Below are 72,089 nucleotides of genomic sequence, written 5' to 3'. Positions count from 1 at the left end.
TTGAAAAAGTTCTTTTCTGTATTTGCTTCATGTCCTCTTTTTAAGAAACCCTTTTGATAAACCAGAGTATCGATGACAAAAATCAATCACTTGGTCAGTAACAGTGATGTATAAGCACTCTGGTCAATGTGATTTGCAAGGTGGGGACAACAAGATTTACACATCATATTATTGTGAGAACTGAATGGGACAATATGTGACAGATGCGTAGAACAGCGCTTGATACATATTAAATTTTATCATAAGTGCTATTACTTTTATGATTAAACTAGAATATTAAAAATTTAAAAACTATATTTCATTGCCTTCTTCAACCACATTATTCTTCTATAAAGTATTTTAGCGCTTATTAGACATAGTTTCTGATACATAATTATGTGATTTCTCCGTCTACACTTGTTTTACCATATATGGTGTGACAGTTAATTTTATGTTACCTTGGCTAGGCTATGGTACCCACATATTTGCCCAAACGATAATCTAGACGTTGATGTCAAGGTACTTTTTAGATGTGATTAACATTTACCAACAGTTGACATTAAGTAAAGCAGATTATCCTCCATAATGGGTGGGCCTCAACCAATGCATTAAAGACCTTAAGAGCAAAAACTGAGGTTTCCCCAGCGTAGAAGGAATTCTGCCTCAAGACTGTAGCATTACTTACCACTGGAGTTTCCAGCCTGCTGGCCTGCTGCTTGGATTTTGGACTGAAGACTGAGACACCAACTATTACCTAAACTTCAAACCTGCCAGACAGCTAATACATACCAAACCCCACAGTCACGTGAGCCAGTTCCTTAAAATCTCTCTCTATATTTCTATAACTATCTCTCTCTTTTTTTTTTTAACATCTTTATTGGAGTATAATTGCTTTACAATGGTGAGTTAGTTTCTGCTTTATAACAAAGTGAATCAGCTATACATATACATATATCCCCATATTTCCTCCCTCTTGCATCTCCCTCCCACCCTCCCTATCCCACCCCTCTACGTGGTCAAAAAGCACAGAGCTGATCTCCCTGTGCTATGCGGCTGTTTCCCACTAGCTATCTGTTTTACATATGGTAGTATTTATAAGTCCATGCCACTCTCTCACTTCGTCCCAGCTTACCCTTCCCCCTCCCCATGTCCTCAAGTCCATTCTCTACTTCTGTGTCTTTATTCCTGTCCTGTCCCTAGGTTTTTCAGAACTTTTTTTTTAGATTCCATATATATGTGTTAGTGTACGGTATTTGTTCTTCTCTTTCAACTAACTTCACTCTGTATGACAGATTCTAGGTCCACCTACCTCACTACAAATAACTCAATTTCGTTTCTTTTTATGGCTGAGTAATATCCCGTGTATCTATGTGCCACATCTTCTTTACCCATTCATCTGTTGATGGACACAGGTTGCTTCCATGTCCTGGCTATTGTAAACAGAGCTGCAATGAACATTGCGGTACATGACTCTTTTTGAATTATGGTTTTCTCAGGGTATATGCCCAGGAGTGGGATTGCTGGGTCATATGGTAGTTCTATTTTTAGATTTTAAGGAACCTGCATACTGTTCTCCATAGTGGCTGTATCAATTTATATTCCCACCAACAGTGCAAGAGGGTCCCCTTTTCTCCACACCCTCTCCAGCATTTATTGCTCGTAGATTTTTTGATGATGGCCATTCTGACTGGTATGAGGTGATACCTCATTATAGTTTTGACTTGCATTTCTCTAATGATTCGTGATGTTGAGCATCCTTTCATGTGTTTGTTGGCAATCTGTATATCTTCTTTGGAGAAATGTTTGTTTAGGTCTTCTGCCCATTTTTGGATTAGGTTGTTTGTTTTTTTTGATATTGAGCTGCATGAGCCGCTTGTATATTTTGGAGATTAATCCTTTGTCAGTTGCTTCAATTGCAAATATTTCTCCCATTCTGAGGGCTGTCTTTTCATCTTGTTTCTGGTTTCCTTTGCTGTGCAAAAGCTTTTAAGTTTCATTAGGTCCTATTTGTTTATTTTTGTTTTTATTTCCATTTCTCTAAGAGGTGGGTCAAAAAGTATCTTGCTGTGATTTATGTCATAGAGTGCTCTGCCTATGTTTTCCTCTAAGAGTTATATAGTGTCTGGCCTTACATTTAGGTCTTTACTCCATTTTGAGTTTACTTTTTGTGTATGGTGTTAGGGAGTGTTCAAATTTCATTCTTTTACATTTAGCTGTCCAGTTTTCCCAGCACCACTTATTGAAGAGGCTGTCTTTTCTCCATTGTATATTCTTGCCTCCTTTATCAAAGATAAGGTGACTATATGTGTGTGGGTTTATCCCTGGGCTTTCTAACCTGTTCCATTGATCTATATTTCTGTTTTTGTGCCTGCACCATACTGTCTTGATTACTGTATCTTTGCAGTATAGTCTGAGGACATGGAGCCTGATTCCTCCAGCTCTGCTTTTCTTTCTCAAGATTGCTGTGGCTATTCGAGGTCTTTTGTGTTTCCACACAAATTGTGAAATTTTTTGTTCTAGTTCTGTGAAAAATGCCATTGGTAGTTTGATAGAGATTGCATTGAATCTGTCGATTGCTTTGGGTAGTATAGTCATTTTCACAATGTTGATTCTTCCAAGCCAAGAACATGGTATATCTCTCCATCTGTTTGTATCATCTTTAATTTATTTCATCACTGTCTTATAGTTTTCTGCATACAGGTCTTTTATCTCCCTAGATAAGTTTATTCCTAGGTATTTTATTCTTTCTGTTGCAATGGTAAATGGGAATGTTTCCTTAATTTCTCTTTCAGATTTTTCATCATTACTGTATAGGAATGCAAGAGATTTCTGTGCATTAATTTTGTATACTGCTACATTACCAAATTCATTGATTAGCTCTAGTAGTTTTCTGGTAGCATCTTTAGGATTCTCTACGTACAGCATCATGTCATCAGCAAAGAGTGACAGCTTTACTTCTTCTTTTCTGATTTGGATTTCTTTTATTTCTTTATCCTCTCTGATTGCTGTGGCTAAAACTTCCAAAACAATGTTGAATAATAGTGGTGAGAGTGGACAACCTTGTCTTCTTCCTGATCTTAGAGGAAATGCTTTCAGTTTTTCACCATTGAGAAAGATGTTGGCGGTGGGTTTGTCGTATATGGCCTTCATTGTGTTGAGGTAGGTTCCCTCTTTGCCTACTTTCTGGAGGGTTTTTATCATAAATGGGTGTTGAATTTTGTCAAAAGCTTTTTCTGCATCTACTGAGATGATCATATGGTTTTTTTCTTTCAATTTGTTAATATGCTTTATCATATTGATTGATATGTATATATTGAAGAATCCTTGTATTTCTGGGATAAACCCCACTTGATCATGGTGCATGATCCTTTTCATGTGCTGTTGGAATCTGTTTGTTAGTATTTTGTTGAGGATTTTTGCATCTATGTTCATCAGTGATATTGGCCTGTAGTTTTCTTTCTTGGTGACATCTCTGTCTTCTTTTGGTATCAGGGTGATGGTGGCCTCGTAGAATGAGCTTGGGAGTGTTCCTCCCTCTGCTATATTTTGGAAGAGTTTGAGAAGGATAGGTGTTAGCTCTTCTCTAAATGTTTGATAGAATTCATCTGTGAAGCCATGTGGTCCTGGGCTTTTGTTTGTTGGAAGATTTTTAATCACAGTCTCAATTTCAGTGCTTGTGATTGGCCTGTTTATATTTTCTATTTCTTCCTGGTTCAGTCTCAGAAGGTTGTGCTTTTCTAAGAATTTGTCCATTTCTTCTGGGTTGTCCATTTTATTGGCATATAGTTGCTTGTAGTAATGTCTCATGATCCTTTGTATTTCTGCACTGTCAGTTTTTACTTCTCCTTTTTCATTTCTAATTCTATTGATTTGAGTCTTCTCCTTTTTTTCTTGATGAGTCTGGTTAATGGTTTATCAATTTTGTTTATCTTCTCAAAGAACCAGCTTTCAGTTTTATTGATCTTTGCTATCATTTCCTTCATTTCTTTTTCATTTATTTCTGATCTGATCTTTATGATTCCTTTCCTTCTGCTAACTTTGGGGTGTTTTTGTTCTTCTTTCTCTAATTGCTTTAGGTATAAGGTTAGGTTGTTTATTTGAGATGTTTCTTGTTTCTTAAGGGAGGATTGTATTGCTATAAACTTCCCTCTTAGAACTGTTTTTGCTGCATCCCATAGATTTTGGGTCGTCTTGTTTTCATTGTCATTTGTCTCTAGGCATTTTTTGATTTCCTCTTTGATTTCTTCAGTGTGCTCTTGGTTATTAAGTAGTGTACTGTGTAGCCTCCATGTGTTTGTATTTTTTTCAGATTTTTTCCTGTTATTGATATCTAGTCTCATAGCGTTGTGGTCAGAAAAGATAATTGATATGATTTCAATTTTCTTAAATTTACCAAGGCTTGATTTGTGACCCAAGATATGATCTATCCTGGAGAAAGTTCCATGAGCAATTGAGAAGAAAGTGTATTCTGTTGTTTTTGGATGGAATGTCCTATAAATATCAATTAAGTCCATCTTGTTTAATGGGTCATTTAAAACTTGTGTTTCCTAATTAATTTTCCTTTTGGATGATCTGTCCATTGGTGAAATTGGGGTGTTAAAGTCCCCTATTAAGATGTGTTACTGTCGATTTCCCCTTTTATGGCTGTTAGTATTTGCCTTATATTTTGAGGTGCTCCTATGTTGGGTGCATAAATATTTACACTTGTTATATCTTCTTCTTGGATTGATCTCTTGATCATTATGTAGTGTCCTTCTTTGTCTCTTGTAACAGTCTTTATTTTAAAGTCTATTTTGTCTGGTATGAGAATTTCTACTCCAGCTCTCTTTTGATTTCCTTTTGCATGGAATATCTTTTTCCATCCCCTCACTTTCAGCCTGTATGTGTCCCCAGGTCTGAAGTGGGTCTCTTGTCGACAGCATATATACAGGTCTTGTTTTTGTATCCATTCAGCCAGTCTATATCTTTGGTTGGAGCATTTAATCCATTTACACTTAAGGTAATTATCGATATGTATGTTCCTATTACCATTTTCTTAATTGTTTTGTGTTTGTTATTGTAGGCCTTTCCTTCTCTTGTGTTTCCTACCTAGAGAAGTTCCTTTAGCATTTGTTATAAAGCTGGTTTGGTGGTGCTGAATTCTCTTAACTTTTGCTCGTCTGTAAAGTTTTTAATTTCTCTGTTGAATCTGAATGAGATCCTTGCTGGGTAGAGTAATCTTGGTTGTAGGCTTTTCCCTTTCATCACTTTAAATATGTCTTGACACTCCCTTCTGGCTTGCAGAGTTTCTGCTTTAAGTTCAGCTGTTAGCCTTATGGGGATTCCCTTGCATGTTATTTGTTGCTTTTCCCTTGCTGCTTTTAATACTTTTCGTTTGTATTTAATTTTTGGTATTTTGATTTATATATGTCTTGGCGTGTTTCTCCTTGGATTTATCCTGTATGGGACTCTCTGTGCTTCCTGGACTTGATTGTCTATTTCCTTTCCTATATTAGGGAAGTTTTCAACTATAATCCCTTCAGATATTTTCTCAGTCCTTCTTTTTCTCTTCTTCTTCTGGGTCCCGTATAATTTGAATGTTTGTGCATTTAATGTTGTCCCAGAGGTCTCTGAGACTGTCCTCAATTCTCTTCATTCTTTTTTCTTTATTCTGCTCTGTGGTAGTTTTTCCAATATTTTATCTTCCAGGTCACTTATCCGTTCTTCTGCCTGTTATTCTGCTATTGATTCCTTCTAGAGAATTTTTAATTTCATTTATTGTGTTGTTCATCATTGTTTGCTCTTTAGTTCTTCTATGTCCTTGTTAAATGCTTCTTGTATTTTCTCCATTCTATTTCAAGATTTTGGATCATCTTTACTCTGAATTCTTTTTCATTCTCATTACTCTGAATTCTCTGAAATAGGAAAATTCTGCCTATTTCCTCTTCATTTGTTTGGTCTGGTGGGTTTTTACCTTGCTCCTTCATCTGCTCTGTGTTTCTCTGTCTCCTCATTTTGCTTAACTTACTGCATTTGGGGTCTCCTTTTCACAGGCTGCAGGTTTGTAGTTCATGTTGTTTTTGGTGTATGCCTCCAGTTGGTAAGGTTGGTTCAGTAGGTTGTGTAGGCTTCCTGGTGGAGGGGACTGGTCCCTCTGTTCTGGTGGATGAGGCTGGATATTGTCTTTCTGGTGAGCAGGTCGATGTCCGGTGGTGTGTTTTGGGGTGTCTGTGAACTTACTATGATTTTAGGCAGCCTCTCTGTTTATGGGTGGGGCTGTGTTCCTGTCTTGCTAGTTGTTTGGCATAGGGTGTCAAGCACTGTAGCTTGCTGGTTGTTGAGTGGAGCTGGGTCTTAGTGTTGAGATGGAGATCTCTGGGAGAGCTTTCGCCATTTGATATTACATGGAGCCAGGAGGTCTCTGGTGGACCAATGTCCTGAACTCAACTCTCCCAGGTCAGAGGCACAGGCCTGACACCCGGCTGGAGCACCAAGACCCTGTCAGCCACACGGCTCAGAAGAAAAGGGAGAAGTAAAGAAAGAGAGAAAGAAAAAAATAAAATAAAAATAAATAAAGTTATTAAAATAAAAAATAGAAATTATTAAAAGTAAAGAAATTATAAAATAATAAAAAAAGAAAAAAGAAAGAAAGAAGAAAGCAACCAAACCAAAACACAAATCCACCAATTATAACAAGTGCTAAAACTATATTAAAAAAAAAAAAAAAACGGACAGACAGAACCTGGGACAAATGTTAAAAGCAAAGTTATACAGACAAAATCACACAAAGAAGCTTACACATAGATGCTCACAAAAGGAGAAAAAGGGGAAAAAAATCTATATATATAAAAAAAGGAAGAGCAACCAAATCAATAAACAAATCTACCAATGATAATAAACTCTAAATAGTAAACTAAGATAAACATAAAACCAGAAACCAGTCAGTTGCATACAGCAAACCCCAAGTCTACAGTTGCTCCCAAAGTCCACCGCCTTAATTTTGGGATGATTTGTTGTCTATTCAGGTATTCCACAGATGCAGGGTACATCAAGTTGATTGTGGAGATTTAATCTGCCGCTCCTGAGGATGCTGGGAGAGATTTCCCTTTCTCTTCTTTGTTTGCACAGCTCCTGGGGTTCAGCTTTGGATTTGGCTCCACCTCTGCGTGTAGGTCACCTGAGGGCATCTGTTCCTGCTCACACAGGAGCGGGTTAAAGGAGCAGCTGATTAGGGGGTGTGGCTTACTCAGGCCAGGGGGAAGGCGGGCTACAGAATGTGGAGTGAGCCTGCAGCTGCAGAACCTGGTGCGATGTTGCAACAGCCTGAGGTGCACTGTGTGTTCTCCCTGGGAAGTTGTCCTTGGATCACAGGACCCTGGCAGTGGCGGGCTGCACAGTCTCCCAGGAGGGGCGGTGTGGATAGTGACCTGTGCTTGCACACAGGATTCTTGGTGGCTGCAGCAGCAGCCTTAGTGTTTCATGCCCTCTCTGGTGTCCACGCTGATAGCCATGGCTTGCGTCCATCTCTGGAGCTCGTTTAGGTGGTGCTCTGAATCCCCTCTCCTCGCGCACCCAGAAACAATGGTCTTGTCTCTTAGGCAGGTCCAGACTTTTTCCCAGACTCCCTTCTGGCTAGCAGTGGCACACTAGCCCCTTCAGGCTGTGTTCACGCAGCCAACTCCAGTCCTCTCCCTGGGATCTGACCTCTGCAGCCCGAGCCTCAGCTCCCAGCCCCCACCCGCCCCAGCAGGGGAGCAGACAAGCCTCTCAGGCTGGTGAGTGCTGGTCGGCACCAATCCTCTGTGTGGGAATCTCTCCGCTTTGCTCTCTGTACCCCTGTTGCTGTGCTGTCCTCTGTGGTGCCAAAGCTTCCCCCCCATCCTGTCTCCACCCGCGAAGGGGCTTCCTAGTGTGTGGAAACTTTTCCTCCTTCACAGCTCCCTCCCAGTGGTGCAGGTCCTGTCCCTATTCTTTTGTCTCTGTTTTTTCTTTTTTCTTTTGCCCTACCCAGGTACGTGGGGAGTTTCTTGCCTTTTGGGAAGTCTGAGGTCTTCTGCCAGCATTCAGTAGGTGTTCTGTAGGAGTTGTTCCACATGTAAATGTATTTCTGACATATTTGTGGGGAGGAAGGTGATCTCCACATCTTACTCCTCTGCCATCTTGAAGGTCTCCCCCTCTCTACCTATCACTTATTGGTTCTGCTTCTCTGAAGAACTCTGACTAATTCATATATATGCCCTGTTTCCTTATTTCTTCAATTACGGCAGGGTTGGCAAACTATGGCCCATCTGCCAAATGCTCCCTGACACCTGTATTTGTACATAAGGTTTTACTGGAACATAGCCATGTCCATTCATTTATGTATTGTCTGTGGATGATTTTGTAGTATAATTGAATAGCAAAATTAAGTAGTTGCAACAGGTAATAATGACCCACAAAGCTAAAATATTTACTATCTGGACCTTATAGAAAATGTTTACTGACACCCAAATTAGAGTGAAAGCTGCATGACATGAGGGGGTATGTCATCTTTTTGTAAGAAAAACTTTGTAAATCTCAAATATTGATATGATACCATTAGAACAACTAAGAAAATTATGGGATTTTGTTTCTGGAGAGAAAAATGTTAAAAAGGTTGATTTCTTTTCAATACTGATCAAGATGTTTACCTGTTTGTGGGCAAGTCAGCTAAACAAAATATTCTGTTGAATGGATAATCCTATTATTTTTCTTGTCATATATCTCCTTCAGGAAACTACAACAATATTCTTTACTACTCAAAATGTAATTTCCATTTAACCTTGTGTTGTTTTCCTTCTAGGAAATAATCCTAAGGCAATAAGCCTAAAATAAATCTTAATATTTCCAATCAGTATGGCAGGCTGAACTGATCTAAGGATCCTCTCTTTTGAGTAAATTCATATAAAAATGTTGGATAAAGAATAACAAAACTAAATATATCTTTAAGCTTTAAAGCCAGAAAGAAAAATCACCCAGATGTAGAAACAAAAACCTTACAATCAGAGCACTGAATGGGAGTTAAAACTGAATGACTCTCAGGATCTCAAAACCTAGTCTGAGTTTCAATGCCCACTTGCAGGAAAGTACAGCACTGAGTCTGTGGAACTTATGCTCTTTGAGGAACTAGAATTGGGACTCCCTCCATCAGGCTGAGAGTTGGAAGAGTTTGGAAAACCTCCACGGAAAAACCCTGGGAGGTATTTGAGAAGTGGCCACCTGCCTGTGGTCATGGGTTGGAAAAGAATTACCCCAAAGAAGTCAGAATTTTTACTTTAAACTGTGCACATGTCTCAAATTCTACTAACCAAGTGGGCATGGACATGGCCTGACCTGAGAAATTAACATAAATATTATTTGTAACAGAGGAAATCCATAGGTTTCTGGTTGGAGCAAACAAGAGTCTTCGCAGAGACTTTTTTCAGTGATTATTTCATAAGGATTGAGGTATAAAATTCGCAATTGCAAACCCTCTTCTCTGCTTACAAAAGATTATATTTATTCTTCAAGGTCCAATCCAAATGTCATTCTATGACTTTCTGTCATATGCAAACCACCTCCCCACTCCCAACATTCTTTACCTACACAAGCTTTTGCTCCCACAGTCCTTTGTTCATCCCTTTAGACTAGAATTTTCATATTGTATTATATTTACCTTTGTACTCTTTCATCTCTCTTCTGGAGGTGAACTGCTTGAGGACAGGAATCATGTCTTATTTACATTTGTGTCCTCTGTAGGGAACTTTAAAATAGCTCTTGAAAGTCACAGAAATAATCATTTTCATTAACCTTTGTGAGGGATGCAAAGAAGCAAACAACATTGACATTGATTATTTTATGAATAGTAAAATTTAATGAAGAACATTTAAGGTGTTTGGGCATCTAGCAAAAGAAATCAGATAAAATCTGATGTCTGAAAACTATGCTTGATTAATGATAGGAAAAAATAATATAGACAGTAAGTTCTGTAGGATTTCAGAAAATCAGTTTAGCTAGCTTACCATGAGGGAGTGTTAGAAGGTAAGGCTAGAAAGTTTGGAAGATGAGTGGGGCCAGATTATGGATCACTCAGGAATTTGGACTTTAACTTGTAGCTAGTGGATGGGAAACCATGGATGTTTTCTGTGCAACAGAGTTAACACAAAGATCTGGTCTAGAATTATTATTATTTTTTTTTAATTAATGAATTTATTTATTTATTTTTGGCTGTGTTTGGTCTTCATTGCTGCACGCAGGCTTTCTCTAGTTGCGGCGAGTGGGGGCTACTCTTTGTTGAGGTGTGCGGGCTTCTCATTGTGGTGGCTTCTCTTGTTGCAGAGCACAGGCTCTAGGCACACAGGCTTCAGTAGCTGTGGCACGTGGGTTCAGTAGTTGTGGCTTGTGGGCTCTAGAGCACAGGCTCAGTAGTTGTGGCGCACGGGCTTAGTTGCTCTGTGGCATGTGGGATCTCCCTGGACCAAGGCTTGAACCAGTGTCCCCTGCATTGGCAGGCGGATTCTTAACCATTGCACCACCAGGGAAGTCCTGGTCTAGAATTATTAATCTGGCAGTAACGTGTAAGATGAATTGGTTAGGGAAAGCAACCCAAGGCAGAAGAATAGCTTGAGGGACTATTGCAGTAACCTAGGAATGGGTGATAAGAGCTTGGACTGGGCAATGAGGATGAAAAAACAAAAGAGAGAGAAAAAGAATTTTAGCAGAGACCTCAAACACACTTTTTTATAAAAAAAAAAAGAGAGAATTAAAATGTTAAAATTATTATTGGGAAATCATGATAATGTGAATTCTTCACAGGGCAAGAATACTGTTAGAGATCAAACATATTAAGAAATTTATGAGATTTGATGAAATAATTTTCCTGAACACTGCATTCTTTAATAAGTGACAAAATAGATGTTCACAGACACCAAGTCAAAATTTTTCATAAACATCCGTGTAACATGATTTACCTGATGATTCTTAGCCAGCTATTTTAAAAGAATTATCTTAGTGGGATAGGGTTCTGAAAATGGGGAAAGTATGGAGGTCACATATGGTTCCATTTCATAAATTCTAGGTTATAGGAAGTTCACATATTGCAAAAGGAAGATTTAGAAGCTCTGAACAGAGCAACTAAATTGATTTGTGATGTTATTGTCATTGGTGTTAGATTAGCAACTGTCATAGTCAGGCAAAACTATCATATCATTATGAAAGAATGCAAAAATCCTGAGTCTATGTAAGGAATATAACATTCACTCTGTAGAAGAACCTCAGGCTTAGCCAAATGGTTGTGGTTTAAGTTAATATTTAACTTAGCTAGTTCCTTTCTTCCTTTAGTTCATTGCAAAGCTTTAGCTGTATCAAATACTGTTCTTTTTTTCACTTTATCAGTTGGGCAATCCAAGAATACCATTCTTAGCCTTGAGTAAGTTCCCAGTCATCTATGGAAGCCAGAGTTCAAAAGCTTTGGTACATTGTCATGAAATTCTATTTTTCTTCCCCTAATATAGTATAGCAATGTAAAACCTTTCTGCACTAATCATTGTCATCATAAATTAAGAGATTATAATCAGTCTAGAATAGCAGCTCATCTACTGGGGGAAGTTCTTGGTGTGACACAGTCCTTAGTTAGAGTGAGAGCCGTAATGATTCAGCCCATAGCTATTCTCCTCTCGCGGTAGGTAGTGAAGAGGGCCTCAGGTAATGCATAGATTTTGGAGTCAGACTGGCCAGAGTCCCAATCAAGTCTAGACCATTTATGAGTCGTGTACTCTGTTAGATTGCTAGGGCTGCCACAACAAAGCACTATAGCTTGAACAGCTTAAACAACAGAAATTTTCTCATAGCCCCACTGCTTAGAAGTCCTGGTGCAGGAAGGGGGACCCCTTCCAGGGCCCGAGAGTGGGCTCTTGTCTAACACTCGGAAATGAATTGCCTGAGGAGACACGTGTACTGACAAAGCAAAAGACTTTGGACAGCAGCAGGGTAAGTGAACCCAGGAGAACTGCTCTGCCACGTGGCTCGCAGTCTCAGGTTTTACGGTGATGGGGTTAGTTTTCGGGCCGTCTCAGGACAATCATCTTGCTTGGCCCATAGTATGACTCACTGCCCTTCCTGGTGGCGTGTGCATTTCTCAGCCAAAATGGATTCCAGCAAGAAGGACTCTGGGAGGTTGGTCGTCTCCTCCCTCTTTTGGCCCCTCCCGAATTCTGCAGGTTCGTTTTCAACAGCAGCACCGTGTTCCTTATTAGGACCTCCTGTTGTGAGACAGCTCAGGCAAGTGGGCCTGGCCAAGGTGGGTGGTTTTGGTCAGCAGTTCCCTAACAGTCCAAGGACAATGTGGTCAGAGTTGGCTTCTCTGAGGCCTCTTTCCTTGGCTTGTAGATAGTCATCTTCCTGTGTCTTCACATGGTCTTCCCTCTGTAACTATCTGTGTCCAAATTTCCTCTTATAAAGACCACAGTCATATTGGATTAGAGCCACCCTCATGCTTTCATTTTAATTTGATCACCATTTTAAAGGTCCTATCTCCAAATGCTGAGGTCCTAGGAGTTAAAATTTTAACATATGAATTTAGAGGGGACACAATTCAGCTCATTACATATACCCTCAGGCAAATCACTTAGCCATTCTGTGACTTATTTATTTGGAATAAACTTTAGATACAGTCAAGTCTGAAGAATTGCAGTTATTAATTGTGAGGTAAAGACAATGCCTGATATACTCAAAACAGAGATCACTGTTCCTGCATAAGTGTATTCATAGCAATCTTTTTTTTCACCTTTAAAACTAAGTTGTTGTTATTGTTGTTTTAATAACACTAGGCTTATGTGACATATTGATATTCAAGATAACAATTTTTTAAAAAATCTGTGTTTCTCAGAGGAACTGCCAAATCTAGCGTATTACAAATACAGGGCTATTTATCCAGCTGAATTATAAAGATGTGAAATTTATTTAGAATTCACATACTTGGAAGTTGCTGCTGGTATGGCACTGAGTCCCATCTTTTCCTGTATAATGATATTTACTGGTTATTTCATTCCTTCTTTAACTTCCACATCAAAATAATCACTAGATCCATCAGCATCTACTTGCTAAATATCCTGATACTATATTCTTTCATCTCCATCTTCATTGCCCCCAACATGGTTCAAGTCCCCAGCAATTTTTTTGTGGCAGGAGTATTGGGTCAGGACTGTTGCAGTAGCCTTCTCAATGGTTTTTACTCCTTCCATCCTGCCCTGTCAAACATCTAAACATTACTGATAGGCTAATCTTTAAAAGTGCAAATGAGACTACATTTCCAATGTCTTCGTAATCTATCAATTGTTTGGTACTATATATAGCAGTTTATCGGAAACTTTTTTTAGACTGGGACAAAAATTGAGGATAAAGTTCAATATGTGAAGCAATAACTAATGCTATCAGAGGTTATCCCATAGGTAACACTGGAGTGATTGCTCCCTGCCATTCTTTTTTGCTGTGTGTGTGTGTGTGTGTGTGTGTGTGTGTTATGAATCATCTTTTTATTGATAAGAAAAATGAGGCTCAGAAAGATTAATTAATGTACTTAAGGTCATATAAGTAAGTGGCTGGGCCAGGATTTGAACCAAGCCCTCCTGACTCCCCTGAATTACACTGAATGGGGATTAGAGTCAGGAAAGGTGACATGATGAATTTATAATCTTATCTATCTATCTATTTATTTATTTGAAGTATAATTGATTTACAATATAGTGTTACTTTCAGGTGTATAGCACAGTGATTCAATTATACATATATATATATATATATATTCCTTTTCAGATTCTTTTCCCTTATAGGTTATTACAAAATATTGAGTATAGTTCCCTGTGCTATACAGTAGATCCTTGTCGGTTATCTATTTTATATATAGTAGTGTGTATATGTTAATCCCAAACTCCTAATTTATCCCTCCCTCCCCTGACCTTCCCCCCTTTGTTAACCATAAGTTTGTTTTTATGTCTGTGAGTCTATTTCTGTCTTGTAAATAAGTTCATATGTATCATTTTTTTAGATTCCACATATAAGCTATATCACCTGATATTTATCTTTCTCTGTTTGGCTTACTGCCATTCTGCCCTTTTATCTCACACTAATACCTGATCAGCCTAGGCCAGCACTGGCCCAGAGAATCAAGTCCAAGATCCTTGTCAGGATCTTCAATAACAGTGACTGAGATTCCTCAAGCCAGGCTGTGCCTCCCCTCCAACGGTTTGGAAATCTCTGGCATTCCCCTTGTTCCCTCTTGGAACTTCCTTCCTCTCCTTGTTCCTGGAAACATGCCAGGAGCAGATAACTGCCTTCCTGCCTTGCCATAGCATTTCAACGGTACCTTTCACACCATAGATCACACCAAGCTCTAACGATTTGCTTGCCTGTCATCTTCCTCCTCACCGAAGATCTCCTCCATGGTGTTTACTTCACCCTGATGTCTCTAATGCATTCAGTAATGCTGATGCAATAACCACTTTAGATGAAAAACTCAGAAAGTAAGGATGAGCGATACTTTCTGTACCTAAATGTTTTTAATTTTCACCCTGTCTATGGATAGCTTCATGAAGAAAACAGAATAAAGGAAGGAGAGAAAGAAAGCAAGAAACAAGCCTGGCAATGGAATAGGAAGAGGAGTGAGGGAAAGGGAGGACTCCCCCTGAAGCCCACCCCAGTCGTCACCCATCTGCACACCACCAGGCCTGCACCCCAAAAAACGTGATGCAGGCATCCCAATGCCACCCACAACAAGTATGCTGATCATTATGCTGTGTTCCTCATATCTTGTTCCATTTGAGAAGGTACCCAGCTCCAGATCTCTTCCTTTTTTCCTCCCTATTTTTGTCTCAATTCTGAATCTTGCCTAATCAAGCTCAGTCACTGAGAACCGTACCTGCTATGGCAGCTCACCCATCACTCCAGAGAAGCCTTTGCCAGAAACACCAAGAGAGTGGCTGGGAAGGGAGGGAATGAGGGAGAGAAAAGAGAAGTAGATTACATGAAAGAAAAGGACTAAAAGGTCAAGGAAGAAGGACAAAAAGCAAGGAAAAAATGAAAAGAAGTGGGGGGAAAAGGAGAGGAGAAGAAAAAGGCAAGGAAGAGGGAAATTAAACCATTTCATGGAGTGGATTTGCCATTCCTCTTTCCCTGCAAATTGTAATATTGCATGCTCTCCTATTTCTATTTGGATTATTCACTTAAATCCCATTCAGCATAAGAGCTGAAAGACTATTCCTTAAATGTCCCATAAGAATAGCTTTGATTCTGCACTTTTTGGAGAAATCACAACATCGTGACTCAAATGAACTTGACTAAAATTGTTCCAAACAAGAATTATTACAAAGTTCTTGGCTGTGAAAATGACAAAGGGAGTTTAGTCCAAACAAGGGTTTACTGGGAAAACCACACCCTTCTAATGCCTCTGAACTGAAAGGACACAGAAACTATGATGATAAGACAGGCCACACAACTTTTCGTGGAAGGTGGTTACCCAAAAGCTTAACAAATAAGAACAGTCTAGAACAGCTAGTCACAATGGGGTTCCTCATATGCAAAAAAAAAAAAAAAAGAAAAGATTTTAAGGACATTTTGCCAATTCTTCAGCCCTGGGTCAGAGTATTTAGATAATCACACGGTGAATAAAGTTCATATTTTCTGGTAAAATTTTAAAGAGGGTGTCAAAAGAAATTTTTCTCAATGATCCAGACATTTACCTTCCCCAATACATCTCCCACTTAATAAAATTATTAACCCCACACTGCTACATTTCACACAGAACTGACTGAGCAGATCTTTATGTATAAGGAGAAGGACCTAAACTTAAACACTCCAACAAATCAAATTTTTTTCTATTCCAAAGATGGCTTTTTCAGACTCACAGACATAAAAAACAAATTAATGGTTACCAAAGGGGAAGGGGGAGGGATAAAATAGGAGTTTGGGATTAGCAGATAAAGACTATAAATTAGCTAAACAACAAAGTCCTACACTACAGCACAGGGAACTATATTCAATATCCTGCAATAAGCCATAATGGAAAAGAAAATGAAGAAGAATATATATAACTGAATCACTTTTCTGTACATCAAAAACCAACACAACATTGTAAATCAACTATACATCAATAAAAAACAAAAAAAAACAAAAAAACATATATGGTTTTTTGGTCACAGTTTCAGCAAATGTGTATTAAGCACAAACCATATAATAAACCCCATGCTGGGAAGTAGAGAGTGTAGTCCTCTCTGAGACAACTAGAAAAAAGTTAAAGTGTTGTCATTATTCCTTTTACTCCACTAGAGAACCTATGTTTTAAGAATCTGAAGTTTTTGTAATCAAGATTGATTTTACATTTAAGATTGGGCAAACACTCTCGAGTGCTTCTTAGAAAAACATTATCTTTAGCCTCCTGCCTAAGTCAAACCCCTGACTCCCCAGCTGAAACAGCCTTTTCTTCAGTACTGGCGAGTGTTCTGGATGCAACTTGATAAGAATTTGAGGAGTCTACAGGTTTGCTGCAGGAGGTACAAGATACTTCCAGTCACACATAAACAGGCTTTGAGGGCAGCTTCTTATTTGCCTATTGTTGTAGAAGTTCTCTTAACTGAGCTCTACTTAACAAACTCATCAGATTAGTGATTTCTCTCCACCCTCTTCATAAATCATGCGGACTGATAGCCATAGTTCACAGCTCTTGGCTCTTCTGCAACATTTCTGTTTGTGCCTTTGCATTGTTATCTTACAACGTTTGCTCCCAACTGCATTTGTGCCAAATGCACTTGTTTCTGTAACTAAGTAGGGTGTAAAGCAATAAAATATGAGCTCAGAAGGAGAGTTACACTGAACGCTACACTGAATACTTTGGAAAGCCTTGGAATACTTGGAAGAGGAGGGTCACTACAAATATTTCTGTTAAATTAGGTGTGGGTAAAATGATTGTAAAAGATTGGGAGAAATTATAAACATCTAGAAGGTTTCTGGATTCAGAATACTTTGCACATCTCCGTAATGTCAGCCTCACTTTAAAGGAACCAAAATTGAGAAATCATAGATGATGGATGCCTTATGGGTGTGAGTCTGTGAGAAGGACTAGGTGGAATTTTAATCAGTTGACCATGCATAACAAAAAGGCATGGGTCTACAAGAAAAAGACTGGAGGATAAATGTACCTTTATGAAATTGAAATAAATAGTTCGAGGTAAGTATGCATCACTTTTGTGATTCCCTCTTTATAGGGCTTCTCCAGTGAACCAGCCAACTACAGATACAATTACCCCCACAGTAAAATGTGGGAGTGACAGAAGTAAGTCTGTGGTACATGCAGAAAAATCTGTGGTACATGCAGCAAAAGGCACACTGGTTTCTACTCTCATCTCGACCACTTTGAGCAAGACACTCACTCTCAAAATTTTGATTTCCGTTTGCAAAATGAGAAAAACAACACCTGTCTTGCTTATTTCACAGGGTTTTTTCTTTTTTTTTGAGAATCAAATGAAGTAATAAATGAAAATATTTTATAAATTTTAAAATGCAAAAAAATAAGGCAAATAGATCTAATAGTAGGGGGGATGTCTTGTACAACTTTGTATTCTGAAAAAGCCCATAGAGAGTTAAAACAATAAGTCTTTAATGAACAAGTTAATAAAAGAATGGACCCATTTTTCTGCCACAGTGCTGCACACGGAAATATAATGTTTGCGACATGGTATCAGGTTGGCTTGATGGACATTTTAGAATCTGTCCTCATTGTGGCCATTTGGAGCAATGGCTATAGATGAGGTATGTACCAGCCCTCTTGTATAGGTTTATGTGGTACTTGATAGGTGTTATTTATTTTTTTTGATAGGTGTGTATTGAATAGTATTTATTCTGAGTCAATTAATGAATGAGTGAATGAATGGAAATGTTTAGACCCTTTTTTGTTACTCTTTTTTTCTCACAACTTACTCCATCAAAGCAATAGGAATTGGTGGTTGTTCAGTTAACATAGTAGGCATTCAAAATGTTTGTTGAATGAATAAATAAATGAATGTGTAAATGCAATGTATGAACATGGAGATAAGCCTGTCTCTTTCTTCCAGCTTTCTTGAGATATAATTGACATATAACATTGTGTAAATTAAAGGTGTACAATGCATTGATTTGATACACATATACTGCAATATGATTACCACTGTAGCATTAGCTAACCCTCTATCATATCACATAATCACCTTTTTTTTTTTTTTTTTCTGGTGAGAACATTTCAGGTCTACTCTCTTAGCAACTTTCAAGTATATACTAGAATAACGTTAACTATAATCACAATGTGTTAGATCCCTAGAACTTATTCTTCTAACTGCAGAGTTGTACTCTGACCAACATTTCCCCTTTTCCATATATATATACATATACATGTATATATATGAATCTTCTTTATCCATTTATCTGTTTATCTGTTGATGGATACTTTAGTTGTTTTTATATCTTGGTTATTGTGAATAATGAATGGTCATGAGAGTGCAGATATGTCCTTGGCATCCTGTCGTCCTTTCCTTTGGATATATACTCAGAAGTGGGATTGCTGGATCATATGATAGTTCCATTTTTAACTTTTTGAGGAACCTCCATACTGTTTTCCATAGTGGCTACACTAATTTACATTCCTACTAACAGTGCACAAGCATTCCCTTTTCTCTGCATCCTCACCAACACTTTTTACCTTTTGTGTTTTTGATGATAGCCATTCTAACAGGTGCTACCTCATTGTGGTTTTGACTTTCATTTCCCTGATTATTAGTGATGTTGAACATCTTTTCATGTGCCTATTGGTCAACTGTATGTCTTCTTTGGAAAAATGTCTATTCAGTTCCTCCATCCATTTTTTTAATTGGATCATTTGGGGTTTTGTTGTTGTTGTCATTGTTGTTATTGGGTTGTATAAGTTCTTTATATACTTTTTGATATAACTCCTTATCGGATATATGGTTTGCAAATACTTTCTCCCATTCTGTAAGTTGCCTTTTCATTTCACTGATGATTTCCTTTGCTGTGAAGAAGCTTTTTTAATTTGACATAGTCCCGCTTATTTATTTTTGCCTTTGTTGCCTGTGCTTTTGGTGTCACAACCAAAATATTATTGCCGAGATCAATGTAAAGGAGCTGTTCCCCTATCTTTATTACTAAGAGTTTTAAATTTCAGGTTTTCGTTTAAGTCATTAATCCATTTTAAGTTAATTTTTGTGAGTGGTATAATAACCACTGCAGGTAGTTATTCAGTTTTCCTAATACCATTTATTTATTTATTTTTATTGCTGAATTTATTTTTTTTTAACTTTTTATTTTATATTGGAGTATAGCTGATTAACAATGTTGTGATAGTTTCAGATGCACAGCAAAATGGCTCAGCCATACATATGCATGTATCCATTCTCCTCCAGACTCCCCTCCCATTCAGGCTGCCATATAACATTGAACAAAGTTCCCTGTGCTATACAGTAGGTCCTTGTTGGTTACGCTTTCTAAATATAGTAGTGTGTACATGTCAACCCCAAACTCCCTAACTATCCCTTCCCTCCACCCTTTCCCCCCTGGTAACCATAAGTTCATTTTCTAAGTCTGCCAACACCATTTATTAAAGAGATTATTCTTTCCCCTTTGAGTATTCTTGACTTTCTTATCAAATATTAGTTGACCATATATGTGGGAGTTTATTTCTGGGCTCTTTATTCTGTTCCATGGGTTTATGTATCTGTTTTTATGCTGGCATACTGTTCTGATTACTATTACTATAGCTTTGTAGTATATTTTGAAATCAGGAAGTGTGATGCCTCCAGCTTTTTTCTTCTTTTCAAGATTTCTTTGGCCATTTGAGGTTTTTTGTGATTTTCTACAAATTTTAGGATTTTTTTTTCCTATTTCTGTGAAGAATGCCATTGGAATTTTAATAGGGATTACACTGAACCTATAGATAGCTTTGGGTAGTATGGACATTTTAACAATATTAATTCTTCTAATCCATAAACATGGGATATCTTTCCATTTGTCTCTTCTTCAATTTCTTTCATCAGAGTCTTATAGTTTTCAATGTATAGATCTTTCAAAGATAAACTTGTCTTAAGTCACTAAAGGTGACTTAAACCACTAGTTACTAGCTGTAATAGAATGCCTTTTTTAAAAATTGAGACTTGCATCATACAGATGATCAAAAATTCAAACAGTACAAAAAGGTATATAATGAAAAGCAAGTATCCTCCCCAGATGATATCTTAGACTCATACCTTAGAGAGGAGCCTTTGTTACTCTTTTTTGCATAACCTTCCAGAAATTTTATATGCAGTATAGAAACATACTCATGTAGTCTATCTATCTATCTATCTATCTATCTATCTGACCTAGAGACTGAGACATGAACATATTGAACACTTCATTCCTTTTAAACTTAACAAAGCACCTTAGACATTATTCCTTATCAGCATACATAGAACTCTGTCATCTTGTTTAATAGCTTTACCACTGTTTGTTTAACTGCTTTCACATTGATTTATATTTAGCTTCATGTTCATTGTTATTCTGAACAATGTTACCATAAACCCATTTGTGTACACACACACACACACACACACACACACTTGTTTATATGCCTGATGGCATCTATAGAATGAATTCCTAGAGGTAGAACTGCTGGTTTAAAAGGGTTTTGCACCAGGATGCAGAGAACTAGCTTACTGTATTTATTTTTTTGTGTTTTAACGATGTTTGAGAATATCAGCCCTATCCAGAAAACTAATCAATGGGTTTCTTTTTCTTTTAAAGTTAAAATTGGATATTAAAGGCACTTGGCTTTAAGATGGGATAATACTAGACAACTAGGCTCAGCTCTGTACATTAGAACTTTCTGATTTTCAACATAAGAAAGACTTTAATAAAATTTTGAAAAACTTCCTAGAATAAGAATATCAGCAGACCATCTTACTCTCTTTGGAGAATTTACCTTAGACATGACAGAACTGGTAGAAATTTGTTTCTTTCAGATGCATTTCATGTGCATTCTTTTGCTTCGGATGGGCTTTTTTTTTTTTCTTTGCAAAGAAAAATTGTTATTATTGATTTTCCTTAACTCTCCCTCTCTCTTTATTTTTGTAATGCTTTAAAATGATTGAAATTATGAGGAAATTTATAAATTTAACCTATTCAACAGAGAAGAAATATTCATACATGGGAACACTAATATGTATTGACAAATACAACTGATCAACAGCTAATGGTATGATTTCCACTTTGATTGAGTGAAAATAGTTACAAACATGTTAACAATCTGAGTTAAAATTGGTACAAAAACTAATCCTTCTATAAACACAATAATAAGTCCTTGGTAGAATTCACGCGGGGTTTTTTTTAAAATTAATTTATAAGGAATAGTTTTTGGAGGGATTAGCCTAGAGTTCTGTCCACAAAAATAGAGGAAAAAAATCAATACAGAACTATTTCATCCAAAACTGTTGGCTAAAGAGATAAATTGTCATTTGCTTATATCAGTTGTTCTCAGCCCTGGTTGCATATTAAAATCAAGAGATTTTTTAAAAATACAAATGTTCATCTGGACCACTTAAATCAGTATCTCTGGCTGAGGGAGGGGAGTGGCAGATATCCACATTTTAAAAATCTTTGCTGGTGATTTTAATATGAATCAAGTTTCAGAACTGCTGGTTTCAGAAAGATAAGGAACAGAAATTTAGAATGAAACTCTTCCTGGTAAGTATCAGGACACCAAAGTGAGCGTGAGACAGATCACCTCTCGTCGTATGCAGATTTACAAAGGAAAGCCTCCAAGAATCGGTTACATTTTTCTGGAAGCTTCAACAAATTCAAGAATATAAAGATGGAACAGAGAGATTTAAGGAGAACGTTATGGTGGAGACCTCTTCGGAGAGAGCTGATGCTATGCTGGCGTCTTCATTTCCCTTCTGTAAAGGAGGCATGGTGAGTGTTCCCTTTCACCTCGAATACAGAGAAAGGGGTTACACTCAGAGAGTTTCAGATACTGTCCTGCCATCAGGAGACACAAGACTGCTGTCTGATTCGTGCATAAGAAAGCTTCATCAAGCATAGATTGGAATCTGTTTTCTACCAGCCAACTGCTCTGTTGGTGGAATCAACAGTGTTATAGTTTGGGAATCACCCTGGCTCTCAGAGTTTGTTAAGGAAAGGGAGGCATCAGTGTTTCCCTGTTGGAGAAAGGCAGTGACATAGGAGAGGGATCCTGCATGATTCCTAATCAACATGGTTGACAGGAGATGTGAGCCAAACTCAGCAGAAAGAGGTCGAAGGGTGTATCCTCAGATGGAAAGTGGGAGTGAGAGGTGTTCACCTTCAATAGAGCTATAATCCCCTGGGTCAGCATAAGAGCAGAAATCTCAAAGAGCTCACAAAAGCCACCCATGAGAGAAAGAGTCAGCCAAAATTATCTTCCAGGATGACATTTTAACCAGCTGCCAGATAGAAAGCATGAAGCACTCCAGCTGAAGTAAAGATCAGCCTATTCTTTGTCCTCATTTCCCTTCTGCTACAGCAGTACTGAAGAGTAGAAGAGCTAGCAAAATAGCGGTAAGTGAGCAGAAAAAGGAGGAGGTAAAGCTGTCCACGTCCCCTTTCCCACTGCAGGCTGACAGCTTGAAGCCTGCCCAAACTGGGGGAGAAGAGTACAGTGTTAAATGGACATTGGAGTTGGATTAGCAGGCACACTCGCCCTACAATCCCTCAACTTGTAAGAGCACAGCAGAAAGTAAAGACTGAGTTTTAGTCACCTGACATTCGAATTAATGATTTCAGTCTTGACATGACTTACTCACTATTTTACCTACCAGACTTCTTGTGCCCTTGATCCCAAATGTCTTCTTGCTTCTTCATCTGTGGCTTCCATGCTAGAGCTTCTTCATCTGTATCTTGCTTACTTGTATTTGACATCTAGTAGCTGATCTCTTCTCAACTCTCTCTTAAGAACAGTAATTTCTCATTTGCTTCCCACTCTGATGAGCATAAATAATTCCCAATGACCCCCATGAATACCCAAGTCTTCACCCTGTGCACTGCCAGCCCTCACTTGCAGTGAGGCATGTCTCATCATGGAATAAAACAGAACAGTTAATTAGGTATTTTACTTTCCAACTTGTTTGGTTAACATTTGGAGGTGTAGGCAAACAACAAAGAGCAACACAGTATATAAAGCTCATTAGTGAGGCATGACAGTACCCACCAGAATGGAGCTAGAGTAACTGTGAGCTCATCCAAATTATAGAGTTGCAAATGTAGTTTTATTTGCATTTGATGAATTGCATGTTAGTAATGCACTGTAAATCATGGGACCTATAAGGGGGGTGTAATTTTTGTTAAAGCTACACACAAATTTGGGCACCTTAAATTATAGCTATTTACTTTGCTTTTAAAATGGAACAAAAAGTAGGTTTCAAAATGATAAAAACAGTCTGATCAATTTCTTGTTAAGGATTTGAATTTTGACAAAGTAGGGAACTCAGAAAATTATTGCAAAGATGACTTTTATATACCTGAATAATGAATTCTTTAGTACTGGAAATTACTTTCTTTTTACCTGCTATGATCTTTTCCAGTCTCTCTCACAAATTATTTTGGATTGGCTTTCTAAGCCGGTCTAGTATGAAACCTCTAGGGAAGGCTCAGTTGCAATATATAAAGCAGCAGTTTTGGTTCATTATTGCATTTTTCCTTCCTAAAATACAGAATACTAATAACAGAGGCATAGGGTGTCACATGTCACTATGTTAATGAGAAAATTGGTAATGGTGACATTTAATTAATTCACACAATCATTATTAAAAGTACACACAATTTAAAGTAATGAGGTATAGATTAACCTCCTTAACTGCCTTTCCATGAGTAAGATGATTCTTGTGTTCCTGCCACTTTTGCTCATTAATTTATTCAACAATTATTTATTGATTGTCTAGAATGTATCAGGCTTGATGCTAGAGATATAAAGTAGGATAAGATACCATCCTGCGCCTGCTCCACAATCTTGATGCATTTGCAGAGAAAGGCTAATAAAAGATAATTTCAGTAGATAAGTGTTACAACAAGTGTGCACCAACTCCAGTGATGAAACTAAAAGAGGCACAATTAATTGATTGGGAGGGTTTGAGAGGGGAATGTTTCAGAGAGGAGAAGATCTTTGAATTAATTTCCCAAATTAGAATAGGTATTCTAAGGCAACTCTGAGAATGGTGAAGGAGGTTTTGTGCTAAAATACTTGGGCATGAAGCAGCTTGGCACCTTCAGGAGGCTGTCAGTCATTTGATATGACAAAAGTGTAGGGTATGAGCAATAAAGTCCTAGGAAGTACACTGATAAATGAAGACAAGTCCTAGATCACAGAGTACAATCACTCTCCATATCTGTGGGTTCTGCATCCACAGATTTAATCAACCAAGGATCAAAAATATTTTTAAAAATTCTAAAGTTCCAAAACCCAAAACGTGAATTGGCTATGCACTGGTGACTATTTACACAGCATTCATATTGTATTAGGTGTGATAAGTAATCTAGAGATAATTTAAAGTATATGGGAGGATATGCGTAGGTTATCTGCAAATACTACATCATTTTATATAAGGGACTCGGGCATCCACAGATTTTTGTATCTATGGGAGGTCCTGGAATGAATCCCCCATGGATACTTAGGGACAACTGTACCTTCCAAGTATGCTATAGAATTTGGTGTTCACTCTGTAGGCAGTGGGAAGCTATTAGAATACATTTAGAAGGAAAATAGCATTGTCAGTTTTGTGGTTTTAGACAGCTTATTCTGGCAGCCATTTGAAGGATTAGTTAAAAACTCAAATTTGAATCTTTCAAATCTGTGATCATTTAACCTATAGATTCAGAGGGTCTGTTAAACTCCTACAACTGCATACAAAATTTGTGTACCTATATACTATTCCTGGGGAGAAGGCCCATAACATACATTTGACTTCCAGTCACTGAAAGAGGATGATATTGAAGGCTGGGAAGTAGGATGACCAACTCATCCCAGTTTGCCTGGGACTCTTCTGGTCTTAGTACCAAGAGTATTGCATCTGGGAAAGTTCTAAATTCCAAGCAAACTGTGATACATAATCACCTTACTAAGAAGTCAGAAGACTGTGGCAATAGTCCCTGTAAAAGGAAATGAGAACTTCAGTTAGAGGAGCAGTATAAGCTACAGAACTGAGTGGCTAATGGGTTTAAAGTATAGGAGAAAGGATGAACTGAGGATAAAACCTATGTATCTAGCTCTAGTTACTATATTTATCTGGTTGCCATAAAAGAAAGTGTGTGTGTGTGTGGGGGGGGGTGTGTGTGTAAAGATGACTTCCATTTTGAACATGTTGATAGTAAGTATTTATGAGGTTCTGATGGACATACCTGATAGGAAGTTGGATATTTAGATTTAAAGTTGTAGAAAATATATCTAGGATGGATATGTAATTTGTAAGCCATTACATTATAAGTACTAATTGAAATTTGAATAAGACTATTCAAAGATGATACATATAATGAGAAGTAATGGTCAAGGAGAGGATTCTGGGGAGTTTCTACAATACATTCAAGGACATCCATGGGAAGAAGATCCTACAAAGGGTATGAAAAAGGTCTGCTCAGTACTGTAAGCAGATTACCAAGAGAAACTGCACTCTAAGAATCTAAGGGAAGAAAGATTGTGATTTTTATTTATAAATTTAAAGTTTTAAATATTTTCATGGAAATATTAACTAACGTAAACAGAAAAAAATTTGAATATAAAAATTGAAAAGGAAGAAATGAAATATTACTTGAAGCTTGTATAATTATACACTTAGAAAATTATTTGAAAATATGATTGAAGACAATAAGAGAATTTAATAAGCTGGCTAGATACAAAATATACACAGAAACCAATAGTTTCTGTTCATATGAACAATAAAGAATTAGAAGATTTAATGGAAAAAGACAATCATCTACAATAGCAACAATGAGAGTTAATATTAAATGCTATTATTGATGAATACTGAATGTTATTATGTGCTAGGTACTCTTCTAAGGCTTTCATAGGCCTACTGCATTTAATCCTCAAAACAACTGTATTTTACAGATGAGACAATGGATGCAAAGAGAGTTTAAGTAACTTGCTTGTGTTTATACAGTTAATAAGTGACAGACCTACATTTTAAGTGTAGGGAGTCTTAATCCATAGGCTGTGGTTTTAACTGTTATACTATGTAGTTAGTACCCTTAAGAAAGAGAAGTAGTAAGGTAATACTCAGGAATATACTGAACAAGAAAGGCCCAAAATCTGTATAAAGAAAATGTTAACATGCTACCAATGGAGAAAGGAAGTGTTGGACAAATAGACTTGGATGGAAAAAAATATAAAAATACAAGTTCTCCCTAAACTGATCTATAAATATAACTTGATTCCAATATAAATAACAATAAATTTTCCTATGAAACTAGTTTTAAAATTCATATAAAATTTTTAAAAGGAAAAACTTAGAAAAGAAGAGTATTATTGAGGGGATAGCCCATCAGATATTTTAAAACTATTAAAATTTTCAACAATTAAAAAAAGGCAGCACTGGCACATGAGCAGACAGATAAATGGAATTCCAGAAATAAATAAGTGCATAAGGATTCACTATATAGTAAAGGTGGCATTATATAATATATATCATCTATCAGTGGAGGAGAAGATGGATGATTCAATAAATGGTCTTGAACAAGAGGGAAGTCATCTGGAAAAAATGAATTCATATCTTATCACTTAAAACAAGAGAAATTTGAGAAAACTGAAGAGTCCACTGTAAAAATATTAAAGCATAAAATTAATAGAGAAAGAAATTATTTTATAATCTCAGTGTATGAGAGACCTTTATGTGTATGACACAAATGCAAAGGCCATAAGAAATTATATTGATCTGCAAATCAATGTGATACATCACATTAACAAAACAAGAAATAAAAATCATATATCATCTCAGTAGATGCAGAAAAAACGGTTGACAGAATTCAACATCCAGTTAAGAAAAAAACTCTCAACAAAGTGAATAGAGAGGGAATGTAACTTAACACAATAAAGGCCATATATGACAAACCCACAGCTAACATAACTAGTTCAATGGTGAAAAGCCTAATGCCTTTCTTCTAAGATCAGGAACAAGACAAGGATGTCTACTCTCACCACTGTTATTCAACATGGTTTGAAAGTCCTAGATGGACCAATTAAGCAAGAAAAAGAGCTCAAAGGTATCCAAATCAGAAAGAAAGAAGTAAAACTGTCATTATTTACAGATGACATGATACTATATATAAGAAAATCCCTAAAGACTCCAACAAAACCTATTATAATTAATAAATGAATTTAGTAAAGTTGCAGGAGGCAAAATTAATATACAGAAATATGGTGTGTTTCTATACACTAATAACAAATATCAGAAAGATATCCCATTCACAATTGCATCCAAAAGAATAAAATAGCTAGGAATAAATATAACCAAGGAGGTGAAAGATCTGTACACTAAAGACTATAAGACACTGATGAAAGAAATTGAAGACACAAATAAATGGAAAGATATTCCACATTCATGGAAGAATTAATATTGTTAAAATGTCCATACTCCCCAAGGCAATCTACAGAGTCAATGCAATCCCTATCAATATATCAGTGGCATTTTTCACAGAAATAAAACAAATAATTCTAAAATTTATATGGAAACTTAAATGACCTTGAATAGCCAAAGCAATCTTGAGAAAGCAAAACAAAACTGGAGGTATCACACTCTCTGATTTCAAACTGCATCAACAAAGCTTCAGTAATCAAAACAGTATGGTATGGCACAAAAACAGACAGGTAGATCAATGGACAGACTAGAAAGTCCAGAAATAAACCCACACATATATGGGCAATTGATCTAGGACAAAGGAGAAAAGAACATGCACTGGAGAATGTACAGTCTCTTCAATAAATGGTGTTGGGAAAAAATGGACAGCACACACAAAAGAATGAAACTAGACCACTATCTTACACTATACACAAAAATTAATCCAAAATGGAGTAAAGACCTGAATTTAAAACCTGAAACCATAAAATTTCTAGAGGAAAACATAGGCAGTAACCTCACTGACATCAGTCTTAGTGATATTTTTTTGGATCTGACTCCAAAGACGAGGGAAACAGAAGCCAAAAAATGAGACTAAATCAAATTATAAAGCTTCTGCATAGTGAAGGAAAGCATCAGCAAAACAAAAAAAGGCAACCTAGTAAATGCGAGAAGGTATTGTATTTGCAAGATATATCAGATAAGGGTTTAATATCCAAAATATATAAAGAACTCATACAACTCAACAACAAAAAACAAACAACCTGATTAAAAAAATGGGCGGAAGGTCTGAATAGACGTTTTTCCAAAGAAGACATACGGATGGTCAACAGGCACAAGAAAAGGTGTTCTACATCACTAATTATCAGGGAAATGGAAATTAAAAAAAAACATAATGAGATATCACCTCATGCCTGTTGGAATGGTTATTATGGAAAAGACAAGGAATAGCAAATGTTGGAGAGGATATGGAAAAAAGAAACCCCTGTACACTGTTGGTAAAACTGTAAACCGCTGCAGCCACTATGGATAACTGTATGGGGATTCCTCAAAAAAATAGAAAGAGAACTATGATATGACCCAGATACTCCACTTCTGGGTACTTAGCTGATGAACACAAAACACTAATTTGAAAAGATATATGCACCCATATATTCATTGCAGCATTATTGACAATAGCCAAGATATGCAAACAACCTAGGCTTCACTGATGAGTGGATGGGTAAGGAAGATGTGGAATACACAGGTGTGGAATACTACACAGCCATAAAAAGAATGAACTCCTGCCTTTTTCAACAACATGAATGGACCTTGAGAGTATAATGCTAAGTGAAATAAGTCAGAAGAAGAAAGACAATACCATATGATTTTACTGATATGTGGAATTTTAAGAAAACCAAGGAAATAATACAAAATGAACACATGGATACAGAGCACAAATCAGTGGTTATCAGAGGGGAAGGGGGTTGGGGGTGGGCAAAATAGGTGAAGGAGCTCCACTGTATGGTGACTAGACATGTGGTGATCACTCTTGTTGTGTACGTAGATTTTGAACTATAATGCTGTATACCTGAAACTTATATAATGAAATCATTTTGATAAATTCAACTACATAAAATTAAAATATGTAGTCCTGACCAAACTTCTGTTAGGAAAATCACAAGGTAAATGATAAAGAGGGAAAACAGAACAATATAAGAAATATGCAATTTCTTTTTACTGAAAATACTTCTTTCAAATCAAAAGAAACACTTACAAAAAAACCCATCATTACCAGATGCAGACAAAAATCAATTATATATCTATTTTTAAAGGATTGAATATATCTGCAGGGAATGGAAACTATAAAATGATATAACAGACTTGAAGAAACAGGTAAAATTTCTAGAAATTAAAATAAATGTACAACTAAAATTGAAAGCTGAAAGGACAAATTTAACAGGAGAATAGACATAGCAAAAGAGAACTGATGAACTGAAAGGTAGGTCAGATGAAAATTTTCACAATGAAACACAGAGGTTAAAAAGAAGTGCAAATATAGAAGAAAGAGCAGCACACTAGAATAGAGTGAGAAGTTCTAACATAAGCTTAATCAGAATCCCCGAAAGAGAGGAGAGAACAATATTCGTTGTGATAATGCCTGAGGATTTTTCATTACTAAAGAAGGATGCACATCTACAAATAAATAAATCATAAGCATGATGAACAAAAAGAAGTCCATATCCAATTCCATCTTACTGAAATTTTAAGAAATTAAAGAAGAGAAAAGTCTATAAATCAGTAAGAAGAAAACCAAACACACCCAAAAAATTGTTTATTTTCAGAGGAACAATAATTAGATAGAAAACTGACTTCTTATTAGTAAAAATAAAAGCCAGAATATATGTTCTGAAAGAAAAGAACTACCAATTTAGAATTCTATGACTGATAAACTATTCTTCGACAATAAAATAAAATCAACATATTTAGACAGACAAAATTGAGTGATGTTGTCACAAGCAAATCTATATATACAAAGGAAAATTCCAAAGCATGCACTTCTAATAGAAGAAAATGGTCTCAAAGGGATGTCTAAATTGCAAGATGGAAAAAAAAAGACAAGGTACTTATAAATATATGTGAAACTTCAAATGAATGTTAACTGTATAGAAGCTGTAATAATAGTATCTAGTTTGAATTTTTAAATACATAATTAATATAAGCATTATAATGCAGACCTTGGAGAAGGAGTAAAGTGACTTAAAGTGCCCTATAGTGCTTGTTTTTCTCCAGTTGAAAATTAAAGTTATTGATTAATATAAGACCTTGAAAAGTTAAGGATGCATATTAGAATTTTCAAAGAATTCACTGAATTCAGAATAACCACTGAAAGAATTCACAAAAAATGTTTTTGTTATCTATTACTGTGTAACAAACCACACTCAAATTTAAAGGACAACAATAAGGCCCTATGTAAGGACTCTTCTATTAAATTAAAAGTCCTACACATCTTAGTAAAGCTAGGAAAAGAAATAAAAAATAAAAAAGATTGTAAAGGAAGAAACAAATCTATTATTACTCCCAGATGATATGATTATGTACATAAAAAATCCAAAAGATTATATGTAATTAATAAGAGATTTAACAAGCTAGCTAGATATAGAAACAATATATAAAAAAGCAATCATTTTGGGCTTCCCTGGTGGCGCCGTGGTTGAGAATCTGCCTGCCAATGCAGGGGACACGGGTTCGAGCCCTGGTCTGGGAAGATCCCACATGCCGTGGAGCAACTAGGCCCGTGAGCCACAATTACTGAGCCTGCGTGTCTGGAGCCTGTGCTCCACAACAAGAGAGGCCACGACAGTGAGAGGCCCGCGCACCGCGATGAAGAGTGGCCCCCACTTGCTGCAACTAGAGAAAGCCCTCGCACAGAAACGAAGACCCAACACACCCAAAAAATAAATAAATAAATAAATAAATAAATAAATAAACAAAAAGCAATCATTTTCTATTTGCCAAAACATTATTTAGATAAATTTAAGAGAAAGGTTTACTTTAACATCTGAAGTATCAAGTAGCTAGCTAAGAATAATTCTACCAGATTTCTGCAAAGAGCCAAGCATAAACAAAAAATACTCAAGAAGAAAGTGTGGATGCTGCTATATTTAAGACAGATGACCAACAAGGACCCCCTGTATAGCACAATATTATATAGCTCAATATTATATAACAACCTAAATGGGAAAAGAATAGATACATGTATATGCATAACTGAATCACTTTGCTGTACACCTGAAACTATCACAACATTGTTAATCAATTATACTCCTATATAAAATAAAAAGTTAAAAAAATAAGTGTGGATGAGGAAAGGTCTTGCTCTATAGATAGTGAGATTTATAAAGCTATTGTGATTAAAATAGTGTGGGATTGGGGTACAGGAATATACAAAGGGTTGAATGGCACTGATGGAAAACTAGGAAGGTGACACACACCTATACAGATGCTTAAATATATCAATGCTGACACTGAAGTCAGGGAGATGACAGTCTTTTAAAGAAGTGGTAGTGATAAAATCGGGTATTTGCATGGATGGCAGAAGTTGGAATCTGTGTCACATGTGTGCAACAGGGAGCTGTAAGGGTATTATAGAGCTATACATAAAAAACAAACAAGAATTCTTTTACAAGATAATACAGAGGGATATCTTCATGATCTGTGGCCAGAAAATGACATCCCCAACAAGATACAAAAACTACAGACTATAAAGAAAACAATTAATATATTTATGATATTAACAATATGAAAAATGTGTTTAGCAAAGGAGATCATAAAGACAATGAAATGGCGAGCCACAGAAAATAATATATGTAATACATACAACTGACAAAGGGGTCATATCTGGAATATACAAAGAAATATAGCAAACCTATTAGCCAAACATGAACAACATAAAGCAAACCTATGAAACACAGGGAAAGAGCTGGAACAGAGTCTTCTGAAGAATGTAAATCCAAATTAGATTGGCTAACCAGTAATAAAAGAAAATCTGAGAACATCAAATGATAAGAATGTGGAGCAACCAGTAAACTCCTTCACTGCTGGGGCAACATAAATTGATCAAATCCATTGGGAAATAGTTGTCACTTTTTAGTAAATTTGAAGATTTATATATTTCATGCTTTAGCAATTTCACTTCTAGATCTATACCCTATAGAAATGTGTGCTTAGAGGTATAAGATACCATACAGAAAAAAAAAGAAGCATTAGTTCTTCACCCCAAAAAGATAGATCTTTAAACATAATTTTTATTGAGCAAAAGATAACAGATCCCCCAATATATGTAGCACATCATTCCATTTATAGAGAGAACAAAATTAAACTAATATAATTATAATTTATGGATAAATACATAAGCAGTGATACTGTAAAGACAAGCAGGAAGTGGTTACTGTAAAAGCCAAAGGCAATGTTGAGAGCCATCATGCTCTCCCTAGATGGCTTGTGATTAGGAAGAGGAGAGGAGAGTGGAGGGTAGGGTTGAGTTGCTTCTGGGGAAATGTCAGTATCTCATTTCTCTACCTGGATGTCAGTTACACAGTGATTCATTTTCTGTTACTTCATTAGATTGGATATTTATATTTTGTTCACTTTTATGTATTTATATTTCATTTCATAATTTAAAAATTTGAAAAAATAAAGAATGATTTTTTTAAAAGGTTGAGGGTTGATTCCTAGTGACTGCCACTAGTCATAAAAGGGAATTCTTGGTACTGGTGGTGATTTGTTTATGAAAATTCATCAAGCTGTACAATTTATTATTTGGGCACTTTCCATAGGTGTACTTAAATAAAATGTTTTTAAAAAATTAAATTGAAAAGAATAGAGGAGACTAAAGAGGAAACAGTATAGACTGTTCTTTTTGTAAGTTGAAGTTTGAGTGGCAGTGAATCTTGAGGTGTCTTGAGGGTGACACAAAATTTTGGAATTTCTATTTTATAGAAGAGACGAGCATATTTATAAGTGATGGGGAAAGGATAAGCAGAGAAGATGGAGTGAAAACAAAGAAGAAAAGATAACCAAGGGCAGTCCTCAGTTTTAAAGGGATGGGGAAGGAAGTAGGTGTACAGATGGAAAGATAGGGCTTGAGCGAGGACAAGGGTCCATTTTCCTTTGAAACTTGGGAGAAGGAACTCAGAAAGGAAAACCTTGTCATGGACAGGAGAAAAGATAACCTTGTAGTGTATAAGTCATGGATGCAAAGGTTGAATCCTCAGACTACAAAAGAACATAATATCACTTATCAAGGCAGCAGGTATAGGAACTCTTCTCTCCAAGAAGAGCACGAAGGATTAGAAATGTTACAGTGAAGCAATGGAAAGAAAGAGAACAGCTAGAGAACTTTTCAAGGATTGAGTTGTGCTTGCTGATGGTTTAGCAGCACTGGGAGTTGATATATTTGGTGGCATTGATTTGATTGAATCGAGATCGAGAATCTTCAGTTAAATTTGGCAGAGGTTTATGGAAAAACAGGTTGAGGTAACTGTTGATTTTCGAGTCCCATTGAGAGTATGGTTAGAGGGTGCATATGGGGCCTGGAATTTAGAGGGAAGGAAGTAATATCAAAATAGGGTGATCCAATGAGACAATTGGAACAGTTGATGGCCTATAGGTCTGGGAAAGGTGGAAGAAAAGGCAAATGGAAGAATGGCAAGTCAGAGAATTGCACTGATACTTCACCCCAAACCAATTAATTCTCCCCAAAAGTCTGATCAAAGTCTGATCAAAATTTTCAACTTTACAATGGAATCTTCTAATTCTTCTCCTTAATACAAAACAGAATCCAGTAGAAGACATATGATGTAATTTCAACTAACAATTTAACATAGCTTCTCTTAAGAACAGGCCTGGAGAAGAGCATTTCATTGAAACTCCACCTTACAAATAAGAATTTAGGTTAAATATGATGGGAGAGTAGGTAAATCTGCAAAAAAAGAAAATCAAAGCACACATCTCAAAGCTCCAGTATATATTTACTTGGGTCATTCTTTATTTGAGTCATGGCTTGCCTTTGCAACTAGGATGACAATTTTCTGTAGGTGTCAGATGGTTGGAAGAGTAGAACTCTGCCAGAAGTTCTTCCTAAACTGCTAATGGTCAGGAAAAAGAAAGAAAAGAATCAGAGCAAAACTGTTCTGATTGAGGCTGAAGCTGTTGCTTTCTGCTCCATCTGTGATTCTCTTCACAGGAAATGGAGTTGCCTGAAGGCTTGGTTAAAAGCCTCCTTTTTTTCCTCTCACCCTCACCCCCTCCCCTGATTTCTGGACTCCAGTTGGTCTAGTTGTTGCTGTCATTTCCCACCCATGCACAGTGACACTGCACTGCTACCATGTTGACAGAAAGGGTGCTGCCACAAGCGAGGTAAGAAGAATTAATCCATCAACCAGAAGGCAGTTGTTGAGCAAAACTTGTGTTAGGTACAACGAAGGATATTGAAAATGCATCAGAAAATGAATATCTTTGTATGGTGACAGATGGCAACTAGATTGATCATGGTGATATTTTGAAATGCATAGAAATATCAAATCACTATGTTGTGTGCCAGGAACTAACATAGTGTTGCAGGTCAGCTATACTTCAAAAACAAACAAATAAACAAACTCATAAAAAAGAGATCAGATTTGTGGTTACCAGAGATGGGGGTTGGGAGGAGGGGGAATTGAACGACGGCAGTCAAAAAGTACAAACTTCCAGTTATAAAATAAATAAGTACTAGGGATGTACTGGACAACACGAAAAAGATAATTCACACTGCCGTATGTTATAAATGAAAGTTATTGAGAGAGTAAATCCTAAGGGTTCTCATCACAAGGAAACAATTTTTTTCTGTTTCTATAATGTTGCATCTATATGAGATGACAGATGTTCACTAGACCATTTCATGATGTATTAAGACAAATCATTATGTTGTACACTTTAAACTTATGCAGTGCTGTATGTCAATTATATCTCAATAAAACTGGGAAAAAATGTTCATTCCCAGTGAGGAATTGTTTCATGTTAAGTAAAGCAGGCTTATGGGAACCCTTTCAAAGGCTTGTGCTTCAGTCTGTTAATTGTCCGTCTGTTCTCTTTGTTCCTGTGACTGTCCTGCACCCTTGTGAAGTGAGGGATTCATTTATTCAAGTTTAACTGAATACATGAAAAAACATGAATGAAAAAAAAGAAAATACCTAAGAAAAATTTATCTTTAAGGATCTTACCTATTAGAGGAATAAGGCAAAATATTAACATTTAACAAATCTAGACATGTATGAATAAGTGCCAGAGGAAGAAAAGATAGAGATTTCAGGGTGAACTGGGGTGGTCGGTATAGGCTACATGAGGGAAGAGAGATGTGATCTGAGAGATGAAGTTTCATTCAGAATTTTGACAGGTGACTACACTGAAATATCAAGAGTCGTCTTCATATTATCTCCTATTTCCCAATAAAAAGGTCAAAATAGCCAGTGTTGTCACTTGAAATCTCTGCATTTAATCAAGTCACAATTATTTGTGTCAGGGAAAGAAATAACTCAAAAATAATTTACTTTGGAATTGGAATAAAATGTTTGATATTACTTGAAGTCTATCTGTCCTACTCATTTTGGTGTGTTTAGGTTAATGGTAAAATAAGCTTGCTTTCTCTGAGCACACGCAAGAGAGCAGAGAGACATGACTCGGCCCTGGATGGTGGTGAGTGAAGCCACCCTAGGATTAAAAAAATGGCAAACGCTCCTCAATCACTTTTCTGTTGTTGTGGCCAAACACAAATAGCCTCAAAACATCTGGGATTTCCTCATTTTAGTTCCAGGTTGTCAAATTTTCACACATTCTTGCTTTTTAGTGCTCGGGGGTGAGGTCTTTTTTTTCTAACTTGATTTGTGTCCTCTTGCAAAATTGTTAAGAATTCCCATCAAATGGGGGCCTTAGATTTTCCCACGTCAACTGTCTCTTATAATGGCAGCTGGTGTAGACAGAGGAAAAGAAAGACTAGAGAGGTGTAAAGAGAATTTCTGGGTAAAAAGACAACGACATCAACAGCAAACTAAATTATTAAAGAAAATTTCCTAAAATCTTTCCTTTAATTTCAAAGGGATCGGTAATTTGAAATTGAGGCACACGGTAGAATGACAGCTTTCAGACATCTTTGATCTTCCCTAGAATTTCAACTTGCCCCACCCAACTTTCACACTTTTGTCTCTCTTCTCTGCTTTAGTTTTTTCCCTTAGCACTTTTCATTTTCTAATGTACAATATACTTTACTTATTTTATCTTATTTATACTTTGTCTTCACCACTAGAATGAATATTTCCACGTTTCTGCATGGTACAGGCTATCTGAGAATGAACACTAGTAAACTTGGTGAAAGGATGGATTGAATAAAAAACAAGTCTTGGATGTGAAAGATAATGTATAGTGAATATGATTTAAGACTTGTCTACCCCAGAGTCATTTGTTTACACCCAGGGTAGTAAAAACCCAGGAAATTTCTCCTCCCCTCCTCAGGGATTTGTTTATATTCCAGAGTGAAGGACTTTCTCTTTCTGGAAGGGAGGATGGGTTCATGTGCCAGCCACCCTATATAAGCTTTGAGTCTCATAATTTCCGGGCTCCTCTACTATGGTACGACCCTAATAAATGTTCAAGAGAACATCTGCCCTTGTTGTGTTGCTCTACGGGGGACTGGAAAACTGATGCTAAAATGCTCTGTAGGTAATAAACAATCTGTTTTCTGATCCAGAGATCTGTGATTCCTGTCAGAATCTACCTATCTATCTATCTACCTATCAATCATTTATCTATCTATCTAAGCTTAACAGACAAATGGAAGGAAGGAAGGAAAGAAGAGAGGGAGGGAGAAAAGGAGGGAAGGAAGGAGGGAGGAAGGAAGGTTGGTTGCATATTAACCTGTCAGGAATTCTTTATACTCCTGCATTGGATGGAAAAATTTACAGATAATAATGGAGGTCTATTCTATTCAACTTTTAGATATAAGTTGTTCTACATATATATTTTTCAGATCACTCTTGGTAATTTTAAGTGACGTTTTCAGTTCCATGCCAACAAACAAGCCAAATAACATTCGATTTCTGAGAAAAAAAATTAAGAAGACTAAAGAGGATGCAATATGTTTGTTTCCAAAGTATTTACTAGAAAGTATGTGATTTGCTAAGTGTAAAGAATGATTGATCATTTACCTCTGACAAAAGTCTCAGTGAAAAACTGTCCAAGAAAAGGATTGGTAGTTTGAAGCAAATTGGCTGAGGTAATAACAAAGAACTCCTTTTCTGAGATAACACATAAATTTATAAAGATGATCTATTAAAATGGCTAAAATGGGAAGGAGAATCATTTGGCCTAAGTTTTCCTCGGGACGCGGTCAAAATATATAGAATTCTCCTCTGAACAGAAGAAATAACAAACTCTATTAAACCAAAGATTCCAGAAACTCTTAATTTGCTATTTTGCTGACATTTTGGGTATTGAGAAAAGCTTTAGCCAAATGAGCAACTCATCAATTTATCTATAGGCATTCCAAGGTTTTTTTTTTTTCCCCAAGTCCATTAGGGTACGAAGTGATTCATGAAAAACTTCAAAAGGATTGATTAATGCATGTCTAGTTTCTGTAGTTAAAATATTTGAAAGCTCTTTACTCCCCCCAAGTTTTACAGTGATTCACCTAAAAAAATCTCTTTCGTTGGCAGAAGCACATGTTAGTTACATTTATACACTCAAAGAAACACTGTAGAGACCAAAATATTATGTTACTAAGTTAATGATATGCATATCTCATAGAATTTTCTGTAATCGATATCTGTGACCAAGTTGGCAACAGATCAAACAGTTCCCCAGACTGTTTGATCCCTGCTAGGCCCCTCCTCTGAGTGCTTCACCCACTGACCATTACACAGTTTATTATATGCGTCACCTTCAGACAATGATTCACTGCCAGTGTATGATCTTACTACAGCTGCTGCATATATATTTGGGGATTTCTATCTTGCTCAATGTCAATTATAATATTTACTTACTCATATGCTAACAAAAGCACTATGTTTCATTTATTGCATTATTAGCTATATAGATATTCTTTTAGCTGTATATTCAGATATGCTGTGACCTAGGCAAAAACTGTGTACCCCAACTTTGAGAGAAGACAGTACAAGGAGGGTATGACACATGCTCAGCATAATATTCTATATTTGCCTGTCATGCCATTGAACAGTTTCAAAGCAGTTTCACTGGCATTTCATCTGATCTTCAGAACTACAAGGTGACCCACCTTCTGATTTTCAGGTCTGTCATGTCAGACAGGTTTAGGCTCATTCTGAATGACCCTAGAAGGTAGAACTAAATCAACAGATAAAATCTGTAGGGAGTCACATTTTAACCCCCAATAAAGGAGCATTTTCTGCCTATTAGATCTCTATGCGTACACTAGTTTGCTTTGTAGTTAGTGTGTTTCTTAATGAAAATATCCAATACAGTGACAAAAAAGGAGTAAGGTATCCACTGAGTAGCCAGATGAGATGACCTTTCAAATATCTTCAAATGTTGGAATCCTTGGGTAAGTTCTCTAGGATTCCTTTAGTTTAGGATAGGTAGTAGCTTGCTGTCCTTCAGATCCTAAAAGGGAATCTATCACCCCTCTCTTCCCTGTCTATATTCTTCAGTGCTACTGGACACATGCCCAGTTAAGACGAAGAACAGTTCAGCCATGGGCTGCAGCTGCTGCGTGGCTAATGGAAAAGGCGGCCAGGAATGCACACTCTGTCTACTCCATGCCAACAGGCTCGCCTGATCTGAACAAAAATCCAGTCAAGCTGCCTGTTTGGCACTATGCAAGCAACACATCTGGGTGCCTCACAAGATTTCTAACTGAAGTGAGGGGCTGATTTCAAACTATGTAGACCCAACATTAAATGCTCTCTTCCCCAGTGGGCTGTGCCATAAGCCAGTGAAAGTTGGGAAAAGAACCTAAAAAAAAAAAGAGTGGATATATGTATAACTGATTCACTTTGCTGTACACTTGAAACTAACACAACATTGTAAATCAACTATACTCCAATAAAAATTAAAAAAAAAAAAAAAGTTGGGACCCTGAAATCCATGGGATCTTGGAGCAGCAAAGGGTCTCAGTGAACTTACTCTACATTTCTCAGAATATGTTCCATGGAAACATTGCTTTGTGAAAGGCTCCTTGGGAAGAAGATGATCTGATATTAAAGACATTAAAGAAATATTGCACATTTGGATCTTTCTAGAAGGTTCACAGTGCACATTAATGTATTAAATGTTTTGAGAAGTCTTATTGCAAAGAAGCTTCAGTAAACACAGATCTGACAAACACAATTTTTCCCTTGCATAATGGTCATTAACATTCCATAGAAGATACACTAGGATATAATGATATTTTAGTACCAAACCCTTCTTTTTACACATGAAAAAACTTAGGTCCAGAGAAATAAAGTGACTTGTCCTAGGCTGAATAAACTGACAGAGTTATGACTAGACTTGGGTTTCCTAATCTTACTTTCTTTTTTTCTGAAAGACTGTCATGATCCCATTCTCGACTTTTCTACTTCATTTTATCATGCCTAGGTCTGGTGCTCATCTTTAGACTGATCAGCTCTGGCTACAGGGTAGAGTCTGGGAAAAGCCTTAGGATAAGTGCCAGTTTGGCCAGTCTACTGGAGCCAAGAGTGGTCATGCTGTAAAAAACCAATAGCATGTCAGATTGTGGAGAGATATACTACCAGATTTGGAATTATTCACAACTAAAAAGTTATGGCTGCTCTAGCACATGCATTTCCTCCTTTGCATACAAAATTCCTAATGAGCCCTTGCTTGACCTAATTCACCTATTCCACACAGAACCTCAAGTCCACTCAACCCAACTCAAAATAAGACAACTAGAGATTACATCCTTTTAATGTTCCAGAAGTGATATGATCATTATAAGTTCAGAAACTCAGGATTCCTTCTCTAGATGGCTCAGTCAGATCCAAATATGGCTCTTGAGATGCATAAAATATATGGACTTAACATCCTCCCCAAATACAGCCCAGTATACAATGGTGTGTGGGGTGGGAAGGGGAAGAGGGCAGCAGTGAAAATTCCCATTTGAAAAATTAGAGAGACGAGTACACCATACCTTGTACACTTATAGATGTTGGTAGCAAGATGGACATTGGATGAGTGACTTACTTCTTTAACAATTAACTGAGCCTCATAAATGGTCAATATGGACCCCAAGATCAGACTCCTGGAAATATTTCCCCTGTGGTTTTCAGGACCATCCATGAAAGAGGAAGTGTGGAATCCTCGGGTTGTCCCCTAGCTGTTTAATTCTCTTGGTGGTCATTTTGGTGACTGTGAATTGCCTAAGATGCTGAGAAGTGCAGCCATCTTTTTTCAGCCCTAAGAATCTTTTTGATCATACAGTTACCCTAAGAGTTTAAGTGGCTGTTGCTCAATATCACTATTGTAGACACTCTTTACTAATTAGCAATATAGGAAACCGTATCGTCTAATATAGACTGAACTACAAACTCAAGACACTGTCCAGTTTCCTAATATTTACTTAAAGTTATCAGCCTTGGAACATAAATAAAACACAGTAGGCTGACTTGGGGCAGCTAGATATTTTTTCCCATAAATGAATTTATTTTAGATCAGAGCTATCCTATAAAATGTCCTGCAATGATGGAAATGTTCTTATTTTGTGCTATCCAATATGGTAGGCACTAGGCACGTATAGCTACTGAGCACTCGATAAGTGGTTAGAGCCAATGAGGAACTAAATTTTTAAATTTTATTTCATTTTAATTCATTTAAATTTACATGGCCACATGTGGCTAATGGCTACCATATTGGACAGCACAGTTCTAGAATGATCCAATGCCAAGGTTAATTCCCAACCAGAACTACATATTATAGCAATTATCAAAAGGTGCTTTGATAGCAAGAGACTATGAAATTGGGGTTCTCTGATTCACCTCCTCTTTTTCTGTGTATTTATATTTTAAACTGTAACCCTGTGTTATCTTTAGCATCAGAAGCAGAGTCTATTAAAAAAACACTATACTAATATTGCAGCTCAGAAACACCAACGATGATCTGATCTTAAGCACTTTAAGATCTTCCTTATAACAAAGTTATATATTTACCCTGTTATTTCCAATTCTATTTTTCAGCAAAGTAACCTTGGACAGGAACTTCTTGCCCTCTTGAAATATGTCTATGGAGGCCATGAGAAATATTCAGTAACTCTGATAATCTAATAATTTCCCACAAAAATTCTTAAACTTTCAGCCTCAAAGAGCATACTATCTGATCCCAAGAGAGAAATCAGGTAATCGTCACCAAAAATTAACTGTTCTTCATTCTGATCCTAGAATGGGGAAATACTCACTGCTCCCAGCCCTCACGAGTTAGTTCCATATTTTCTCCAAAGTTCTGTTTTTCTTTAAACATTTGCCAACTTGAGTACTAGTATTCTTTTGGTTCCAAGTGACAGAAATCCATTTAAGGCACACAAAAAATAGGTAACTACGGATATAGGAAGGCCTCATAGAAGGCAAGACAGGAATAGTCAACCATATGTATAAGGAGGAGCTGTATTCCAGGTATTCAGTGGCACCTAGTGAAATGGATGGCATCTTTTAAACCTCAACCTGAACATAAAGGTGTAAATTGCTTTTTTTCTGTGAATAAATCTTCAGGAAGATTCCTAAACTCTTTTTTTGTTTGTTTGTTTTTGATATAGACTGTCTATATTTTAATTTTTCTTAGTAACTTCCAAGCAAGATTTTAAAATTTAGTTGTGCTCCATATTTATAGTTTACCAGGACCTCTTGAGGACTGAATTTCCTCTGTCACATTTTGTTCTCACTTGAGAGTCACTTTATCTCATGAATCCCATGCTTTGGATTCTCTGCTGTGACCTCCTCCATCAAATTACTTCTAGCTTCCCTTTGTAAGAAAAGACTTTCTTTTTCTGCCTGCCTTTACACTCCTCCTTTTCTTTTTAGTATTTCTGTTAGTATTCCCTTCACATGCCCAGAACCAAAAGGACTGAAATAGCAAACAACATATCAACAGCAGCCCCAAAACACTGAACAGTTGGCACAGCTTGGAAAATGAGGGAGAGAAGTGGGCAACATAAAGGGTGAATGGGTTCCAGTTTTCTGCTACTGGGCACTGTCTGACAAAGACCCACAGCAGAAGTACCAAAACACTTCAATGAAACTTCATAAAATCTGAGGATACTATGTGGCAATTAGAACAAAAAAGCTGATGGATCTGTTCTTGGAGAACCATTTGCCTTCAGAAGAAATTGGTCATGATGGTGGATGGACATGAAACCAAGTTATTTGAAGAAGGATTGAAGATACTGGAAATTTTAGCCTCGCATCAGAAAATTACATAACCTAAGAGTCAAAATATTACATAACCCAGTCACTTCATCCAATCTTCTGTAAAATGTTTAAATTTCCTACCAACTATTTGTCTAACCAACGCTTAAAATGAGGATTAGTTTCTTCATTCCTTAAATAAGCAAAGCAGCTTATTTAATAGATATATTTTTAACCTTTTACTGAGTTTATAAAAACATACAAAAATTTCTCAAATCATAAGTGTACAGCTTGATGAATGTTCAAAATATGAACTGTTTTTTGGTTCCTAAGGATCATCTGTCTACTTGATTTATTTTAAAAAATTACTGAGGTATAATTGACATATAATATTATATTAGTTTCAGGTGTGCAATATGATTCAATACTTGTATATATTGTGAAATGATCACCACAAAGTCTAGTTAACATCCATCACCACACATAGTTACAATTTTATTTTCTTGTGATGAGAACTTTTAAGATCTACTCTCCTAGCAACTTTAAAATATGCAATATATTGTTATTAACTATAGTCACCATGTTGTACATTACATCTCCATGACATTTATTTTATAACTGGAAGTTTGTACATTTTTATTGAAGTAGAGTTGATTTACAATATTGTGTTAGTTTCAGGTGTACAGCACAGTGATTCAGTTATTTCTTCTGATTATATTCCATTATAAGTTATTACAAGATATTGAATATAATTCCCTGTGCTGTACACTAAATCCTTGTTGCTTAAGTATATTTTGATCCTCTTCACCCATTTTGCCCACCACCCACTCCCTGCCTGCAGCAAACACTAATCTGTTCTCTGTACCTATGACTTCGGTTTTGTTTTGCTTTGTTTTGTTTTAAGAATCCACATATAAGTGAGATCATACACTATTTGTCTTTCTCTATCTGACTTACTTCACTCAGCATAATGCCCTCAAGTTTCATCCATGTTGTTGCACATGCCAGGATTTCCTTATTTTCAGTGGCTGAATAATGTTCCATCATACATACATGATGGATCATAAATATGGTGGAATATTATATATATACATATATATCATTATATTTCAATAATGAATATAATTCATTATAATGAATATTCCATTATATTTATATTTATATATATGATGCATTTTCTTCATTTATCCATTGATGGATGCTTAGGTTGTTTACATGTCTTGGTTATTGTAAATAATGCTGCAAAAAGATGCAGATATCTTTTTGAATTAGTGTTTTTGTTTCCTTAAGATAAATATGCAGAAGTGGAATTGCTGGATCATATGGTAGTTCTAATTTTTTATTTTTTTGAGGAATCTCCATACTGTTTTCCACAGTGGCTGCACCAATTTACCTTCCCATCAAATGTGCACAAGGGTTCCTTTTCTCCACATCCCGGCCAACAGTTGTTTTTTCTTGTCTTTCTAATAACAGCCATTCTAACAGGTGTGAGGTGATATTTCGTTGTGGTTTTGATTTTTATTTCCTTGATGATCAGTGATATTGTGCACCTTTTCATGTTTCTGTTGGTAACTGTATACATCTTCTTTTGGAAAAAATGTATATTTAGTTCCTCTTCCCATTTTTTACTCAGATTGTTGGGTTTTTTGTTATTGAGTTGTATGAGTTCCTTATATATTTTGGATATTAACCCCTTATAAGATATATGTTTTGCAAATATTTTCTCCCATCCCACAGGCTGCCTTTTCATTTTATTGATGGTATCATTTGCTCTGCAGAGGCTTTTTAGTTTGATGTAGTACCAATTGTTTATTTTTGTTTTTGTTGCCTTTGCTTTTGGTGTCAAATCCAAAAAAAAAAAAAAAAAATCATCATTAACACAGCTGTCAAGGAGCTTACTGCCTAAATAGGAATTTAGTGGCTTCAAGTCTTATGTCCAAGCCCTTAATCTATTTTGAGTTGATTTTTGTGTATAGTGTAAATTAATGGTCCAGTTTCATTCTTTTGCATGTGGCTGATCAGTTTTCCCAGCACCATTTATTGAAGATTCTGTCCTTTCCCTGTTGTATATTCTTGCCTCCTTTGTCATAAATTAATTGCCCATATATGCATGGGTTGATTTTGGGGCTCTTTATTCTAATCCATTGATCTATGTGTCTGCTTTTATACCAAAAAACATAAACAAAATTGGCTTGATTACTCTAGCTTTGTAGTAGAGTTTGAAATCAGAGAGCATGATGCTACCAGCTTTGTTCTTTCTCAAGACTGCTTTGGCTATTTGGGGTCCTTTGTGGTTCCATACAAATTTTAGGATTATTTCTCAATTTCTGTGAAAAATGCCATTGATATTTTGAAAGGGATTGCATTGAACCTGTAGATTGCTTTGGGAGGTATGGACATTTTAACAATATTAATTCTTCTAATTCATGAGCATGAAATATTTTTCCACTTATTTGTCTCTTCAATTTCTTTCATCAATGTCTTACAGTCTTTAGTGTACAGGTCTTTCACCTCCTTGGCTAAATTTATCCCTAAGCATTTTATTCCTTTTGATGCAGTTGTAATGAACTCTCCATTTTAATTCCCAAGAAATAGATCATTAATAGCATCCAAGAAACTCCCTTCAGTTTCTTTCCCCTTCACTTCATTCCTGGAGGTAACGACTATTCACTATCTGTCAACATCAGTTAGTTTTGCCTGGTTTTGAATTTTATATAAAATGAAGTCATACAGTATGTACTCTATTGTGCCTGGCTTCTTTTATCCTCATATAGTTTTTGTGGGAGTGAATATTGCTACAAATATTTTGGAATATTGTTTGGTATTATCTAGTAAAAATAAACATAAACTCACCCTATGACCCAGAAATTGTACTCCTTCCTAAGCATATACCAAATCTAAATGTGTACATATGTGCACTAAAAGGCATGCTTAAGAATATCCAGGGCATCCTATTTATAATAGCCTTAAGTTGAAAATATCAAATGTCCATTTATAGTAGAATGGATACATAAATTATAATATATTCTCACAGTTGAATAAGAATGAATGAACTATTGTTTCACACAACAGTAAGGATGGATGAATCTCATAGTCATTCGATATTTTGACAGCTTTGATTCTTGAATGATTTTTCATATTTGAGTGGATGTCTGACCCTAGCTCTTTGACCAAATTTAATTAAAGAACAAATATAATCTTGCTTCCATGCTACAGATAAGATTGTCATGTACTATTTATAATTAGTCAGATTGATCTACAGCACGTTTAATATCTTAATGGGTAAAAGGAGATTTATAATGTACCCACTGACAAAGTCTAGGGTGAGTTGAAACACCACGTCACATAAGAAATATTTAAAGGGACTGGTAAGAAGTTACACAAGACCATAACTCTGTGGCTCTTCTTCATCTACTAGACTCTTTCCTATGCCAATGCCAAGTAACATTTAAAGGAGACAGACAGGAATAAAGACACAGACGTAGAGAATGGACTTGAGGACACGGGGCGGGGGAAGGGTAAGCTGGGACGAAGTGAGAGAGTGGCATGGACATATATACACTACCAAATGTAAAATAGATAGCTAGTGGGAAGCAGCTGCATAGCACAGGGAGATCAGTTCCGTGATTTGTGACCACCTAGAGGGGTGGGATAGGGAGGGTGGGAGGGAGACCCAAGAGGGAGGGGATATGGGGATATATGTATATGTATAGCAGATTCACTTTGTTACAAAGCAGAAACTAACACACTATTGTAAAGCAATTACACTCCAATAAAGATGTTAAAAAAAAAAAAGGAGACAGACAATGGCTTATAACAGAAAGGGAGATAAATATTATTCTGTCCATTTAAAGATGTTATTTTGTTCAGATAATCTCCCTGTTATCTAACTGGCCTTAGGTAACTGATACAAATATTGTTTCTCAATTCCTCATGTATTATATCTCTGTCTCTACTTCCAAGATATGGTTATACTCTACTAATCATTCACATTGTCCAATGAGGCACTGCTCCTTCAGAATAGCCTTTTTTTTTTTTTTTCTTGCTTACTTGACATTTTACACAGGAAACTGCTGGCAGAAGCATCCAGAACGTCCCTGACTCTGATCTTTTAAGGCATAATTTACTTCATTTGGGGGAGATGAGGAATTTCTCTCCTACCCTCAGTTTTCACCTCACTTCTCATAAACTCTCCTTCAAACTTATCAAAATTAAGGGAAAAAAATCTCCCTCTTCTAAAAAAAAAAATAGAAAAGGAAAGGAAAAAAAGAAGAAAAGACAATTTCAAATTAACCTGGGAAAAGATCAATATGACACCTAACATCTTATGTCTGTTTGTAAAATGCTAATGTCATGAATAACTTTCCACCATACAAGTTGAACTATAATTCAATCATAATAACCAAGTCTCCCTGACATGATATAATTATGTTTAGACTTAAACTGGATTTATTATATTAGCATTTATTCATTAATTTAATCAATATTTACTGAGCATCTATCATGTGCCAGACACTGTTCTAGACACTGGAGATGCAGCAGTGAATAAAATAGACAAGAAAAGTTAGATATTCATGTATCTAAGAAAAAAATTAGGTATTAATATATCTGAGAAAAATGGTTAGAAAGGAAGGAAAAGGGGGTTAGAGTTCAAAAACAGGATGGCATCTGCAGGACCCTGGGCAAGATAAATCAGGTTAACACGCTATTAGATTAAATATTTTCTACCTTCTATCTTGACAAAATACACCTTCATAAGGACCTCCAGGGTAGGTTTGAATTTAGAATTCTGGTACCCCTAGGACTCCAAGCTGCAACTTGGCAGGGCAGGGAGATCTAGCTTCACCTTCCCAGCCCTGAACCTATGACAGGACCACCACCCCGGCCCCTTCTATTTCCAAATTTGCTCCAATTGCACCAAAAGAGGCCTCATGCACACCCGTGTGCATGTCTCAGTCCACATCTCTAAGCTCTGTTCACCCCTTGACTTCTTGGGGATCTAGTGGTGTGTGCAGCAGTGGCAGAGACCACCCTCAGGAGGACAGACCTAGGCAAGAGGCCCTTGCGAGACCTGGAAGTAGGCTCAGGGACAATTAAGCAGGGAATTCTGGAGTTTTTAATACCTGAAGCACTGTCTCGAAGGTGGGGTGGGCATGAACTCCAGATGGCCTCACAGACTCCAACCCAATGAATATGGATAAGAAGTTCAGAATGGGGCCTTTTAAACTGAGGGCTCAGGGCAAAAGTCAGCCCTCCTATTGCCCAAGTTTAAGTGTGCTACTGACTGCTAGTACTTTTCCAACCTCTACCCAAATGAAGGCAAGTTATTTGGCCCATAGATTCGATTCCATGTTCTGATCCTATGGAGATATATCTATCTCTACATCTCTATTATCTATATCTAGATCATCTATATCTATGTCTGTATCTACATCTATACCTATCTATCCACACGTGAATGTATGTGTATATATAATATTTACTTATGTGTATATTATAATACATATGAATGTGTGTATCTATATCTATCTATGTGTATGTATTTATCTGTTTGTCTGTCTATTCATTCCTCCATCCAACTATATATGTAACACTGTGGAAACAGATATATATCTAATATTATTAGTTGGAAGGTATTAGCCCCTTGAATCATATAGCTAATTTGCTATTTTCTGATCCCATGTTAATTAAGCACAATTCTGATTACAAATTTGGCTTTATATGTGTTTTGACTTTAGGGACAGAATGTGCCATCATGTCACAGCATATATCTTGGTCCTTGGGTCCATGTGATAGTCACATTACTTGCTGTATTTAATAATTGGTAATATTTTAAAGATTGTCTTGGAAGTTGTGTGAGCATTTGTCCATATCTCCTGAGTCCACTAAACTATGAAATATTAGCAAGATAACTTTTCTGATATTAAAAGTTTGAGGACCGGTTGCCTAGCAAAGGAGAGTTCACTCCCGGAAATGCTGGCCTAAGAGACCACTCAGTGGACAGCCAGCTGATCTTCCCCGGCAACATTACGAATGGAGCCTGAGCCAATCAAAACTTCCACAGTCTTTCTCTGTCTGACTTACTTCACTCACTATGACAATCTCTAGGTCCATCCATGTTGCTGCAAATAGCATTATTCCGTTCTTTTTATTGCTGAGTAATATTCCATGGTATATATGTACCACATCTTCTTTATCCATTCCTCTGTTGATGGACATTTAGGTTGCTTCCATGTCTTGGCTATTGTAAATAGTGCTGCAATGAACATTGGGATGCATGTATCTTTTCAAATTATAGTTTTCTGCAGATATATGCCCAGGAGTGGGATTGCTGGATCATACGGTAGCTCTATTTTTAGTTTTTTAGGGAACTCCACTCAATACTCTGTAATGGCCTATATAGGAAAAGAATCTAAAAAAGAGTGGATATATGTATATGTATAACCGATTCACTTTGCTGTACACCTGAAACCAACACAACATTGTAAATCAACTATACTCTAATAAAAATTAAAACAAAAAACAAAAAACTTCCACAGTGAGTAGAGGGCCCACGCTTATGTAGTGCATAACTCAGAGCCCTGAGTACTCTACTCACCTTGTCAGCTGCCTCATGTGTAGGTGGGCTTCCTGTGGTAGGAATAAGATGGGCAGGTCCCCTGCAAACAGACCCACAGTAGGTGCAGGAAGAGAGTAGAGAGTGAGATGCTCATGTCTTAGATTCCCTCTCCTCCTCAATCACCTAATTTTTTCATAACTAAATTCTTTTCCTTATTTCCTTCCAGTTGGTGGGACTGTCTTTACGGGCATACATCTATGTCACAGAAACAAGACATAAGCATCGTTCTCAATGAATCTAGGATCTAAGCATGAAACCACCCTGAACACTGAAATTACGCAATTACCTAGTGTTCAGTAGTCAAAAAAGATGTGCTCCTTTTAAAGAAAAATTATTAAAAAGTGGCCTGAGGTAGTAAAGTTCAAATGCTCTGAACACCAAATTTTATGGAGCATGCAACAGCAAATCGGACAGGTAGATATTTGTTGGAATCTGATCTTTGAAATGGTGACTGGCTCCCTAGTCACAGGTTGTTTGTTCTAGTCACCTTAAGAACAGGACATGTCAACCAACAACACAGGGAGAGATCTATGACTATTTGAGCTACACACAGTATTCAGTGTGACCACAATGTACACAAAACATAGAACCCTACCTCCCTCTCTTCCTTTCATCCTTTTCTCCTCTTCTCTCCTTTCTGTGACTATTGGGAGTTTACTATGTGACAGGCACTTGGGTGGGATACAGAAGTGAAACAATATGTTTCAGGTGATTTTTGGAGCTTAAAATCAAAGACAGCAAGTGTGAATTTGTCAAGGGAAAAGTCTTGTGAGAATAAACCTTGCAGACCAGCCTGGGTAGCAAGGTGGAATTAGCTTATCGGGATGGCAGGAAGAGGAAAATGTCTTACCCTTTGTTCAATGCTAATTCACCACAGCTACCCACACACAGCAATTATTATGGAACAATCCACTGAAAACATAAAACAACACATCATAAATGTCTACATTTTTGTGCCATGAGAATACTATATAACTTTGTGACATCTTGTTTGCTAGAATATTTGAGTGAGTTACAAATGTACCAGCACATTGTCCTATGTTAACAAAGCTTCTAAGAATACACATGTTTATACATTGCTCAAGGGCAGGGATATTTTACCATGAACTCCTCCTTCACCTCATTTAGCCCAGTAACTGCCCAATATATGCAGAGAACATGCAAGTCAAATGATACCCCAGTGCTGTCAACTAAATTGAGAAAGAGTTTAAAATGAAACTGATCTCTTCTACCCTGAATGTTCTAAGTATATGTGAAATTTAGAGCTTAGGTATTTTTCTCATTTCCAGGCACCAGAATTCCAAAGAGTTTTTCTAGAACATTAGGGATACATTATCAAGTTGACCAAAATAAGAAGCACTTCTTTTTCATATAGGATAATATGTATCTGCAGTTTTAATCTCAAGTACACAGTCAATAAAATCATATGCTAATTACATTTTAAGAAGAATAATTCTGTGGAACAGATCAGAAGGTTTCCACCTTTGTTCCTGTGGCATATTTCATGGTAGAAGTGTTTTATCCTAGATCTTGACCCTGCCCACGTTACTCTCCTTAGTATCCCCATTTCTGGGAAAGTCCAGCCAGCTCTACTTGTGTGGCATGGGAGAGACGAACATTCTTCAGTAGAATGAGTTATGCAACTGAACGGATCAGTGATAACTGTGGTTTAAACTAAATTGAAGAGTAGCCAAAAATTAAACTGACCAAACTTCAGTTCCATCTTGGCCTTATTTGAACTTATTTAATTTGTTTATGACTGTTTAACTTTCTGCCTTATAGAATGAAAATTAAAATTTTCTATAGTAGCACAGGGAACTATATTCAATATCCTGTGATAAACCATAACGGAAAAGAATATGAAAAAGAACGTCTATATCTATAAGAGTCACTTCACTGTACAGAAGAAATTAACACAACATTGTAAATCAACTACACTTCAATAAAATTTTTAAAAGTTTTCTACACTAATAAGTAGGGAAGACCCATCAAAAACAAAACACTCTCCTAGATGAATTTAATGAATTATTATTTACTAACAATGATTATTCCTTCCTAACTAGATTTTGATGCAAATTTGTCATTTAAGGTCTAAAAGGTGCTTTAGGGTTTATATAAACATTGTATGTTATCATGGGGGAAAAATTTTGCAAAATTATACTCCAGTTCATTAGAGCAACAGAATACGAACACAAAATATATCTGGAAAAGAAGATAAAAAAGAAAGCATGGGTGGTCACTTTCCTAACCTATACTCTCCTTAATAAATCAGAGTTCGCTTCTATACAAAAATAATATATCATCTCTCACATCTTGAAAGCTGCTAGAATCATTTCATGGAAAAGTGATCTAATGCCTAAACCATCTTAATCAATCCTAGAGCTTCCTAAAATTCCCAATGAATGACAACTGTTTACAAAACGTTTATTTGCTCCCTTGCACAATGTGGGCTACTTCTCAGCTTCCTACCCAATCTTTGGTGTAGCCTGTAGATGACCACAGTCTTCAATTGTTTTTCCAGAACATTCTACGATCTCTCCCTTTTTTGTTTCTTTTGAATCTGATTTCTGCTATTATCTTTTGGATCTTTGGTTGAAATTCTTAGAAAAATCCTCCTGGAAAGCAGTTTGTTCTTTTCACTCTCTTATTTGTGCCTTGGAGAGCAATACAAATGAGAGACTAAGAGCGAAAACAGAACCATTTTGAGTTGTGTGGCCACAATCAAAATCTCATTTGTGATACATAATCATGTAATATTTTATTTTACCTTGTCAAAGATGGAACACTTTCAAAACATCTTCACTGTCTGGCTTCATTTACTAGTGGTCATAATAGTGGAGTGGGGTGAAATGGAAAAGAGGGTGAGGAAATTGAAATTCTTGTCCCCCCTCAAAAACACGAATTGTTTTGGAAATAGCAACTGAATTCATAGTCAAGATATGTACATCTAATGGGCCTGAGAAATAATCTTCATTTTTCAGAACAGAGAGAGAACTGATAACAACTCTTAAGAAACAACTGCCTGCCCCTCTCCAGACATATCCAATCCTTCCTAGATACGTCCCACTTGGTGAATTGCATTTGCAGTATTGGGGAAATGCTGATGTAATAACTACTTCAGAGTTTTTTCTTATGTGCCAAACAGTGCTGGAGAATTCACATGATTTTATGCACCTGTGTTGTTTGGTCATTTTGTGTGTGTGTGTGTGTGTGTGTGTGTGTGTGTGTGTCCTTTGAGAGGAATCAAATGGCTGCCTTGATCCAATGTGTATGCAGAAACCATGGGGAAAGCAGTTCTTCCTATGGGAATATACTGCATTTGAAAAATTGCACAAATAAAAACAATGTAAAATTTCTGGTAGGCTCACTGAGTGTGTGTTTGTGTTCCTGGACACCCATGAGCTTTTGTACACACAGATATGAATTAACTGCCCATTTCAGAATTAGTAACTGTTAGCTCTTTTGCGGTGTCTTCCACTTTGAATACACATGGAAAATGTTCTTAAATTGCTTTCTGTTTTTATCATTAAATGTGGGAATATACCTAAAAACCACAGCAAAACTATTCTTCATGTGTGGTCTGAATCATTTATCCATTTTTCCTATAGGAGTAAGGAAATTCTATATTTAGCTCTTTGTGGTAGAAGGTAATAAATGACTCTGAGATCTGAAAATTACTACAAGGTTTATTCTATTAATAAACTAATAATCTTGGTATTTAAATTTTGTATGCTTAAGAACTTTTAATTAGCAATTTGGTCTTTGTATATTAAAAACAAAACTAGATGAAAATTAACATATTATTCTATAGTTCACTATTAATGAAATTGTACTAGAAGGTTCAAGATTTTTCTTTTTATTGGCAAGAAAATGAAATCCTTCCTCTGACAAAATTTAGTTTGATTTTTTAGAAAAAAAACCGAGCATAAAGCATGGGAATAATGGAGGAAACTTAAAAAGGAAACTCAAGAGATTATAAATAAATATTGAGTGAAAGATACTTACTGGATATTCCATTCACACAAACTGAGGTTTAGCAAAAACTGTATGGCTACTCAGGATTGAATATTGGTCCCTCCTGACCTGGCTTCCTCACTAACTCTTAGCCTCCTCCCTGGGCTCTCATCATACATGCCTGATGCTCCAGTCGTATCAAACTAAAGAAGCCTTTCTGTCCAACAACAGAGGCTCCTCTTGTCCTTAAGTCCAAAGAGAATAAGATGGCTTTAAGCTCTTCTGTATGAAATATCAACATTTGAAAGCTTTTAAACCCACTATACTTCTTTCCTCTACGTTGACATATTGTCTACTGTGGAACTTTCTCTAAAATAGATCTTTTGTCTATTTTCGAAATCACTAGGTAGATTATTTCCCCTCTGATGAATTCTCCAAAACTATAAAACTTCTCACATTCATTTTGCCCCTATAGAGCCATAGTTTGTGGTCCCAAGGGGCACCTGAAGCAGGCAGCAGCCCCAGGGTATTGGATGCTGGACAAACTGACCAGTGGGCTTGCTCTTTGTCCATCCACCAGTGCCCCCAGGCTGAGAGAACGTCTCCCCCTCAAAATTTTCTTAAGGAACAGACTTAAGTATGCCCTGAAAGGAGATAAAATAACTAAATTCTGCATGCAGTAGTTCATTATGATTGATGGGCCAAGTCCGCTAGGCTTCACCACCATGGTATTGTCTTTTCCATTTATCTGCTCAAAAGCAGACCCTCCTCTGGAGCGTGGGGGAGAGTAGGGAAAAGAAGTAAGTTAAGTGAGCAAATAGTTTTTCTTTTTGGGGTTGGAGACAGGAGAAAGTCTGGGAATACCCATATGTGAATCATATCGTACTAAGTATAAACTAAGTATAGACTCTTTTACATTTATACATTTTTGTCATAATAAAGCCAAATTAAACTTTAAAAGTCTATTTTAAACACTAAAAAGCAATAAAAATCCAAATTTACCACATTAATTTAAGGTGAACATTAAAACTATTCTGTTGAATCTAAGTTGGCATATCACATCTGTTACCTTAGCACACGATGGTGTTGACTTTGTGATATATATATATATATACATATTTCATCAAGTTTGACATTGGTAACCTGGGTTTGGCGACTGGTGGTACTGACCTGGGAAGAACTGATGTGATCACCAACAGAGAGATATCCTGGCCCTTCGGATGTGGTTGATGTGAAAAATGTCAATGGTGGCAGCTCTGCTAATCTGGATTTCCAACATTTTTGTTCTTGGCAAACACAACAAACCATGGATTTCTCTTAACCAAGGGAAATGTGTCCACTTCACCATTGCTGTAGAGAGAAAGAGAATGGTGGCCAAACAGAGCAGTGGTTGAAATGATCTTTAAGTGACAGGGATGGAGAGCTCTTTGTGGCTAAGTAGAGATAATACAGCACAGAAAACAAAACAAAAACAAAACTTGAGAGATGTGGTATCTTGCCAATTGTGTGGATTCAAATTCACCCTCCTTGAATTTATGTAACTTTTGTGATGAAAGTTTCCACCACAGCACTTTCAACAAAGACTTCAAATTCTCAAACAAACTCCAAGCCTTTTCTTCAATTAATATTAGATCTGTGACTTTGATGCTAATCTTCTAGCCAGATACTTAAAACCTGGCTTTCAGCCACAATCTTTGTCTGTTTTTGGCAGAGAAAAATTGTTGATTTCTTAAGTCCAGTCCTTTTTCCAGGCTAAGTTATTCTTTGTTGCTCAGAATCATTCCTTCTATAAAATGATTCTTTCCGTATTCCACATATATTCTTGATTTTTCATCATTTTGTAATAGGGAAGAACCTTTGTATTTTATTACAAGTTGATCACTAAAGTGATGTTGCCTATAAGCTTAAATTATACATAATGACCCATCTCTGGGAACCCTTCCTCCCAGGTAAGGAGTCTTAAACTAAAAGACCTTTGTTTAGCTCACAGGAAACATCCTGACCAGGCCCACCTATGAATGACTGCAGGAAGGAAAAAATGAACGCATCCCCTCTGGAGGCTGACCGGAATCAGGAAATGTTTGACTTTACTCCCTCCCTTTTTAATATAAAAGAAGGCTGAATTCTAATACAGGGAAGTTCTTTGGGACACTAGTCCACCATCTTCTTGGTCTGCTGGCTTTTCAAATAAAGTTTCTATTCCTTGTCCCAACTTGTCTCAATTTATTGGCTTGTTGTGCAGCCAGCAGTATGAGCTTGGACTTGGTAATAATTTCATGTATTTTTAATCACATCTAATTTCATTTCTGTTGTAACTGGGTACTTTTTACTGTTCTATACTTATTACCTATTACTATATTAATATAGTTTCTTAATATATTACATGTACTTATTACTATAGCATTTTTAGTTTTTTTTTTTTTACCATATATCCAAACTGGGAGGGAGAAAAACAAAGTATGGATTTTTGATCACTGTCATTATACTTACTTAACCTCTCCTTTTCTTCATCCTTTTCTACATCTTTTACCAAAATATCTACTTCCTTCTAAATCTCACCTCCTTTAGAAACCTTTAAAGAACTTGTTGATATAATAGCATCCACTGGCCACAGGAATTGGCACCCCAGAGCTACTTTCCCCCTAGTTTTTTCCTCAACTATGCACTGCCCTTACCTACCACACCAAATTACATTTCATCATGTATCATGTACCCAGGTGTGGAAGACTCATCATGAGGAAGGCAGAGTGACAGAAAAAGAGCTTGGATCCCTGACATTTCAAAACTGCCTTATCGGTCTTGGACTGCTTATCCCCAGACTATAAAAGGGGAGAGAAATAAAATTGTAATATACAAGACCCACTAAGTTTAACAAAGCTATGTTAATCACTGTTTTTTGGTTCTTTGTTATAGCATCTGGAACCTATATCATAACCAATATACAAATGGAATGGGGTCTTGAAATAGAATAGAGAAGGAAATTGCATCCATTTATGGAAAATACAGCTATGATTCTTGCACTTTTGAACTTGTGACCTGAGGTTTGTATCTGCTACCTGAATATGAAATTAAAAATTCTGGTAATTGCTAACATGGAAAAAAGCAAAATACTGCAATAAAGGATATTGAAGGGCAGACACTTTCCTTAGATATTGTTAACAAAGAAAACCCCTCTGAAGAAGCGATATTTAAAGAGTGATTTGAAGGGTAGGAAGGAACTGGCTGTGTGAGGAGCAAAGAGAAAAACCTTCATGGCAAGGTAATCTGCATGGGTGAAGAGCATGGGTGAAGATCCTGGAAGAGATAAACACTTAGATTGTTAGAGAAACTGAAATAATTCCAGGTGACTAGACTTTGTAGGTAGTTGGAAAGTGGCCTGAGATGAGGTTGGTGAGCTAGGCAGAGGCCAGAACATGCAGGATCTTGCAGGTCAAGGTTAGGAGTGGGATATTATCTTTGGTGCAATGGTAAGCTATTGAAGGATTTTAAGTAAGGGAGTGGTATGGTTTAAGTTGTATTCTAAACAGATGAGTTTGGTTGCTGTGTAAGCGGGTAGACTGAAGAGAAGGAAAATGTAAGAAGGGAAGCAGCAGGAGCAGTTATAGAATCCTGATGAGAAATAACGAGAAATGTAAGATCATGGAGGTGATACGGAAAAATGGAGAGATATGGACAGATCTGATGTGTTTTCACGTATACTTTGAGAATAAGTTGGATAAGACTGCTGAAGCACTGGATTTGGGGAATGAAGGAGAAAAAGAAACAAGAGTTCAGTTTTGAATATATTAAGGACATGATGATTGTAAGTTATTTTTATGAGTCAACTTAGGCTTTTGTAGGAAACGACCCCCCCAATTTTGTGATTTATGAAAATGAAAGTTTATTTCTCACTTACGCAACAGACCACCATAGGTCTTCCAGGCCACATAAGTCTCCTGGGAAACTCTTCCCTAAGTGGTCGCTTGGGGACCCACATTTTCATCTTATGGCACTGCCTTTCTCTAGGTCCTTAGGGTTTTATCTATTCAGGCTGCTAGTGAATAAAGAGAGTACGGGCAAGGAGGGAGATCTGTGCAAGAGAAATATACATATAGGCCTTTTCAGGCAATGGTATCATGTCTACCATATTGCATTGGCCAACATCAATCACATGACCTAGTCTAATTGCAAGAGATGCTACAAAATGTAGTCTAGCCATGTGCCCAGGAGGAAGGGACAAGGGTAGAGCAGCCTTGACATAATATTCAGTGGGAATGACAAATAATCTCTTGGATATAAAGTCTGGAGCTGTTTCCTCAAGTAAATTTGAAGAAAAAAATAAATGTCATTGAGTCCCATTTCTAATGATCTAACTTAGGCATTTCAGAGGACGCACAGATGAACACACCTTTCTTACTACCCACAAGGACTGTGTAAAGTAATTGAAAATAGAAGATATAAACATCTGAAAAAGTTGTCAAAGAAAACCATGGGAGATTGTCAGAGAGCAGCAAATAATTACTAAATAAATGATGTAGACAAGGTCTATCACATAGTCAGGGGAGGGAAATCCATCACAGGCTAGAGTGATATAGGGAATTTTCCTAAATGAGGAAGGATTTGAGCATGAAGAATATGTAAGAGTTGTCCAGTAAAAAAAAAAAAAAAGGCACAAGGAAATGCATCAGTAAAAGTAAAATTTTTTCACTATTTAAAATAACTGAATTTTTGTAATAATTAGCATCCTCTTAGAAACAACAGATTGAAATAAGTCAAATAACTATTTAGTAATCAGCTACTAAATAACCTTATTCAAAATAATGTGTATGTGGCTTAATGTAATTTTTCTTTCCAAACAGGCTTATGCATACAGGTACAGCCTCAACTGCTAAACCAAAGATGGGCTCATTCACACTTTGAGTTTGAACCTATGACTCACTGTCCTTGGTCTCAGTCCCCTGCTTTACACAATTAGAGGGATGAGATCTCAGGACTCCCAGGGGATCCAGGTCAGGTTGCTAAGGAGAGTTTCTGCATATTGTATTATATACATAGACATGATTGTGTGAGGATCAGGAGAAAACTTGGGCAACTAGCAGCACAAACAGAGTCAAGGAAGTGGAAGCTGGGGATGGTTTGTCTTTTCAGAGACAGACAACTTATTTCAATTGCTCTATTTCTAATTGCCTGCAATTAGGGTCAGACTCTCAGATCAAGCAATCAAGCGTAGAAGATGCAGCCAGGCCTGAAGACAAGCACCATGATTCACCCCTTGGAGACTGTCCTTGGCTACATGTGAAATAGATGGAGGATCATGATGACAAGGCTAATAATGATAATAATTTGCACTTACTTAGTAGCTTCAATGCTACGTTTTCAAAGATGTTATAAACCTTAATTAATTAAGCCCCACAGCAGCCCCTAAGGTAGCTATTACCTGTATCGTGCAAATAATTAACCAAAGCAAAGAAAGGTTAAGTGAGCAGCCCGAAGTTATACAGGAAATCAAAGCTAGGGAAACAGAGACTGAGTTCTAGCCACAAAGTTGGCTCATTGCTGTTGTTTCTTTGGGAAAGGAAGTGAACAGTTTGTAAAGCATATTATGGGGGAAAAGAGCCGAGATCTGAGGTCCAGGGGTATCCAGGGGGCTCTCTCAGAATTTCTCAGAAAGTCAGTAATCCAATACGGGTGTGGACTTCAAGGACTGATGCTCCTGCACGTTGCCAAGATTTGCCTTTCTGCTGGTGCGAGGGTCTGCACAGGCGCCTCACCACGGTGATCCGATTACACGCCTGGCTTTACCAGAATGCAGGAGAATTACATGTGGCAATGGAGTTATTTCCTTTGATTCTATAGCATCTAACACAGCACCTGGCATATCATGGATATGATATAATAAACATGTTTTGAGTAAATAAATGCATATATAAAAATTGTTTTTGTAAACTTAGCCTGAGGTACATAAAAAGCACTGTAAAGTAAAATAATTCCAAAAAGCAATGCAATTACTGACTGAATTGAAAGGAAAGGAACCCTGATGTAGAAACCTAAGGCCTTCACATTGATAGTAAACCCTGAGCTTGAAAGACACGCCTGAATTTGCTCTGACAAATTGGTCCTCTCTCGTCTTCAGTTTACTCATCTGCAAAAAGTAAGCAATACTGTCAGCCTCAGACAGTTGTGATAAGGGCCAAATGACATAGTATATGAAGATCACCAATCTCCAGACTATGCTAAGTCCACAATAAATATTCAGGTTCTTTCCTCCTTTTAAAAAGCAGAAGTATCACTAAACCTTCACAGTTGTAAACATTAAGTAATCTGCTTGACTCTAGGTAGAAAAAGCTATTTTCACAAGGAAAACCCTTTATCAGCAAGGCAAAAGGAAGGAGATATTAAAATATTTCCCTCCCTAATGCAGTATGAGAAAGTAAAGACTAACGCACAACAGGAATTCTATTTAAGCGGCACGATCTGAGGAACATCTAGGTAAATGAGAAATTTGGCAAGTAGCTAATCTGCCTGATACAGTCCCCAATTAATCTAAGGACCTCACATCGCTAGTATAGATAGTGATTACCTATACTAACTCAGTTAAATGCATGATTACAAAATCAATTTCGTCTGATCCTGCAGAGTCAGTGTTTTAGGACTTGACAAAAAGATAAAAAGAAATGATTTGGAGGGAGGGGTGGAGCAGGAAGGAGGAGGAGAAAGGGGAGGAGGAAGGTCAGGGGCAGTGGTGGGTGTAGGGTAGGTGGTCAGGGAGGGCAGGGACAGAAGGTGAAAAGAATAAGAGGTAACACAAGCTGTGTGCAAGCACACACACACACACACACACACATTCCACTGCTTAACCATGTGTTTAATTTGTAGATACCTTTGGCCAGGGTTAAACCTACAAAAGGTGAGAAATGGGTCTTAATCACATCTTCCTTTGACTTGCTTAGATGAATAATCCTATAAAAGTTCATTTACTTTGCTATTCGCAACAGATTTGAAGATAAGCCTATTCAAAATTGAAAAGACTCTGGAAGTTTGCAGCTTCTGGAAAATTCCACTTGTGATAATAGTTTTTACCTTTAATTTGTATTGGGCTGGATGTTTGTAGCTTCCTCTCCTCAGCTGTCATGGGCCTAAGCTCAGTGGAGGTTCAGGAGAGGTAATGAAGGATAAACAGTGAGGGCACCCCAGAAAGCTTAGGAATCTAGAAGGCAGGTTTATATGCTGCCTGATAGTGCTAGCTCTTCAAAAAATAGGAAAACAAAATATAATTCGGATTACACCTTTGATTGCTACAAGGTAAAGTAATTATCTTGATTAGTTGTTGACTGACACTGAAATCTATGTTTGGGTTTAATACAAATACAATGTGAGATCACTCTTAAAAGCTTAGCCAAGCACCATGTATTAGTATGTTTGACTCTTAAACATTTTGGAAAGAAGCAATAAAATCTTAGGCTTAAGTGGTAGACAGACACAGTTTTATCATCTGTCACTGACGTTAAGACTTATCAACATGGAATTGAGGGAAGTGAATGTTAAAACAGACTGATTATATTTTTGATACATCTTCAATGCAGCAAATGTTTTTACTGCATTAAAGTTTTTTTTTTTTCTTGTTTGAAGTGGCAGTATCCAATTAGTAAGTTAACAGATAAAATGTGGACTTGTTAATCGTCAAGTATAAATAAGATAAAGACAATTGGGGCCAGAAAACCAAGAAAATGTGGTCTTTTTCTTGAAGCCAAATTGGTTCACACACCCACGCCCTTCATTAGTTCCCTTGGTTAGCATGATTCAAATTCTGTTTTTAAAATTTAGGATTGTAACTTAACTGAGACTTGTAACTATTCCCATTATCCTTGTGCAATGTGATGATGGACTTGAAGTTAGTATCAATCAATTCAAAATGCCTGCACTGCTATTCTCATATTTTCCCCTCTTTTGCCTTCATATGATTGTATTTATCACTAAGGATCAGGTGCAAAAATCAACCCTTTACAAATGTACTTTGGTGTCACGAATATAAAAAGAGCTTAATTAAGAACTTTAAAATCAATGAAGTTTATTTCGGAAAGCAAGAGATTTATTGTTAAATATAAAAGCAAGTGAATTTAAGAAAAATACAGGGGAAATAGGATGGGCTCAATAATTACATTTAAATTTATTTTTAATCAATAAAAGCATCTTTTAAAAGTGACCTGCCCAATTCTTCTGTAATGACCTCCCCATTGACCAGTATACACAGCTGTATAACAATTCTTACTCAAATTCTTACTAAAAAATGATATGATTGTTCATGACTTTAGGCTATATTAGGGTGACTAAAACCATTCAGCACTAACTAAAGTATCAACATATTTGAAAACAAGTCTGTTAAAGATAAAGACATTAAGTTATCTGGACAATAAATGAAATAATGTCCATAATAAATGGAGTAGTGAGGCATTAAGTTTTTGAGAATTTGTTTTGATGACTTTTGAGCATTTTTTACCTACATGTCCCAGAGATTATTAATGGACCTGAATAATTTCTGTCCCCATCAGGTGATCTGCAACTGCGACAATTTCCAGTGAGCCATTGTTCTATGCACACTGTGTGTACACAAATCCTAAACTGAGTGCCATACATTATTTCCAAGTTGACACATGGCTGCATTTTGCTGGTGATCTTGTTTTGCTGTTTGTTATATGTGGGTTACAGATATCCTTTATAAAATTGTTCAGAATGCTAAATGTGTCAAGTGGGTGAGCCACAGTGGGTATTAAAAGGTTATTTCTCTGGAATTGGTGCCAAATACTGTTGGTTGAAATAGGTTGTCTAAGAAGTTGAACATTTTGTACAGACTATTTAGGGCACCCTTGCCTAAAGACATGGGGATGAGTTAAGTGAATTGTCCAGCTTTCTTCTGATTTTATGAATTTCCAAAACAATGACCACTGTTGGCATTTTTTTCTTCCAATTTTTGTTTTTGGTTTGTTTTTGCTATGACAACATTTATTTTTTAATTTAATTTTTATTTTATATTGGAGTATAGTTGATTTACAATGTTGTGTTAATTTCAGGTGTACAGCAAAGTGATTCAGTTATACATATACATATATCCATTCTTTTTTCAGATTCTTTTCCCATAGAGGTTTTTACAGTATATTGAGTAGAGTTCCCCACGCTATACAGTAGGTCCTTATTGATTATTCTATATATAGTAGTGTGTATGTGTTAATCTCAAACTCCTAATTTATACCTCCCCCCACGCTTTTAATTTTTATATTGCTTAGTAGCATTTCCTTTTTCTGGATTGTTTGATAGCTGATGATATTTAATGTAGGCTAGGGGTAGGTCTGCTTTGAAACACTTCCAAATGTTTTAAATTTGCTCTGGATTCTACTAAATGTAATTACATGTGGTTTGAATGCCAAAAGTGTAAATCTGTTTCAAGGGAAAAATATCTTCAGTGGAATATGCTTAGAGAATAGTAAGAGACCTTTTCTATAACTTCCTTGCTAAAATGGATGTGCTGGATTCAATTAATTCAGCTTTGAAGGATCAGTGCAAGAAACTGAGGGTCCACAAATGATGAAATAGAGTTTATGTTGACCACAACAAGTTCAATGAAATTCAATGTTTCAACTGGGAAAAACATATAAGGCTAATGATGGTTTCACGGATCTGAAACTTTGATTATATCACTCCTCTTATGAGAGATTTACCCCTAGGTGGGAAAATGACCACATGAATCAGAAAGTCAGGATCTAAAAAGACAAGATGACTCAGCGTTTCCTGGGGTAACACACTTGATTTTCAGAGCCTTTGTTAGTTACCTCATATGTGAAAGATTTTCCTATTACTATACAGTCTCCAAATTCCCTTCCGGCTTGAAATACTATGATTCCAAATGGACTATTGGGAAAATAAAGAAATTTGAGTTCTATCAGGGTTTGGAATTTTTTATGTGAATGACCAAGTTGACTAAAATAGTTTTTCAAGGAAAAGGTACTAGGCAATCAATAATGAGACAGGTCAGAATGATGTTAATACAAAGTATTTAACTGTCATAAAAATCCTTCTGGAGGGCTTCCCTGGTGGCGCAGTGGTTGAGAATCTGCCTGCCAATGCAGGGGACATGGGTTCAAGCCCTGGTCTGGGAAGATCCCACATGCCGCGGAGCAACTAGGCCCGTGAGCCACAGTTACTGAGCCTGCGCGTCTGGAGCCTGTGCCCCGCAACGGGAGGGGCCGCGATAGGGAGAGGCCCGCGCACCGCGATGAAGAGTGGCCCCACACCACGATGAAGAGTGGCCCCCACTTGCCGCAACTAGAGAAAGCCCTCGCACGAAACGAAGACCCAACACAGCTAAAAATAAATAAATAAATAAATAAATAAATAAAGTAGCTATTAATTAAAAAAAAAAAAAATCCTTCTGGAGCCTGTGTTGGGAGCTTGTGATTTCTGTGATCATGTCCACTTTTTCCAGCATTTCCTGAAGAATCAATTTATACTAATTAGCCCCTTGATGCTCATGTAGGGGTGACAAAGTGGCATAACTCCCATTTGTTTTTTTCTTGCTGAAATATTGTAGGGGAGGGCAATCAGAAATGAGGAAAATGGGTCTTCCTGCTTCTCCAGAAGGTTCATTATCTGCTGTCACTGGTCTGTTGGTCTTATTGTCCTACCATCTCTGCCAAGAACCTTAGTCATTTCTCAAGGGGCTGGGACAGGGACCCTTGCAGTGATGTAGACCAATGGTCACACTCCTTTCTCAAGAACTTCCCGTCTTGCTGGTTTTCTTCACTCTTGGACATGAAGAAGTGCTTTTACTGAAAGAGTAGCTATATCTCAAAACCAGCAAAAGTAGGATGAAGAGAGATTTCAACTTTATATAAATTGTTCTCTAGTAACATACATGGAAAAAAGCCTTGGAAACTGAAGCCTTCACAAAGAGTGACTCAAAAGGGAAAGTTCCAAGGGATGTGTCCCAGTTTCCAGATGTCTCTCTCTACCACATCATCCCCTCATTTTCCCAAAGACCCATGAAAGCTTCTAGTCTTGTATCAACCCCTCCCCCTCCCATAAGGAAATTCCTAACAAATTTTCTCCTCTTGTTCTTTTTTTGAATTCTGCCAACCATAGCACTTTGGCTTTTGCCAAAATACTGCTGAAAATATTCTTTGGCCTGGATATTGTTTGACTCCTGATGGCAAGGGGAGGATTCTGGTCCTATGGTCAATGGTGATGGTGGGCATTCTGATGCCAGTTCAGTCTCTCCATCATGGAGAGCTGTAGCTGATTTCCTCCTAGTTACGGAAGAAGCACCATGGACATTTGCCAAGGGGAGCATCACTTTTTTTGTTTTGGTAGTCATCATTCTAAGCTCATTGGAGAAAAGGATTGCTTAACATGACATTGACCCTGTACCTTGCAAAAAATGAACCTTGACACTATCATGCTAATGAATATTTTGTCCCCCTAGCCCGGGGTCTCTCAACAGTGGCAGTATTGCCATCTGGGGCCAGACAGTTTTTTGCTGTGAGGGGTTGTCCTGTGTATTGTATGAAGTCTAGCAGCATCCCTGGCCTCTGCCCACTAGATGCCAGTAACAGTGCCAGGTTGTGATAATCGGAATGTCTCCAGACATTACCAAATGTCCCCTATGGGGAAAAATCTCTCCCACTGAGAACTACTGTCCTAGATGTATCTTATAAGACTCTTCACAATAGCCATAAATGGTTTCCTCTTGTCTATGCCAAGTATCGACATTAGATATTTTTGTTCCAAATTGCTCCACATCCCAAAAAAGTGTGGGATACTCTGTGTATTTAACAGAAATAAATACATCACCCTTACAATTAAAAAACCCAAGATCTGATATTGAATTTGTTAAGTAAAGTCTATGAGAGTGCCCTATTGCTACCATCTTTTTTTCCTGAGGACTTCCAAAACTCCAGTTTACTTTAGCCTGATGGTAAGTTAACATTTAATTGCTCAGCTGTTCGATGTTCTCTTTTAAAGCTGGGGCTCATTCAGGGAACTGAGTTGCTCACAGAAAAGACCCAGTGAGGTATCTGTGGCCCCCTCAGCTCTGCCTCTGCCCTGAACCAAAGTCTCTATTGGGTTCATGTTACCATTGCTGGAGAGCCCAGGAGAAGCAAGTTTCTGCTAGTGATATAAAAATAGTTACTGAATCATGGGTATAGTATTCTATGAATGGATATATATATATTCTTTTAAAAATATATCCAGTGATTTATATTTAAAAACTAGGAGAAAGGAAAACTGGAATTTCCTTTGTCCTTCCTTCTCAACTCTGTCGATTTCTAATATTAATTTAAATGTGATCCACTTTTGTCTTTTCTTGGAAAGTAGGAATTTAAAAAATTCAGCTTTCAAATTTCCCCTTCAAATTTCACATAGTTAAATGCCCTTCAGGCTTCTCATAGAATAAAATATTCATTATTTTTTGTTTGTGACAGTCAAGGTGGGGAAAATGTTTTGGTCCTTTTAAGGGAGAAAAGGCTTCTGAAAAAACGCTAGCAAGTGTTTAAAAGATTATGATCACACACACATAAGATTAAGCATTCTTAGAAATGCATTATGGTGCCTTTTTTTTTTCACTGTAGGGTAAATAAGGAACAGATTTTTCATTTTTCATTTTTTTTTAAGTTTTATTGGGGACATTTTATAAATCACAGCACAGTGAACTTCACCACATGAGTCGTGCTGGACACCTGCCATCACTCAGCTCCATAAAAGCACTCACTCGCCTTTGAATTCTGAGAACGGCTCTTGGCCCATGAGAACATCTGGGGCTCAAAGTTTTGGAAAGGAACTGTTCAGGTCCCTTTAGAAAGGCTCTTTCTGCAGCAGGAAGAGGAGTGTACACACACTTAAAAAGGATTTTGCAGTACCCATTGGCCAGAGGCACTGGCTTAGAGCTTCAGGTCTCAGAGAGACCTATGTGGGCCTAAAAAAATCCACAAGAGCCCTCATGAAATCATTCAGTGGGACTCAGGGGATCATAATATGCTTTGCATCTCTTTTCTGTTCTCCTTCTATGTGTGTGTGTGTGTGTATGTTTTAAGTGCAAACGAGTATCTGGTAGGTTGCCAGATCCTGGTGTCCTAAACTAGTGATGAGGGAAGGGGGGCTGGAAAAGGCAGGGGCTGAGGACACTTACAGAGGAGCCAAGACAAATCTGGTTCCACACATCAAGTGCTGCCTGGGGAGTTTTGACAGTGATTTTTAAGGCACAGAGTGTAGAGGTTCACAGGTGAAGAGGCTTGGCTAACAGTCATGTGAGAGGAAGAGATCTCATAAACACAGAACCTGCGGCTGTCTAATCTACCAGACAAAGGCCCCCTTCACGGCCTCTCTGTCTACCACCCAGGGGGCTCTGACTCATACACGTCCAATAATGAAATCTCTTGTTCCTTCGAGGCGACAGGAGACAAAGGAAAAGGTGAGTAGAGGAGGGTGTGCCCAACCACAGACACAAGTATATTTATCTCCCGCAAGAATATTTCCTTTCTGACTCATTCAGGATGCCTTGAGATGAGAGATACATTATTCCTTCAACATAATTACCTGAATGATTTTAATTGCAAATCATTAAGGAGAGATAGCCTTGTGTTTTCTTAGAAAAGGAAGCACTTAAGAAATCAGGTTGCTCCTTTCTCTAATCTCTTGGCTTTATGGACGCATGTTAGGAGTGTTATTTGGATGACACTATGGAAGCTGTGAGATATAGAAAGTTAAATTATAGGACCAATGAAATCAGATTTCTTTGGCTCACACTTGTCCTCTGTTTTGAGACCAAAAGGCTGCTGCCAAGCACCCCAGGCCATTATTTCCGAGAGCCTTGTGTGGCTTAAGTCATTAACCCTTCCTCCGATCTGGGCCTTTTGCATCCCTCACTGTCCACTATCTTTGGTGTTTGATTACTTTGTGATTCCAAAGCCACCATGTTGCCTCAAGGCAACCTTCTCAATGCTATTGCTACTGTGGTCTGACTTCTGTCTCAGGAGCTCAGAAAATGTCCAAATTCAGCTGCTAGAGACCCTAAAATGTGGTGACTCCTCCTTTTAATACTACAAAAAGAGGTCTGCCTTGCATTCCCAATAAGTCATGAAGATTTGAGTGAAAGCAGTTCTTCTCATTTTGTTCAACCTTCATTTTGGCCTAAGACTTCATGGGGCTTTGCTGAGTAACAAAGAAAACCATAGTCACTGGGCTCAGTGATCACTGTGGACTCATTCCCTCCTCCATTGAAGCACCTTATTCTCTGGATAAATCTTCAGAGAATCCTCACACAGAGACTCATGCTAGGCTACCTCCCAGGCCTCCAAACAGATCAAGGTGACAGAACTTGGGTTCAAGCCTGGGCCCCACTTCCATATGTATTAGTTGTACCTTGAACATATTTTAATTCATTCTGTCTGCAAAACAGAACTAAGCAAAGCGATCAGACTATAATCTACATATGCAAAATGTGTATAACTTACAATAAGAAAAGTGGGTGAGCCAAGATTAACAATCACCTAACATTCTAATTTTGTTTTGCTCTGATCTGTTTTTTTGTTTTTAGTCAGTATTAATCAGGGTGTATGTTCTCTATTAATCCATATTAACTGGTATAATAATGTTTTGTTTCCAGTCAAATAACATATTAATTATTGTTATTTTTCATTTTAATAATTTATTGCATATAGTTAATTTACAATATTACATTAGTTTCAGGTGTACAACATATTTTCAATATTTTTATTTATTATACTCCATTTAAAGTTATTATAAAATACTGACTATAATCCCTGTACTGTACAATATATCCTGTAGCTTATTTATTTTATATATAGTAGTTTGTACTTCTTAATCCTCTACCCCTATATTTCCCTTCCTTTCTTCCCTCTCCCTCTTGTTAACTACTTGTTTGTTCTCTATATGAGTCTGTTTCTGTTTTGTTATATTCACACTGGTTTCATTTTTTAAATTCTACATATGACTGATAACATACAGTATTAGTCTTTTTCTGTCTGACATATTTCACTAAGCATAATACCACCCAGGTCCATCCATGTTGCTGCAAATGGCAAAATTTCATTCTTTTTTATGAGTACTATTCCATTTAATATATACACCACATCTTCCTTATCCATTCATCTGTTGATGGACACTTAGGTTGCTACCATATCTTGGTTATTGTAAATAATGCTGCTATGAACATTGGGGTGCATATATCTTTTTGAATTAGTGTTTTTGTTTACTTTGGACACCTACTCAGTAGTGGAATTTCTGGGTCATATGGTTGCTCTATTTTTAGCTTTTTGAGGAACATCCATACTGTTTGTATCAATTTACATTTCCACCAATAGTGTACTAGGGTTCCCTTTTCTTCATATCTTCACCAACATTTGTTATTTGTGTTCTTTTGATGATAGCCATTCTGACAGGTGTGATGTGATATCTAATTATGGTTTTGATTTGCATTTCTCTAATGATTAGCAATGTTGAGCATCTTGTCATGTGCCTGTTGGCCATCTGTATATATTGTTTGGAAAAATGTCTATTCAGGTCTTCTGCCTGTTTTTCAATCAGGTTGTTTGTGTTTTTTTGATGTTGAGTTGTATGAGCTGTTTATATATTTTGGATATTAACCCTTTATCAGTCATATCATTTACAAATATTTTCTTCCATTCAGTATGTTGGCTTTTTGTTTTGTTGATGGTTTCTTTTGTTGTGCAAAAGCTCTTAAGTTTAATTAGTTTCCATTTGTTTATTTCTGCTTTTATTTCCTTTGCCTGAGACAGACCCAAAAAATATTGCTACAATTTATGTCAAAGAGCATTCTGTGTTTCCTTCTAGGAGTTTTATGGTGTCCAATCTTATATTTAGGTCTTTAATCCATTTTGAGGTTTGTTTTTTTTTAATATGGTGTTAGAAAATATTCTAATTTCATTCTTTTACATGTAGCTCTCCAGTTTTCCCAGCACCACTTATTGAAGAGACTGTCTTTTCTCTATTGTGTATTCTTGATTCATTTGTCATAGATTAATTGACCATAAGTGCATGGGTTTATTTCTGGGCTCTCTCTATGTGTCTGCTTTTGTGCCAGTATCATGCTGTTTTGATTACTGTATCTTTGTAGTAGTCTAAAGTTAGGGGGTATGATACCTCCAGCTTTGTTCTTTTTTTTCTCAAGATTGCTTTAGCTATTCGGGGTCTTTTGTGGTTCCACATGAATTTTAGGATTAATTGTTCTATTTCTGTGAAAATGCCATGGGTATTTTGATAGAGATTGCATTAAATCTGTGGATTGCTTTGGGTATTATGGACATTTTAGAAATATTAATTCTTCTAGTCCATGAACATGGGATATCTTTCCATTTCTTTGCATCGTCTTCAATTTCCTTCATCAATGTTTTACAGTTTTTGGAGTATGATCTTTCATCTCCTTGGTTAAGTTTATTCCAAGGTATTTTATTCTTTTTGATGGGATTTTACAGAGGATTGTTTTATTGCTTTCTCTTTCTAATAGTTTATTATTAGTGTATAGAAAAGGAACAGATTTATGTACATTAATCTTGTATCCTGCAACTTTACTGAATTCATTTATTAGTTCTAATAGTTTTTTGGTGGAGACTTTAGAGTTTTCTACATACAGAATCACAAATAGTGACAGTTTTACTTCTTCCCTTCCACTAATTATTGTTAACTAGATGAATTTGAAATTTCTAGTTGACAAAATTTATCTGCATTTCTTTCTTTCAAATTCACTTATGTGATTCATGAAAGACCAAGTACTTCCTAAAGTTCATTGGTATTGTTGAATACTGTGTTTATTATGTAGCTAGATGCATAGATTTCAAGATCTATAGCAAATGTTGGATTATCTGGCATTCCATCATACAGAAAACAACTACTTCTGCCTATCTATAGAGTATAAGCTGAGTGAAATTTAAAATGAAGGCACATCATCCTTCAGTAGTTTCTAATTCAGTAATTTTAGATCTTTCGGTAACTTCTGAATCATCAATGAGTAAATCAGGTTTAACTGAGTTTTAGTGTATTTTTAGTGCACTTGTCTTCCTTAGAAATTGATAATGTCTATATATTATACACAGTAACTAGGTATTAAATGATCTATTTGAATAGCATAGTCACTACCCATGAAATGCAACATAGGCTTTTCTGTGGTCTCCTTATCCAATTTCAAATGTGCTTTTGAACTGGGTTTGGGTATATTGTGAATAACAAGATCTATTCACCGACTCTTGCTACCTGCTTAGGAGTCTACTTTTGAAATTCAGGCTGTCAGTAACTAACCAGAAGCCCCTAGACAAGTAGAAAACTAAAATGCTTGCCTGCCAAAGTGGTTATGATACAATTTAAGACTGACTTGTTTGGAGTTGTCAGTGACAGTCCTGATCTTTTTACCTCCTGGGAAGAACAAGAGTAACACGTGAATGCTCTTACCTCCCATTCACCTGCAACCCTCACAAAAAATCAAAAGCCCTCCCAGCCTTTCAGAAATCTGAGAAGAGACTTAGAATTATGAGAGTCATCATACATCTGTGCTCATCACATTTGAGCCTATTTTAAAAGCCAAAACTTGAGAGCATTATTCATGTCAATAGTGCCATTCACATGATGCAGAGTGAGAGTATCACCCTGGCCTCTGTACTAATGACTGTGGGCCCTGGATAGAGGGAGAGACTTTAGATCTTTCCATACAATGCTACTAATTAAAGTCAATATGCTAATAGAATTCATTGGAATTAAACAGTTATAAAGAGAAACAGCCAAACTTACAAATATTTACAGTTCCATGGTGTTACTTAAAAGGAAACTAATGCAAATAAAGATAACTAACAGAAAGCATGGTGACTGGGCAGTCTGTGATCTGTGTGGTAAGCCCGGGCATCCAGGAGACATGCTGTCTCCATTTCTTTGCCAGCATTCACTCCTTGTGTTCTTAGAAATGTGTGTTTTGCTTAGTTAAATAATTCTCTATAGGAGTGTTCCATAAGATCAGATCTAAGGATTTTTCTGATCTGACTAAAACATAAGCCCCACAAGAGCAGGGATCCTTGTTTTTTTTACATGTTGGTATATCTCCAGCACTTATTAGAGTCTCTGGCACACAGTAGTACTCAACAGATACTTATGATTGAACGAAGAAACGAATGAATTCCGTGGTATATTTTAACCTCTCTGGAGCATTGCCACCCTTGCAGAAGACTTGAATTTGCTCCCTCAGCATCCATGTCACTGCAGGTTTCTGGTTTTCTTCTGAACCTCTCTGACTACAGTGTTTGGCTTTGTTTTGTTTTTTCTTTCCCAGATTTTCCTTCTCCCACTGCCTTCTTCTATTTATTTATTCTTACTCTTACACATCATATCTGTGCTCAAAATTTTCAAATTTCACCATAATAAGAACAGATTCCAGCTTGGTCCTCCATCTTAGGACCTTTGCTCTCTCTCTAAACTAATTTAAGGCATAAAAAAGCAGGAGGGGAGGATGCCTTGATTCAGTAAACTGAACACTACAGAAGTAGAGTTAGTTGAAAGCAGGGCTAGATTCAGAGATCCTTGGAGCTGGCTGTATCCTAAGACTATGTCGTGATCCCTGGGAGCTTCAGAGTCACATTCTCATCATTCCCTGCCCAACCAGAGGGAGAAACTACTTCCCTGCTTGTTGTGAAACACAAACAGCTTGAAATGAGAATGCATTGCTTGCCTTGGTATATGTTGCAGAATCTACCCAGCTGCCGTGAAAAGGAAATCATTCTCAACTGAAATACATGGGCTAAAAGAGGGAAGCAATTATATCTTCAAAGCAAAATTCTGTAATACATGGATTCTCTGGTAGCATCTTAAGAAATGCACGCCTTAAGTACGCTATGTAGTTAAGGCCATGATAATGGCTAACTTGGGGTGGATGGGGGATTTGCAGTGTAATGTCTGAAGGACTTTTGGGATGCTAGTAATATTATATTTCTTGATGTAGGTGCTGGTTTCAGGTGAAAATTCTTCCAAATCTACTTATGATTTCAGCCT

Source organism: Balaenoptera musculus, chromosome 1 (genome assembly GCF_009873245.2).
Source record: "Balaenoptera musculus isolate JJ_BM4_2016_0621 chromosome 1, mBalMus1.pri.v3, whole genome shotgun sequence".
In the NCBI taxonomy this organism is placed as follows: Eukaryota; Metazoa; Chordata; class Mammalia; order Artiodactyla; family Balaenopteridae; genus Balaenoptera; species Balaenoptera musculus.
The sequence above is the reverse complement of the archived record's forward strand: the minus strand, read 5'-3'. Positions refer to the sequence as shown.